The 72,089-nt window shown below is 45.1% G+C and overlaps 2 protein-coding genes and 1 long non-coding RNA gene across 5 annotated transcripts; 1 reads left to right on the forward strand and 2 right to left on the reverse strand.

Moving 5' to 3' along the window:
• Positions 1-7,150: 7,150 nt before the first annotated feature.
• LOC141113702 (cytochrome P450 2F2-like) lies at positions 7,151-38,594 on the reverse strand. 2 transcript variants are annotated; one of them, XM_073606967.1, is made up of 9 exons: positions 38,342-38,594; positions 32,108-32,270; positions 31,081-31,230; positions 30,139-30,299; positions 28,976-29,152; positions 23,542-23,683; positions 22,679-22,866; positions 11,119-11,260; positions 7,151-7,980 (listed from the first exon to the last, which is right to left on the reverse strand). In XM_073606967.1, exons 1-9 carry the CDS (start codon positions 38,501-38,503, stop codon positions 7,802-7,804), a joined length of 1,464 nt encoding a protein of 487 aa, XP_073463068.1. In that variant the 5' UTR covers positions 38,504-38,594; the 3' UTR covers positions 7,151-7,801. The 2 variants fall into 2 exon arrangements, with proteins under 2 accessions (XP_073463068.1, XP_073463069.1); XM_073606968.1 differs by lacking the exon at positions 38,342-38,594 and adding an exon at positions 36,675-36,698.
• LOC141113703 (uncharacterized) lies at positions 24,354-28,769 on the forward strand. Its single transcript, XR_012236805.1, has 2 exons — positions 24,354-24,461; positions 27,861-28,769. It is a non-coding gene; the product is annotated as an uncharacterized lncRNA (long non-coding RNA).
• Positions 38,595-48,562: 9,968 nt separating the features above from the next.
• Positions 48,563-67,212, reverse strand: LOC141113704 (manganese-dependent ADP-ribose/CDP-alcohol diphosphatase-like). Of its 2 annotated transcripts, none has more exons than XM_073606969.1 (4): positions 66,951-67,212; positions 55,517-56,106; positions 51,926-52,042; positions 48,563-51,627 (listed from the first exon to the last, which is right to left on the reverse strand). In XM_073606969.1, exons 2-4 carry the CDS (start codon positions 56,103-56,105, stop codon positions 51,329-51,331), a joined length of 1,005 nt encoding a protein of 334 aa, XP_073463070.1. In that variant the 5' UTR covers position 56,106; positions 66,951-67,212; the 3' UTR covers positions 48,563-51,328. The 2 variants fall into 2 exon arrangements, with proteins under 2 accessions (XP_073463070.1, XP_073463072.1); XM_073606971.1 differs by lacking the exon at positions 66,951-67,212 and adding an exon at positions 60,924-61,084.
• Positions 67,213-72,089: the final 4,877 nt, after the last annotated feature.

Raw genomic sequence — 72,089 nt, forward strand, 5'->3', positions numbered from 1 at the left:
GCTTTTGTTTTTCGGTTTAATAAACGTGGGCTACCAGGCCCTTAACTATAATGCCTGTCTGATGTGGACTCACTGCACTAAAAACGCATTTATCGCTTGAGCTAAATACCCCAAACATTACAATATATATATATATTGTAATAGTGAGAGTCCCTGTCGCTATAAAAATGGGGTTAAAGTGGACATAGGGTATGCACATTTGCTTGAGGCAAGGCTTCAGAGCATAAATGTGGACTGGAGAAAACTGCTTTTGCAGCTTTCTCCAGGTTTTGAGATCCACCAGCAGATTGACTGGTCAGGTGTGTGTTGGGCTATTTGTAGACACCTGACCATAGTTCTGGGCTCCACCCTCCCGAGGAGTCCAGGCAAGCAAGGGAGAAGTGTGCATGTCTGCACAGGTCTGTCAGAGTAGACAGAGGGTTCAAGCCTATGGGCTGGAAAAGGAAGCTGGAAAAGAGTGCTGAGGTACTGGGTGTACAGGAACTCTGTTATAGAGCCGAGAGGGCTGAAGCATAAGTTTGAGCAGCAGTGCTGCTAAAGAGAGCCAGGTGGCTTGGTATTTCTGATTGAACTTACATTGTTGCTGTGGAAAGCTGAAACCCCTGTGTGGGCAACACTTCTGTTATCGGACATTTTCTTTCTTTAATAAAAGTGGGCCGACAAGCCCTTAAAACTGCGTATCTGGCGTGGACTCGGCTCACTGGTAAGCTCTACCTTTAAGCTAAACCAACCCCCGATGTTACAAGTGGTGGAGAATGCGGGCAGAAGACGGTGGAATCCGGGTCCTTGCTCCACAGTGAGTTCAAGTCAGGAACTATTGGCTGTGTGTGGAAGTGCAGCCAGGCAAAAGGCATTGTGTGTTGCAGGTGGTGTACCTGTGAATGAAAAGTCAAACTTATTTTTTTTTTGCTATGAACTGTGTATGTGTGCATGAGACAGCACAATCTGTGTGTGCACTGTGCAGGTGAGGAAATCTTGCATGAAGTGAAAAGCAACTTGCTTTAAAGTAACAGTGCTTCATTTTTTTTGCTGGAAAGCGCAAAAGTGTGGTGGAAGTGAGCTCAGCGTGGCCTGAGAAGATGTCGCCACCTAGGAGGGCCAGTCCAGAAGGCCTAGTGATGTGCGATGCAGTAAATGAATGGTTCAAGCGGAATCGCAAAGAGTGGGCCGCAGTGCAAGGGGCTGAGATTGTGGCCTCTGACTATGTGCAACCCATGCTACCTACAGAGGAGGTTGGGGACTTCCTGAAAAAATTTGAAAAAGTTGCTGTAAGGAGAAAATGGCCTAGGGATCGGTGGCCAAAATTGCTGCAACCCTTGTTACGGATAGAGTTCCGGTCGGTTTACCATTTAATGGATTGGGAACAGGATGACTACTGCAAGTTTAAAGAGGAAATTCTTCTTAGAGGAGTGTTCCAGCGTATCATGGACCACCAGCAATGCTCCAGGATGGGAGAGGTGTCACCGGAAGACCAAGATTTTGGAAATGCAGAGAAACGCGAAGTTTCGTGTCATGGCCGCTTAGGGAAAGTGGTCAGCCCAGAAAGGAGGGTGCAACAGTCTACATCCTGCATGAGGTATAGCCAACCAGTTTTGGAGTGCAAGTCTGCTGTTATCCCTAGCAACAGGAATCGTGTGTTGCCTACAGGGGGCATCAGTGGGTCTAGAAAGGCTGCAGTATTGCTCCGTGACCACATGGGGGCGTCAGCCTGTGGAGACACCACAGATGAAAGACATCGCACTCAAGTGAAGGCTATGACACCAGCTGCAGGAACTGGTAAGACTGTTTCAGTTTATGATGCTGAACCCGGCGAAGTGGGAGTATGTCCAGTGGGGAGATCCGCAGTACAAATGGACATAGACTTGCTGCAGTGTGCTACCCAGAGCAGTGGGGAGGCACAGCGTAAAGCCCAAGTAGCTGCAGGGCTAAAGACTGGAAAGGACATGGGGACTCTGCAAGTGCCTGCTATAATCCAGCAGATGGCTGGAAAAATGGAGCTAGGGGTGACTAAAACAGTGTTGGTGCCATGTTCCCTAGTTACAGGTGCTGCAGGGTTGCCCAGGGAAACTTCCAAGGAGCTCGCAGTGACGGAGCAGAGAGTTTCCCAGGTCAGCTATGGAGCTGCCCAAATAGGTAAGAGTGCCCCTTTACAGAGAGCAGGCGCTGTGAAGAGTCACTCAGAGGTTATGGTGGCTCATAGACAACCCATAAAAACGGCAGTTGTGTCTACATGCAATGAAAAGGCTAATGATTGTTTTGACAAAAGTGTTACTATGGGTAAAAGTGATGTGGATTGTAATGACATTGAAACATGTATTTCTTGTAATGTCATATCTGAGAGTGAGGTTGGTAATGTGTTCACTACCAATGATGAGAGTAGATCTCACGTGACAGGCGGAGGCATAGGATTGTCCATGGAGGTCTCAGGGGGTCTCCATGTGATGAAGCCAGAGTCTGTCCAGGATGGTTCTGGTCCTACTCTGGTGGAACAAGGTTGGACTGAGTCACACAGTGAGTGTGTGTGGGCACAACCTGACAACACTAAGTGTAGCCCAGTTGGCAAGGGGTTAATTCAGCCTGTAAAAGCTGAGAGTTCAAAGCTAGATGTGTTTGTAGCGCCACCAGAGCAAGGTGGTCAAAATAAGGCATTGCACATTGCCTTGGTTGAGGATGCAATTTCTCAAGTTGATATGAGTAAAAAAATATTGTCACAATGTGAGGTAGATAGAAGTGACAAGTGTGCTGTTTTGGCTAGTGAATCCCAGGTTCCTGTGGGGCCTTCTAGAGCAGTTGATGCAGCGCTGTGGAGCACTGGTGATGGAACCACAAGGGACTGGGATGATTGGTGCAAGGAAACACTTGCGGCGCTGGGCCAAGTGACAAAGAATTATGAAACAATGATGTGTAACAAAGGTGTGGACAGAACACCTGCTATGCCCATTGGAGGGGTCACAGAATGGCCGATGCTCATGGGTACACTAGCCCCTGTAAAGACTGAGGCCCTCCAGTCTGAAGGAACGGTTCTGGGCGCAGGCATGGCAGATGGGTTGTCCACAACCCAGCAACTAAGTAATAGCAAGTGTCAAGGTGACAATGTGACTATTGTTGACCTGCAGAGGCTCATTGTTGAGTTGGAGGGGAAGAGGAGACATGTGGCTGACAGTGCTCCAGGGGAGCAACAGGCAGTGATGGTGAGTACCTCCAAAGAGGTGGAGGTCTCTTCCAAGGTCTCAACCTCTCAGACTACAGTGGATGAGCCCCTCCATGTCTCGGAGGAGGGAAAGGTCCCTAAAGAGGTCACAAATTTAGACTTGGAATGTATTGAAATGACAGAAACTTTACTTGAAATGCTGGAGTTGGCAAAAACACGCTCACTGTACACTTGGGTGTCTCCATCGTGGTCGGACCAGGTGGTGCTGCGTAGTACCAATGGGTGGAGCCAGGTGATACAGGCGGTGCTGGAAAACCTTGCCCAAGAGTGGAATTGGTGGAACCAATGTTTATTAACCATTTGGCACAGGATCTCTCGATTCCCGGTGAGAGTACTTCCAGTTGTTGATTGGTATGGAGGTCGCTCAGGGAAACTGTTGGAGATATCAGAGGTCTCTCCGCTTGGTGCAGTGACTGAGAACATCTTTGCTGGTGCAGTCCGAGGTGCGGCTGAGCAGTGGTCAGTAGAGGGCGCAGACACTGTCTCACCTGCTAGACCTCATGAAAAGGAAGGGCCCAGAATGGACGCGGCAGTAGTCGAGATGCTTTCGGTCACTGGCCAAGAGGTACAGGTTAAGGTACCCGGAGACACTGTAGGAGAAAGTGCTGAAGGTTGCTGTAGCAATGTAATGTGTACACCAGTTGGCATTATCGCAGTAAGGAATGATTTGTGCTTGGGTCTGTGTTTGTTAGGACAGCCGCCCATGGAGCGTTGGACAGCAGGTGAGGTGGAGCTTGGTGATAGTTCCATGGAGCATAGTCACTCGCCTGTGTGTGGTCCCTCCTCAGGACAGGTCCTAACAAACTCTGAAAAAAGCACTGGTGGTATCGGAAGTTGGAATCTCAAAATTGGTGATCTGATGATTGGTGCTGTTAATAATGACGTGGTTGCCATAGACAACCAGAGAAAGATATTAGAACCTATAGTGAAGGTTAAAGCTGATGTCAGTGAGTTGAAAGAAAGGATCAGGGAAAGCAGAGTTTCCCCTAGAAAGATGAATAAGCCCAGGCACCCAAAAAGAAGAGGGAGAAGGCTGAGTATAGGGAAATGTAGGACCCTGTTAAGATCCAGGGTGGGACGTACCTGGAAGCGCACCCGAAAAAAAGGTTGGGCCTACGTGGCTGACAGCCAGCACAGAGGTGTCCCAACCATGACGGGTGCTGGTGTTCCTCCCTCCGGATCGAAACAAAGGGGGGGGATATGTAATAGTGAGAGTCCCTGTCGCTATAAAAATGGGGTTAAAGTGGACATAGGGTATGCACATTTGCTTGAGGCAAGGCTTCAGAGCATAAATGTGGACTGGAGAAAACTGCTTTTGCAGCTTTCTCCAGGTTTTGAGATCCACCAGCAGATTGACTGGTCAGGTGTGTGTTGGGCTATTTGTAGACACCTGACCATAGTTCTGGGCTCCACCCTCCCGAGGAGTCCAGGCAAGCAAGGGAGAAGTGTGCATGTCTGCACAGGTCTGTCAGAGTAGACAGAGGGTTCAAGCCTATGGGCTGGAAAAGGAAGCTGGAAAAGAGTGCTGAGGTACTGGGTGTACAGGAACTCTGTTATAGAGCCGAGAGGGCTGAAGCATAAGTTTGAGCAGCAGTGCTGCTAAAGAGAGCCAGGTGGCTTGGTATTTCTGATTGAACTTACATTGTTGCTGTGGAAAGCTGAAACCCCTGTGTGGGCAACACTTCTGTTATCGGACATTTTCTTTCTTTAATAAAAGTGGGCCGACAAGCCCTTAAAACTGCGTATCTGGCGTGGACTCGGCTCACTGGTAAGCTCTACCTTTAAGCTAAACCAACCCCCGATGTTACAATATATATATATATATATATATATATATATATATATATATATATATATATATATATATATATATATATATATATATATATAATTTATATATTTATAAAAAAAAGTGAAACAAAAAAATGGAGGCATAACCCATACCAGCCATTCAAATGCTAGCTGCCATATTCAGTATTATAGTATAGCAGTAGCAGCAGCAAATTAAATCTGTAGTTAGTCCGAGCCACAGCCAAGACCGATCCGAAGCACAGAGTAGCCAAAGGGCTAGATTTGGGCAGAGTGATTCATTATAGCAATTCGAATCATTTGGATCAGTTCAGAGAGATAAGTCGAATCACTGAATTCGACTCACGACTCATTTCCTCCAAGCTAAGATTAATTGATCATAACTTCAGTCCCGGGATACACTCAGTCAGTACAGTCAGCATATTAGATGTTAAGTAACTTTTAGACATGTGCAATTCATTTAGTTCCGGAAGTTCAGAAGCTCGGAAATGTAGAAATTCTAAAATTTGAAAATCCGAAAATAAGAATGAAAATCAAAAAATTCAAAAGAATGAAAATCCGAAAATTCAAAAACCCGAAAATCTGAAACAATAACTAACTAATAATTACTATTAAATTATAGTTACATTGGAATTTTCTTTCAAATTTGGCTGTTAGTGAACGTAACGAGTACGAATTTATCCAAAGTTACGAATCATCTGAAATAACAAACGCCGTATCTATTTAGTAGTTATTATTAGTTAGTTATTATTTTGAATTTTACTGATTTTATTTCTTTATTTCAGATTTTCAAATTTTTGAATTTAGGAATTTTCCGAATTCCAAAAATTTGAAAATTCGGAAATTCAGAAATTTGAAAATTCGGAAATTTGAAAATTCGGAAATTTGGAAATCTGAAAATTCTAAAATTCTAAAATCGAAAATTCAAAAATCTGAATTTCCAAATTAAGCAAAAAAACGAATGAAACATGTCTAGCAACTTTATTTTGCTGCAATAACTATTCAATAAACTCTGCAATACAGCAAAAAACAAAAAAAAAAAAAAAAAAAAACAAAAACCCCAGATGCCTTGAATTATACAAAAATATTAACAGAAGCAAAAATACAAATTATGGCTTGTTCTGGCACACCAAAAACATGAAAAAATTAAATTTAAATGGATCCTGATCTGTACATTGAAAAACATTATTATCTGCTCCTATTTTAAGTTCAAATTTTAAAAACAGGATTTTTGAAACTTTATTACTGGAAAGTTGAGTCCGTCTTTTAGTTATTATTTGCTCGTGATTCAGTAGAGACTCATTGTGAGCTCTCTAGATGGAGTCATTCATAGATTCAAGAGTCATGCTGCTGGCTCATTCATACACAGCTCATAATCCATCCTATAATCCATACATCCCATAATACATCCCATAATCCATCCATTCCATAATACATCCCATAATCCATCCTTTCCATACTACATCCCATAATCCATCCATTCCATAATCCATCCATTCAATAATACATCCCATAATCTATCCTTTCCATAATACATCCCAAAATCCATCCATCCCATAATCCATCCTTTCCATAATACATCCCATAATCCATCCATCCCATAATCCATCCTTTCCATAATACATCCCAAAATCCATCCATCTCCATCCCATAATACATCCTTGTCATAATACATCCCATAATCCATCCATCCCATAATCCATCCATTTCATAATACATCCCATAATCCATCCATTCCATAATCCATCCCATAATCCATCCATCCCATAATCCATCCATTCCATAATACATCCCATAATCCATCCTTTCCATACTACATCCCATAATCCATCCATTCCATAATCCATCCATTCAATAATACATCCCATAATCTATCCATTCCATAATACATCCCATAATCTATCCTTTCCGTAATACATCCCATAATTCATCCTTTCCGTAATACATCCCATAATCCATCCATCCCATAATTCATCCTTTCCATAATACATCCCAAAATCCATCCATCTCCATCCCATAATACATCTTTGTCATAATACATCCCATAATTCATCCATCTCATAATCCATCCATTTCATAATACATCCCATAATCCATCCATCCCATAATCCATCCCATAATCCATCCATCCCAAAATTCATCCCATAATCCATCCATTCCATAATACATCCCATAATCCATCCATTCCATAATACATCCCATAATCCATCCATTCCATAATACATCCCATAATCCATCCATTCCATAATCCATTCATTCCATAATACATCCCATAATCCATCCATTCCATAATACATCCCATAATCCATCCATTCCATAATACATCCCATAATACATCCATTCCATAATACATCCCATAATCCATCCATTCCATAATCCATTCATTCCATAATACATCCCATAATCCATCCATTCCATAATACATCCCATAATCCATCCATCCCATAATCCATCCATTCCATAATACATCCCATAATCCATCCTTTCCATAATACATCCCATAATCCATCCATCCCATAATACATCCCATAATCCATCCATTCCATAATCCATCCCATAATCCATCCCATAATCCATCCTTTCCATAATACATCCCATAATCCATCCATTCCATAATACATCCCATAATCTATCCTTTCCATAATACATCCCATAATACATACATCCCATAATCCATCCTTTCCATAATACATCCCATAATCCATCCTTAATACATCCATCCATCCCATAACAGATCGTGTTCCGCCCTGTCTCCAGCCAGCCAATCACAGAGCTGTTTTATTAAATCCGGTTCTCGGCACACATGGTGAAAGGTTTGGGGTCCCGGGTCCCGCCCTCGATCAGTCCGATGGGCCCCTTTTCACCGGGAGGAAATTTCAAGTTGAACTTCTGGAGGAAGCTGATGAAAAAGATGAAGATCTCCGTCTTGGCCAAAGCCTCCCCGATGCACGCCCTTTTCCCTGGAGACGGGGAAGGGGAAGGGGAAGGGGTTAATCACGTACATGGCAAAAAAAATAAAAATTTTAATTCAATTCAGTTGTGAATTGGAAACTCCTACAATGTTACTGGTTTAGGACCAGCATGACATCACTTCCTCTCACACAGATAAGGTGTTTTTTTGTATGAAGTATTTTTAAAACGCTAACGATAAAGTTGAACTTCATACAAACACCGCCCTGCGCACATAAAACGCGCGTGCGCAGATGTAACATGGGGCTTGGGGTCCTGTTTTCTTGTACATCTGCGCACGTGCGGGGTTCTCCATACATCTGTACACATGAGGGGTTCCCCATACATCTGTACACATGAGGGGTTCCCCATACATCTGTACACATGAGGGGTTCCCCATACATCTGGACACATGAGGGGTTCTCCATACATCTGTACACATGAGGGGTTCCCCATACATCTGGACACATGAGGGGTTCCCCATACATCTGGACACATGAGGGGTTCCCCATACACCTGGACACATGAGGGGTTCCCCATACATCTGAACACATGAGAGGTTCCCCATACATCTGTACACATGAGGGGTTCCCCATACATCTGGACACATGAGGGGTTCCCCATACATCTGGACACATGAGGGGTTCCCCATACATCTGGACACATGAGGGGTTCTCCATACATCTGGACACATGAGGGGTTCCCCATACATCTGGACACATGAGGGGTTCCCCATACATCTGGACACATGAGGGGTTCTCCATACATCTGGACACATGAGAGGTTCCCCATACATCTGTACACATGAGGGGTTCCCCATACATCTGTACACATGAGGGGTTCCCCATACATCTGGACACATGAGGGGTTCTCCATACATCTGTACACATGAGGGGTTCCCCATACATCTGGACACATGAGAGGTTCCCCATACATCTGTACACATGAGGGGTTCCCCATACATCTGGACACATGAGGGGTTCCCCATACATCTGGACACATGAGGGGTTCCCCATACATCTGGACACATGAGGGGTTCCCCATACATCTGGACACATGAGGGGTTCCCCATACATCTGGACACATGAGGGGTTCCCCATACATCTGGACACATGAGGGGTTCCCCATACATCTGGACACATGAGGGGTTCCCCATACATCTGTACACATGAGGGGTTCCCCATACATCTGGACACATGAGGGGTTCCCCATACATCTGGACACATGAGGGGTTCTCCATACATCTGGACACATGAGGGGTTCCCCATACATCTGTACACATGAGGGGTTCCCCATACATCTGTACACATGCGTACGTCCCCTCATGATATTTTTGGGCGACTTACACTTGAAAGGACTTCCCCTCCTATTGCATTTGTCATGGAAAAGAAGCCCATGCACCTTTTTGGGTGATGAGCTCGGCACTATTTTGTGGCATGCATTTTGGTGCGATTGACATGTGACAATCATGGTGAAATCACAGCGCGTTTGTGGTGCCAATAGGAAAGGAACAAAAAAGGGGGGGGCTTCCATCATGGTGGTGGAGTATGGTGGTCCCATCCCTAGCGTATAGAACCATAGAAAAAGATATCCCCCTTGAACTGGGACTTTAATAGACCACCAACTCTTGAAGTAAAATATGTAAATTTTATTAATGTACTCAGGGCTTTTTTTCTCAGAGAAAAGGTGCAGGAACTCCTCCTTTTCTCCACCCCTACCCACCCCTGAGCACCGTTTCTTGGTTCCACCCCCTACACACCTCCCATACTGCCCTTTTAGGGAATACAGAACCAAGTATTTTGTGCTGATCAGTAATTTGTATGGAACGTGTTAATGATAACAGAAAAAGCAGTAAAATAGGTCCACTGTAGCCAGTAACAATAGAGCCCCCTCCAACAAATATATCCCCCCCCCCCCAAACAGCAATGGACCACCTGAAACAGAATGTCCCCCAGCATCAACAACAGATCTCCCCACGGCCAGCATCAATAGACTCTCCAGCAGCCAGCAACAATAGACCCATCCCTCAACAGTAGAACTCTCCCAGCAATAACTGATCCCCAAGTAATATAAGACCCAGCCTCAGCAACAATAGGTCCCCACCAGCAACAATAGACCCCCCTGCAAAAATCGATCCCCTCCAGCTAGAATAGATCCCCCAGCAACAAGCATCAGCAGCCCCTCCATCACACCCCAACACCCCTTACTATTGCATACACTCAGTGCTGGAGGTGCCGGAACTGCGTTCCCCCACGTTCCTGCTGAAAAAAAGCTCCGAATGTACTTAAAAACAGACGTGAAGGTATCGGAATACCGGAAACGCGTCGGGTATTGGGGTACTTCAACCCCAGGAGAGTACATCTAATATCACATTTGTATATTCCTGTTCTGTTCTCATATCAATTCTGTATGGAATGCATGCTCTTTTTGTGTATGTTATAGACGTTTTCACGTCTGTTTTTAAGTACATTAATGAAATTTACATATTTTACTTCAAGAGTTGGTGGTCTATTAAAGTCCCAGTTCAAGGGGGATATCTAGGAAAGAACAGCACCAAAACGCGAGCGACTTTTGCGGCGAATTTCAGCACAATTTAGAATGATGGGCAGAATTGCGCTGATTCTGCCCATGGTTCCAAAAAATTGCTTGGTGTGATTGATTCTGTGGATTTCAGAGAGTCTTTTATACTGGATCTGCCTGGGATTCAGCTTAAGGGCCGGTTCACACCACATCCAGTCCAGTGCGTTTTTTTTTTTCTGCATCAAAAATGCATAGAAAGTCAGTTATATGGTTTTTAATGGCATAGCTCACACCAGTGCTTGCAGTTCCAGAAAAAAAAAGTAGAACATGCTGCATTTTTCCTGCACTGGACTGTACAGGAAAACGCTGTAAAAAGCATCAAAAACGCACCGGAACAAACATGTCCTTATTTAAAAATGAGGGGGAAAAAAGCGCACCGGACTGCATCAAAAACGCGCGTGCAGAAAAGTACCTGGAACGCATCCGGGCTGTGTTTCTATGATGTGAACTGGCCCTTAATTAAATGACACATTTGTTACATTTTGTACAAACAGATACAAATAAACACACAGGACAGATTGTTACAAAGTATTCCAGCTGATCGATCTCTGCTCCAGGCTTCTACCTACCTGCCCCGAATGGGATGTGGGCCTCATTCTTCACAAACTTGCCGTTTTCATCCAGGAAACGATCGGGATTGAACTCTTCAGGTTTATCCCAATATTTCTTATCGTACAGAGCCGAGTGCAAGAACGTGACGATCTGAGTGTCCTGAGAAGACATGGATTTGTTTTACTATTCTATGTATAGCTCTGACATATACTGCAGCGCTGTACAAAGATCACTGAGCCAGTCACATCAGTCTCTGTCCCAGAGGAACTTACACTCTAATGTCCCCTCCCCCCACAGTCACGCACTATTATTATAAGACCCCTTTTACACTGAGGCAATTTTCAGGCGTTTTATTGCTAGAAATAGCGCCTGTAAAGCGACTGAAAACTGCCTCTCATGCCCCCCCCCCCCCCCAGTGTGAAAGCCCGAGTGCTCTCACACTGGAGCAGCATCTTTAAGGCAGTCCGGGATCGCTGTATACACCGCTCCTAAAACACACTGCCCATTGAAAATCGCTTCTGAAGCGCCATAAAACGGGCGCTTTTAACCCCTTTTTAACCCCTTCTTTGGGGTTAAACGTGCCCACAGGCGGCGCTGCAGTGCCAGTAAAGCGCCGCTAAAACAAACAATGCTTTACTGCGACCACAGGGCAGTCTAGGTGTAAAAGGGCTCCTAAAGATTTATATAGCACTGACATATACCTCAGTGCTGTACAGAGAACACTGAACTAGGCATATTAGACTCTGCACCAGAGGAGCTTCTCCACCAGGTGCTGTGGGCTCACTTTGCTTTGCTCTCAGTTGGAGGAAACGTCAAGCCTGGGCCTGTCCTGCAGGCTTCTCCCCCAACCACTATGCAGTGGGTGGGGGGGAGACAAAGGTGGAGGCTCTCCAGAGGCACTGAGGCCTACTCCATGTGCTCAAGCTGCAATGGATCCTGGGCCTGTCCCTATGCAAGAGGAGTCCCTACCAGTCTTCCAGAATAAAGTTGGGAACAGACTTCACCGCATTGCTAAGGAGGATCAGAAACTTGCTGTCATGAAAGAAGATCTCAGGAAAAATAAATCCCTGCACAGTAAGTCTGGAAACAGTAAGAGGGAAGTCTCCAAGCTGAAGTCTCTGGAAGAGGCATTGAAAAAGCAGAAGTTGGTCGCCTCTCTGAAGGAGAGCAGGAGTGTGAGAAAAGTGTGAGTATGAGGGGAGATTCCAACAGATGAAGGAAAGTGCCTGTGACAGTACCAGCCAGAGGGTGGATACCAGAGCAACGGTGACAGTATGGATGGGGGGTAAGGAAGTGGCTTCACATGGTGGCCCCTGTACTACCCCTGTCTCAGGATTAGGGATGAGCCGAACACCCCCCGGTTCGGTTCGCACCAGAACCTGCGAACGGACCGAAAGTTCGCACGAACGTTAGAACCCCATTGACGTCTATGGGGCTCGAACGTTCGAAATCAAAAGTGCTCATTTTAAAGGCTAATTTGCATGGTATTGTCCTAAAAAGGGTTTGGGGACCCGGGTCCTACCCCAGGGGACATGTATCAATGCAAAAAAAAACTTTTAAAAACGGCCGTTTTTTCGGGAGCAGTGATTTTAACGATGCTTAAAGTAAAAAAAAAAAAAAAGTTAAATATTCCTTTAAATATCGTACCTGGGGGGTGTCTATAGTATGCCTGTAAAGTGACGCGTGTTTCCCGTGTTTAGAACAGTCCCTGCACCAAATGTCATTTTTAAAGGAAAAAATCTCATTTAAAACTGCTTGCGGCTTTAATGTAATGTCGGGTCCTGGCAATATGGATGAAAATCAGTGAGACAAACGGCATGGGTACCCCCCAGTCCATTACCAGGCCCTTTGGGTCTTGTATGGATATTAAGGGGAACCCCGCACCCAAATTAAAATAAGGAAAGGTGTGGGGCCACCAGGCCCTATATACTCTGAACAGCAGTATACAGGCTGTAGGTTTGTTGTTAAGTAGAATCTCTTTGTAATTTTGAACGGGTACATTTTTAACGTGTTTAGCTCCAGCCAAAAAATCTTTTTTAAGCTTTTTGGAAAACATAGGGAAGGGTTATCACCCCTGTGACATTTGTTTTGCTGTCTTTCCTCCTCTTCAGAAGATTTCACCTCACTTTTTGTCCCAATGAAAAATGTTTTTTGAAAATTTGGATTTTTTTGTGGAACAAGGATTGGAAAGCATCAGAGAAATGTTTTTCCCATATTAACTCTTACAGGAGAGAATTTCCCTTCCTAGGGGTAGATTTATTCTCACTTCCTGTTGTCTCCTTCCGTTTGCAAGTAGGAGTCGTTTGTAAGTTAGTTGTTTGAAAGTAGGGTCCTGCCCTATATACTCAGCAGAAATTTGGGCCTTAGGTGTTGCTGTGGCCACAACACTGTAAGCCCTCATAGGGCCCTGCTGTGAAATATTAGATCAAGAATTGTAATTACATGTCCCTGTTAAACAGGAGCTGAAAAATTAGGCCTTAGGCACTGGTGCTGGTGCCACAACACTGCAACCCCTCACAGACACTCTAGTTGGAATGCAGGAACGAGCCCTGCTGCAAAGTATTACATCAAAAATTGTAATTACACGCCCCTGTTAAACAGGGGCTGAAAAATTGTGCCTTAGGCACTGGTGGTGGCGCCCAGAACCAAAAATGTTCTTACAAGCTATCAGCGTGATGATTGAGGAGGAAGAGGATAATTACTCAGAGATAGTCACTCAGCATCAGCATAGGCAGTCTTTGAAGGGATCTGAGATTTCAAAAAAAATTATTCGGTTACATCAGCATCAGGTGCTTGGTAGCTGGTGGTGATCCAAGACTCATTCATTTTTATGAAGGTCAGTCGATCGACCGAGTCAGTGGACAGACGCACCCTGTGATCGGTTACCACGCCTCCAGCAGCACTGAATGTGCGTTCCGAAAGAACGCTGGATGCAGGACAGGCCAGTAGCTCAATTGCATACTGTGCAAGCTCTGGCCAGTGATCCATCCTCAAGACCCAGTAACCCAGAGGATTTTCGGTGGGAAAGGTGTCCAAGTCTGATCTTGCCCCTAGGTATTCCTGCACCATGTAAAACAGACGCTGGCGATGGTTGCTGGAACCGATCATACCTTGGGGCTGCGGACCAAAAAATTGTCTGAACGCATCGGTCAGACGGCCACCTTCTCCACCACTCCTTCTTTGACTGACCGAAGCCTCAGCAACACGTTGTCCAGAAACAGGAGTTTGTAACCTCCCAGTCTCTGGGAACGCGTTGCACAGACCTTTCTGCAAGGCCTCCCGAAGATGTTTCATCCTCTGCTCCCTCTGCGATGGCAAGATAAGGTCCGCAACCTTACCTTTGTAACGTGGATCAAGGAGGGTTGCCAGCCAGTATTGGTCCTTCTCCTTGATACCACGAATACGAGGATCCTTACGCAGGCTTTGCAGGATCAGGGAGGCCATGCAGCGTAGGTTTGCTGAGGCATTCGGTCCGGAGTCCTCTGGGACACTAAGGACGACATGGTCCGCAGCCACCTCCTCCCAGCCACGTACAAGTCCATGTGTTTCTTGGGACTGATCCCTTAAAGACTGCTGCTGATGCTGAGTGCCAGGCTCCACCTCCATACTAACACAATCTTCCTCCTCCTCCTCCTCCTCTTCCTCCTCGTCCTCTTCCTGTGTGATCGGCGGGCACGCAGGAACACTGTCTGGATAAAGGGGGCCTTGAGAGCTAAGGAAGTCCTCCTCTTCCTGCCTCTGTTCTGCCTCAAGTGCCCTGTCCATTATTCCACGCAGCGTGTACTCCAACAGGTGGACAAGGGGGACAGTGTCACTGATGCATGCACTGTCACTGCTCACCATCCTCGTGGCCTCCTCAAATGGTGACAGGACAGTGCATGCATCCCTGATCATGGCCCACTGGCGTGGGGAAAAAAAACCAAGCTCCCCTGACCCTGTCCTGGTGCCATAGTCGCACAGGTACTCATTGATGGCCCTCTGCTGCGTGTGCAGCCGCTGCAGCATGGGCAACGTTGAGTTCCACCTGGTGGGCATGTCACAGATTAGGCGGTTCTTGGGCAGGTTAAACTCCTTTTGGAGGTCCGTCAGCCGAGCACTGGCATTATATGACCAGCGGAAATGCACACAGACTTTCCTGGCCTACCTCAGGACATCCTGTAAGCCCGGGTACCTGCCCAAGAACCGCTGCACCACCAAGTTAAGGACGTGAGCCAAACAGGGCACATGGGTCATTTGTCCCTGTCGGAGGGCAGAGAGGAGGTTGGTGCCATTGTCGCAAACCACCATTCCTGCCTTAAGTTGGCGTGGCGTCAACCACCTCTGAACCTGCCCCTGCAGAGCTGACAGAACCTCTGCCCCAGTGTGGCTCCTGTCCCCCAAGCACACCAGCTCAAGCACCGCATGGCATCTTTTGGCCTGCGTACTTGCGTAGCCCCTTGAACGACTACGGAGCACCGCTGGTTCCGAGGAAGAGGCCATGGAGGAAGAAGAAGAGGAGGGGGTGGAGGAGAGAGGTGTGTCACAATCATTAGCATTTTGGAGGCGTGGTGGCGGAACAACCTCCAACACTACTGCACCTTGTCCTGCATCCTTCCCAGCTGCCAGCAGAGTCACCCAATGCGCCGTGAAACTTAGGTAACGTCCCTGTCCATGCCTGCTGGACCATGAGTCAGCGGTAATATGCACCTTACCGCTGACCGCCCTGTCCAGCGAGGCATGGACATTGCCTTCCACATGCTGGTAGAGAGCCGGAATCGCCTTCCATGAGAAAAAGTGGCGTTTGGGTGCCTGCCACTGAGGAACCGCACATTCCACAAACTCACGGAAGGGGGCAGAGTCTACCAACTGAAAAGGCAGCAGTTGAAGTGCTAGCAATTTTGCCAAGCTAGCATTCAACCGCTGGGCATGTGGATGGCTGGGAGCAAACTTCTTTCGGCGGTGCAGCAGCTGGGGCAGAGAAATTTGCCTGGTACAATCTGACGTCGGTGTACCAAAATCAGATTGCCCACAAGTACGTGGCTGTGACACACCTAATTCTACACCTTCATTCCTCTCAGTGCAGGTCTCAGAGAGGACTGAAGGTCTAGTGGGGTTGGAAATCTCAGCTGATGAGGAGCAAGCAGAGGTCCTCTTTGTTCTTTGGTGTGGGTCTTTTAGATACGCTTGCCAACGAACTGCATGGCAGGTCAACATATGTCTGGTCAAGCATGTGGTACCCAAGTGGGAGATGTTTTGGCCACGCGAGATACGCTTGAGACATATGTTGCAAATAGCAGCGGTGCGATCTGATGCACTCGTCTCAAAAAAGGCCCACACCAAAGAACTTTTTGAATAACGCGCAGAGACTGCAGCGCCCTGCACATGTGGAGCTTTGGGGTGTGATGCAGTCAATGTGCTGCCCTTAGGCTGGCCCCTGGAGGGCATCCTGCCTCGTTGGTGATGTGCCGCCTCCTCCTCCTCCTCCTCCTCCTCTCTCCTATCAGGCACCCACGTTGAGTCAGTGACCTCATCATCCCCTCCCTCCTCATCACTGGAGCAAACCTGGCAGTATGCTGCAGCAGGGGGAGCATGACTGCCAGATTGCTGTCCTTCTTGGGCACCCCCTCTGTCCGTGCTCGTGTTACTGCCTTCATCGAGCTCAGTATCATCATCAGAGCCTTCCAAACGCTGGGCATCCTCCTGGAGCATGTACCCAACACTGTGGTCAAACAGTTCGAGGGACTCCTCAGGAGGACATGGTGGGGCTAGGGAAGGAGTCACTGATGACATTGAGCCGAGGGAAGAGGCCGCTGCTTTGCCAGACAAAGTACCCTGGGCATGGGTGAGAGAGGATGAGGAGGATGAGGACGGCTTGGTCATCCACTCGACCAAGTCTTCCGCATGTTGCGGCTCAACATGGCCAGCTGCCGAAAAAAAGGCCAAGCGTGTCCCATGGCCACGTGCTGATGAGGATGCACCGTCTCCACGACCAGCACTAGACACAGAGCCTGCTTGCCCTCTCTTATTGGCTTGTGACTGTCTGCCTCTCCTTCTTGGCCTTCCAGACATACTAATGGCCTGGAGCTGCACTAAGCTGGGATATATATATATATATACTGTGTACTGATACTGCAGCTAGCAAAATCAACTGCCTGCCTGTCAGGGGCGGATCCAGAGTCTAGTCTCGGGAGGGGCACTGCCAGAAAATATGTTTTTTTGTGGGCAATTTATCGGGGTAATGGCTGGTGTTGGCGCTTTCATCATCACGGCACCATGGTTGTTATGGTGTCAGGATGATTGAAGCGCATTATTTCTATTATTACATTTAACATAAAATGAAATGGTTCAACTCACCATAATGCAGAATCAGTGGGAGCCCCGAGTGTGTCACTTTTTACGCCGACCTGCCTTCAGATGCAGCTTATCACTTGCCACGTCCCTGCCACAAGCTGCGGATTGTCACTTGCCTGCCGCCAGATGCTGATTGTCACTTGCCACGTCACCTGCCACATGTTGCTGATTATCGCTTGCACATGGGGCACATTCAGGGCACATCAGGGCACATGGGGTACATCAGGGCACATTCAGGGCACACCAGGCACATTCAGGATACATCAGGGCACATTCAGGGCACATCAGGCACATCAGGGCACATTCAGGGCACATCAGGCACATGGGGTACATTCAGGGCACATGGGGTACAATCAGGGCACATGGGATAAATTCAGGGCACATCAGGGCACATTCAGGATTCAGGGCACATCAGGCACATGGGGTACATCAGGGCACATTCAGGGCACATGGGGTACATCAGGGTACATCAGGGCACATTCAGGGCACATGGGGTACATTCAGGGCACATTCAGGGCACATGGGGTACAATCAGGGCACATGGGATAAATTCAGGGCACATTAGGGCTCATAGGGTACAATAAGGGCAACGTTTACTTGTTTTCTTCATTGTTTTCTTCATATGCATATGCAGAGTAGCGCAGGCAGCCTCTGTAGTAAGTTCTCTCTCATGTCGCGCTGCTGCTGCTCCCCCCGGCGGGCCCCTCCTCCTCCTCTCTTCTTGTCCATCCCAGATGATGTCACAAGCAACATCTCTGGACTGGTCAGTTTCTCCGCTCACCTGCGGACCGGACCGCCCCCTCTCTCGATGTCTGTCCTGCTGCTCCTGAACACCCGCAGGCAGACTCACCTGTCAACCCCCCCTCACTCATCTGCCGACCTGCCGCTCAGGCTCTCTATCACCTACCGACCCCCGCTGACTGGCCCGCCCACTCGATAACCCGCACACTCGTCCTCCGGCTCCCGCCCGCTCACTCATTCACTGACTGACTGTCCTGCCAATCATGAATTTCTCGGAGGGGGCAATTGCCCTGTTGCCCCCCCCTGGATCCGCCCCTGCTGCCTGTAGTATGAGAACACCACCAACCTTCTACAGGTAGCTTTAGCTGAACACTGTGAGGTGGACGCACCCCACTAACTTGTAGGTTTAGCAGAACACTGTGAGCAGGACGCACTGCACTAACTGTAAATAGTCTAGCTGCCTGACTGTGGTACTAATAGGATCAAAAGAACACCAGCAATTTTCTTCAGGTAGCTGTATTTACTGTAACAAGACAAGCCTGCCTGTCAGTAAGAAGATAACAGAAACAGATCTAGCTGAACACTGTGAGCAGGACGCACCCCACTAGCTTGTAGGTTTAGCTGAACACTGTGAGGTGGAGGCACCCCACTAACTTGTAGGTTTAGCTGAACACTGTGAGCAGGACGCACCCCACTAACTTGTAGGTTTAGCAGAACACTGTGAGCAGGACGCACTGCACTAACTGTAAATAGTCTAGCTGCCTGACTGTGGTACTAATAGGATCAAAAGAACACCAGCAATTTTCTTCAGGTAGCTGTATTTACTGTAACAAGACAAGCCTGCCTGTCAGTAAGAAGATAACAGGAACAGATCTAGCTGAACACTGTGAGCAGGATGCACCCCACTAGCTTGTAGGTTTAGCTGAACACTGTGAGGTGGACGCACCCCACTAACTTGTAGGTTTAGCTGAACACTGTGAGCAGGACGCACCCCACTAACTTGTAGGTTTAGCAGAACACTGTGAGCAGGACGCACCCCACTAACTTGTAGGTTTAGCAGAACACTGTGAGCAGGACGCACTGCACTAACTGTAAATAGTCTAGCTGCCTGACTGTGGTACTAATAGGATCAAAAGAACACCAGCAATTTTCTTCAGGTAGCTGTATTTACTGTAACAAGACAAGCCTGCCTGTCAGTAAGAAGATAACAGGAACAGATCTAGCTGAACACTGTGAGCAGGATGCACCCCACTAGCTTGTAGGTTTAGCTGAACACTGTGAGGTGGACGCACCCCACTAACTTGTAGGTTTAGCTGAACACTGTGAGCAGGACGCACCCCACTAACTTGTAGGTTTAGCAGAACACTGTGAGCAGGACGCACTGTACTAACTGTAAATAGTCTAGCTGCCTGACTGTGGTACTAATAGGATCAAAAGAACACCAGTAATTTTCTTCAAAATACTGTAACAAGACAAGCCTGCCTGTCAGTAGGAATATAACAGGAACGGATCTAGCTGAACACTGTGAGCAGGACGCACTGCACTAAATGTAAATAGTCTAGAAGATAACAGGAACGGATCTAGCTAAACTGAATACAATGTATATATATATATATATATATATATATATATATATATATATATATATATATATATATATATATATATATATATATATATATATGCAACACCTGGGATGCATATATATACACAATACACTTTAAGTGCAGCTAACTGACTGACTGTCCTGCCTAATCTAGCTAACTCAAATGAAATGACACTGTCTCTCTCTCTCTCTAAGCACACCGGAACACACTGCACAGGGCCGCCGTGCAGGCGGCCTTATATAGTGTGGGGCGTGTACTAAATCCCCTGAGCCATAATTGGCCAAAGCCTCCTTGGCTTTGGCCAATTATGGCTCTCTGTTAAGGCGGCGCTGTGATTGGCCAAGCATGCGGGTCATAGTGCATGCTTGGCCAATCATCAGCAAGCAATGCACTGCGATGCCGCAGTGAATTATGGGCCGTGACGCGCCACACGAATTTGGCGCGAACGGCGCATATCGTTCGCAATTCGGCGAACGACCGAACAGCCGATGTTCGAGTCGAACATGGGTTCGACTCAAACACGAAGCTCATCCCTACTCAGGATCTATCATGTCTGAGTCAGTATCTGCCCCACTCCCTCCCCAGCAGCCTGGGTCATCTCAGGAGGAGGTTGAGGAAAATGGCGGCTTGCTGCAGACCATAACAGAAATGGAATCTCCCGTGAGCGGCATCGACTCATCAGATGAAGATCATGATAAAAGGAGTACTTGCTGAAAATTTCTCTGTGTGTGGAGGACTTTCCTGAGATTGCACCTGCCAACAGATCCTTGCAATCAGCAGGGAATGCAGGATTAGCTGGCTGCGAGCAGTCCCACATGGACACCAACAGTGCAGAGCAGGAATGTCGCATGAACATTGAAACTGCAGAGCAGGAGGGCCGTATTAACGCTGAAACAGCTGGTGTTTTTTCTAAACAGAAGACTTTACTTGATGGGAATGCTGGTATCTGTGGTACTTCTGGGACTATGGTGAGCGGGACTGTTGTGCTGGAGGGGAGGAGGGAGGATCAAGTGGTGGGTAATTTACCAAACCAGATTTCAGAGGTTCCTATGCAATCAGTTAATGTGTCATCTGTCCCAGGTAGGAATTATGATAAGGCTGTGTCGGGACAAAGTCATGCTGCTGCTGGTGAAAGGAAGCCATTTGTGCGATTTTCACCTAACCCACCTTCTTCTATTAAACGCAGGAATGTGGTACAGCTCAGGTGGGAAGGAGGAGGTATTCCACCTATCAGGAGGGTGGTTGTGGATAGGATCCTAGCCATGGGATTTGAGGTGGAGGATATTTATGCTCTTATCAGTCCGGCTGGTTGCTTTGAATATGATTTGTCATTTGTGCTTCCAGAATCGCTGGATCTGTTTTGGGAGCAGTTTGAGCATGTATATGGGGACCAGCCGGACTGGAAGGGGCTTGTCCCCAAAGTTGTCTCATGACAGCCCTTGATAAAAAATGTGACTATCCTGACAAGGAATGAGTCTATACCCCCCAAGGATTTATGGGTCTGGTTGAGGAGGTTTGGTGAAACGTTGTGTCCCCTAAAAAAGATTGTGGATGATAGGAGAATCTGGAGGGGGTGGGTGGTCAGTGTCAATGAGGTTGAGTGTGTGTGGGAATGTGGTCCAGCATTTGCCCTCCTCTGCCTTTATTGGTAGAGATAGGAGGATTACCGTCTTCTACCCTGGTCAACCTAAGCTGTGCCATAAATGTGGAGTCAAGGGACATTTCTCCTCTAAATGTCCAGAACAGAAGTGCTCTTTGTGCCAGGAACTGGGGCATCTGGCCAGGGACTGTAACATCATTAAATGTACCCTATGTGATAAGGTTGGTCACCCTTATAGCCGGTGCCCTGAGGCTTTGCATAATAAGCCAGTGGAGGAATTTTTCCGTCCGGATAGAGAAGAGTCTGGGTTGGCGGAGGTTGTACCAGGGAATCCAAGTGTCTCTGTCCCGTCAGAATCTGTGTCTGTGAGGCCCTCTGTGGTGTCAGTGTCCCCCCAGTCTGTGGTATCAGTGTCCCCCCAGTCTGTGGTCTCCCAGTCAGTGTCAGAAAATGTGGTTGTCAAGTCTGTGTCTACACCTATTGTTTCTCCTAGTGTAGTGAAGGCAGCAGAGGGTGCTGGACCAGAATGTATGGTGGTGCCAACCCCTTTTCCTCGGCGTGGCAGAAGTGCGGCTGGAGGTCGGTAGACATCGAGGGGTGGAGTGAGGGATGGATTGGATGATGGTGGAGGGGGAGGTGAGAAAGGAAAGAGGGTGGCTGGTGCAGAATGCAAGGTGAATGATGTGGGGAGAGGGGTGAATAATGTGGGGGAGGGGTTAATGAGGGGGTTTTGGAATCGCATCCTGATGGCGAATAAATCTCAGAAGGTTTCTTAACTCGGATGCCGCATACACATGGTCGGAATTTCCGACAACAAATGTTCGATGGGAGCTTGCTGTTGGAAATTCCGACCGTGTGTAGGCTCCATCGGACATTTTCCGTTGGAATTTCCGACAAACAAAATTTGAGATCTGGATCTCAAATTTTCCGACAACAAAATCCGTTGTCGGAAATTCTGATCGTGTGTACACAATTCCGACGCACAAAATTCCACGCATGCTCGGAATCAAGCAGATGAGCCGCACTGGCTATTGAACTTCAATTTTCTCGGCTCATCGTACGTCTTGTATGTCACCGCGTTTTGACGTTCGGAATCTCCAACAAAATTTGTGTGACCGTGTGCATGCAAGACAAGTTTCAGCCTTGCATGCACACGGTCACACTAGATTTATATAGCTCTGATATATACCGCAGTGCTGTGCAGAGAACACTGAGCCAGTCACATCAGTCTTTGCACCAGAGGAGCTTACACTCTAGAGTAGTGTAGAGGAGGGTAGACTACAGGGTGTATTTATGTACCTTTGGTATAGTGTAGCCTCTAAACTTGATGTCCTGCAGAGCGGCATGCGGCAAACCGTTTGGCACTACACTAGCGTATCTCTGCGCCTCGTGGATCACGGCATCCGTGTACGGTAAGGAGACGCGGTGCTCCAGGGATGGACATTTCTCCGTGCCGATAACATTCTCAATTTCAGCCTGAACCTTCTCTGCAAAAGAAGCGACACACATGTCAGAACATCACCACCAGGAACCAACCACGCATTAAAGTGGACCTAGCATCTCTGTGGAGGAGCTTCCTGTAATAAAGACCTCTCAGTACTGCTCTCTCTCCTTGTGCAGAGTGACTGGTCTTGTCCCCGCCCCCTCCTGTAGTTTTCTGCAGGCAGCCTATAATGGGTGGAGCCTGCTGGGCCCCTCCCACAGATCTGCTCTCTCTCCTTGTGCAGGATGACTGGTCTTGTCTCCGCCCCCTCCTGTAGTTTTCAAGGTTTTCAGCAGGCAGCCTGTAGTGGGTGGAGCCTGCTGGACCCCTCATACAGCTCTGCTCTCTCCTTGTGCAATGTGACTGGTGTTGTCTCCTCCCCCTCCTGTAGTTTTCTGCAGGCAGCCTGTAGTGGGTGGAGCCCGCTGGGCCCCTCCCACAACTCTCCTTGTGCAGGGTGACTGGTCTTGTCTCCGCCCCCTTACGTAAGTTATCTACAGGCAGCCTGTAGGGGGTGGAGCTGATGGGCCCCTCCCACAACCTGGCTCTCTGCACAGTGATGATGTCCCTGCTACTTTTACAAGGTAATATCTGGGTTGCAAACACATATGGTGCACACAAAAAGTCCCTTTCCAAAAACGATTAGGCTCTGTATCAGCAATATGAATACAATCCTTACTCTGGATTTCGGGATATTCCATCATAAACTTCAGCAGCCATCGGAGGGTGGAGGACGTGGTGCCGGTCCCGGCAATGAAGAGATTGAAGGTGGTCATTGTCAGGCTCTCTATGGTAAAATGGGACTCCGGGTTACTGGCTTCCTGGGGGGGGAGGAAACAACATAACAACATGAGACCCAACTGGCCATATTTACCCTCTTCCTGCCAGCATCACACATATGGTGGACACAGCTGGTGACAGATCACGCCCTGTGGCCGCACAAGAGAAGCATTGTGGGAGGATGTCATATGGCGTCAGGTGCAATCTGGCCTTCATTCAGTGGGTGGCGCTGTGCCATTTCAGTTCAGGAGAGGAGCCTGTACATCTGTGCAAGACAGAAGAGAAAGGCTGAAGGTCAGCTGGTTGGTGAAAGCTGCTCAAAGATTTCTAAAAGGGCTGCTGTACACTGTAATGGAAATTTGTACGTTCTGTATATAATTGTATTCTATTTTGTATGTATTGCACACTGCCCTCACTGTGCACGGCACTAATAATGTTTTCAGTAAATGTTTACATTCTTTCGAGTCCTGATTAGAATTAGCCTGCCTATGTAACGCCCCTTGTTACCATAAATGTACAATTGTAATATTAATGTGATACCTACGTAATCATGTGCATAAAAACCTTCAATTGCGTCATAATAAAGCAGAACAGTAATTTGGAAAGATGCTGAGCGTATCTTTTGTGTCTGTTCCCTACTGCAGTAGTTATTATTAATTTGGAACCACTAATCAATATGAGGATAGGAGTTGCCTATCATCAATTTAGCCGAGTCATGCATGGCGAGCTTTGCCTTAGGAGGGGATTCCAGGTGACCCTGAGTATCCGAAACGAGGAGCTTGAGACGATCCGGGAATTTCTGATAATCAGCCGGCTGAGGTAAGCCTTTTGCTTACATTTGAGTTATCAGACTTCCTTGATCGGTAAGGCATTTTCGGGACAAAGGGTACCTATTTTACTCCCCTTAATCGAACTGTATTGATTGGTGGTTATATGTTATGTTGTCCCTGTCTATTGTCCATCGGAGTGTTATAAATAAGAAAGGGAAGAATAGTACTGTTCACAGGTATATGTAGTACATCTGCTAGATAAAGTAGTTTAGAGGCAAGAGGGTATAGGCACAAGTAGAGAAGAGAGAAGACTGGCCAGTCATTATGGGCATTGAATTAAGTAAGGGAATGAAGGGTAAGAGACCCTCAAAAATGCCCAGCGCAAGAGAAGCGCTATATATGAACCGAAGGTGTGGTTCCGCCTATACTGAGCCCCTATATTAATGGTTAAAGTGGACAGAGATCCACAATAGGTAATTGGGTTACCAAGGTCCACAGGGACTAAGAATCATGCAGAGTAAACAGCTAGAGAAACAGCTATCAATGTGAGCAGGATGGATCAAGGGTGACATTAGAACTAGACAGAAAGGGACATTTTCATGTAAGTTGTGGGATGAATTTGGGATCAGGCACTACAACTAGTAAAAGTCAGAAACAGAGAAATGAGAGTTAAAACAGAATACTTTATATGTTGTCAGAGAGGGAAGATGGGATGAGCACTGTGGCTCCCCATCTGATCATAGAATCATAGAAGCTAGATATAAAAGTTATTTAAACAAAATAAGGAAAGCAGAATTTAGGCAGGAAAATATTAAAGAGTTAAAAGAAAGTGAGAGAATGATATGCACATGTTGTGTACAAATGGGAAAAATGTATGTGCGAATGCTGGGACCTTTAGTTCTATTGCTTGTGTGTGCCATGTACGCAGATGTGACCCCCTCCTTTATGCTCTCATGAAAGAAATGTGGCTGGGATGAGAGGTTAGTGATAAGCTGGAAGGACATCATGCCAATTTCTGTTTTTTAGACAAAACATTTATAACAAAATGTGCCGGGTTAACGAATCTAATGGTAAACAATGTGATCACAATTATTTTGAATCTGTTTTCCAAACACGGTAAAATGAAGGTTACATTTAACCGTGTATTACACAAATTGAATATCCTTTGATAGTGGAAACAGTGCATTTAAAAAAGGGAAATTAAGTAAAATTAAGTAATAATGAGTATTCATTTCTAATATGAGTTTAACAATTATATAGATATATTGAAACTGGTTTAGACAACCTTTGGTTGGAAATGAAATCCAGGTTATTGGGGAAATTTGTAAAAATGGGATTAGTTTAGATTAAGATAACAATTTTGTAATTTTACATTTATTCAATAAGCCCTTATTGAGAGAAAAAAAAGATTAAGATGAGGTTGTTATTTTGAATAAAGCTGCCATAATATTTAACAAAGCCAAGATGGATGGGATACATAAGAAGTTCTTCTACAAAAATGATATTGTAAGGTTTTTGATAATAACTTGATGTGCGGTCCATGATGTAAGAGTAATAATAAATAAAATTTAAATATAACAGACCCATCACATCAAGTCCACACACCCTGTTAGGATAGATGCCACCTGCAGCCAGTTGTGTTATAGTTTTTGATGCTTTCTGGTCCATCATACAGATTATTGATCCTTTTGTTTTTATTTATTTTTATTTTTGAAATCCAAAGCAGAATGTGTGGATTGTGAAATGATGTGCCCCTTTTTCTTGTAAGTGAAGTGGTATAGGCAGAAGAATAGTTTGGATTTATGGGCATCTCTCCATGACCGCAGGGTATTGTTATCATTTATTATAATATTGCCAGGAAGAAGTTGTCTTTTGAAACATGAAACTGGAGTTCTTACACAAATAGTGTGATAGAAAACAAGCCATTGTAATATATTCATGCAAGCTGGACCCAGTAATGAAGGGTTCATCCTGATATATCAGAGCTGTAGCTTTTATGCAAAGGTGCTATTAGACAAAGTTAGATATTGTTTTGGTCAATGGTCCGACATTCTGCGCAGCAAATATACAGATAACTAAATGTTTGTCTAATGAAAGGTTTAAAATATGAGTTTATTTATGTACAAATCTAACAATGAAAAATGTGGACATTTATTCAAAAGAAAGGAAAAACCACATGTGTTAAATTGATGGTGTAGGAATCAGCTGCTGTGAGCCCCGTGCGGGACACACTCCCTGAAGACCCAGATATTACATTTTTTGTAGATTTGAGTATGCAGTTTATCACCCAGAAAGATACTCTGTATTCAAAGTCATTGGATCCTTTTTGCCCAGCTCAAGAAGCAGAGCTCCATGTTTTAGCAAAGCCTGTGAGCTATAAAAAGAGTGTATATTTATATAGATAGTCGAGATATAGAGAGCTTTTGGTTCCATTTGAAGGGCCAGAAGTTTGTTTTTACTTCGGCAGGTAAACCAACCAAGCATGCCAAGTTAATTTGATTGGCTGTTTTCAGCCTTCCAGCTTCTTGCTGAGGTAGCCATATTAACTTTCACACATGGAAGCAGACCAGGTGACTCTAAGGATGCTGCATTTACAGCCCCGGACACTTGATGGGTCTGTGCAACTCACAGATTCCACCCTAGTTCTGGCCCAGTATAGCTGGGATTAATAATTCAACTTTAAGGACCCCAGAACGAGAAGAACAAGTGGTCCACAGGGGGCAACTTCTTATGAAACAGGACTTTGGAAAAAGTGATCATTTATGTCTGCCAACCACTCTTTTCCCTTCAGCTTGACACATGGACCGTGTCATCAGTCACAAGCAGTTATGGCTGCCTTAGTAAATGAGCGTGGGATAGAGCCAGGGTTCTCCACAGTTGTTTTTATAACATACCACTTCTTGTTTTACCTGTTACCAAAGGTGTTACCAAAAGCTGAACATCCCTCCCAGAGATTACAAAAAAGATATATCCAGATGCCCAAGTCAGGATCTTACAAGTATGCATTTTGTCTGTATGGACATGTTTTTTGGATGTCCAGTGGCAAATGCTACTGCAAAGGCCACAGTAAAAAGTGTTATCAGAAGTAGTTTGTAAGTACAGAGTGCCAGAAAGTACAGAGAGTAACAGAGGAAATCATTTTTTATAGGAGAGTCCTTACTAGAAGTTTTGCGGTTTTATTTTTACACCCCCTACTGTCTACAATGTAGCGGACAAAGTAGAGTAAGAAACTAGAAAACTTTTGCCTGAATGTTTTCTTATATTTTATGAAGCCCCTAGGGGGGGTGGTGGACTCTCTCCCTATGGGATTTGGTTTGGGAGTGTGTTACTCACTTGCTAATATTTTGTCTCAGCAGCTGAAGTCCTCCATTCGGATCTCACGGAGAATGTTGCTGATCTTTTAAGGTTTTTTGACAAACTCATTTATGTGTTTTCTCCCCAATTCCAGATCCTAAAAGTTTGGAAGGATCTAAAACTAAAGCCAGGTGACTTTTGGATTGTTAAGAGACATTTATATATATAAGGAAAAGTTTGGAGACTCAATACTGCATCTATTTCATGTACAGTTTTTGCAAAACTTGAAGGAAAAGTCACCTGGATCCACACCAGACACTGCAAAAATGACTAAATTAAAGAAATCTCTGTGTTTGATTTGTTTCCCTCTTGTGATCACAGTCTAGGGTACTTTTTGATTCAATTACTTTAATTGTAAGGGATATATATATTTGAAAAGTAGTTGAAGTCATGTTTAGCCATGTTGAAGTCATATTTGTCTTTTGTACGTCTTCCATTTTATGTAGAATTGTCTGTGTTTACATATGCTGATAAGTCAGCATGTCCACAATTCAGCTAGAAGGCCATTCTGGCCACAGGAGTGTACAGCCAGTACTCTGTAAATATGTCTTATCAATCATTTGTTTTTCACAATGAAAAGTCATTTTGTAATGAAAAAGTTGCTCAGCTATTATTTTCTCCACAATGGAGTTTTTTTGCCTCTTTGGCCAGGACTACCTCCACCTAAGCATGTGGAGGTTCCAGGTTAAAGGTGATAGCAGGTATGGTTAGTGATCAAAATATTGATCAAAAGAGGGGAGACTGTAATGGAAATTTGTACGTTCTGTATATAATTGTATTGTATTTTGTATGTATTGCACACTGCCCTCACTGTGCACGGCACTAATAATGTTTTCAGTAAATGTTTACATTCTTTCGAGTCCTGATTAGAATTAGCCTGCCTATGTAACGCCCCTTGTTACCATAAATGTACAATTGTAATATTAATGTGATACCTACGTAATCATGTGCATAAAAACCTTCAATTGCGTCATAATAAAGCAGAACAGTAATTTGGAAAGATGCTGAGCGTATCTTTTGTGTCTGTTCCCTACTGCAGTAGTTATTATTAATTTGGAACCACTAATCAATATGAGGATAGGAGTTGCCTATCATCAATTTAGCCGAGTCATGGTCTTCAGGGTAGAGTTCACAAGCCCAATGCACTAGGTTGAAGTCTCCTTCAACCTGGTCTCCCACCCCAACAGAACATATTTTTTTGGGTGTTACCTCGTCTATTTTATTTAGGAAAGAGTCCACAAAGTCTCGCGGGCAGTTGGGGTCTCGGGTTTTGACGTGATTTTTGATGAGGTTGCCCAGGAATTCCTGCAGCATGGTGCCATTCAGGAAGATCTTGTTGTGTTGACCTGGAAGCCACCTCAGAATTTCTGGGAAAGCGTTGTAGAGCTGGGAAATAGGAGACATGATAGATCAAATTTTCTCGCAACAAGTCGAAACAAGTCTGCAACATAGTTTCCATTTCATTAAACCTTTAAAGTAGGTGTAAAACCAAACTGAATGATATTTACTTTGCTCTGTTGTGTCATAAACACCCATAGACACTCATAAACACCCATAGACACTCTACTGACTATGCCCACTTTCAACCCCAAACCCTAAAATCACACCCCTATTTGTAGCCACACCCACAAAATCAAGCTCCCATTTTTAACACCCTTATACAGACATTAGACATTCAAAGTATAAAGACAAACAATTTTCTAGAAGTGCATGCATAGTTAGGAGAGTTGCCTTGAGGATATTTAAACAGTAACATTGCAGTTCTACAAGTACAGTTGTAATACTATGCAACTACTGTATGTGGATGCATTTTAACCCTTTCTTTACATAGTCCAATAAAATCTACACTTAGATGTTGGCGCCCTCTGTCTTTTTATTATTTTACAGTGTACAGAGGTTATCCATTACTCTGCCAGAGGAGCTGTAGTCATTGTAAAATGGACTTTTGGAATTATGAACACTTATGGACTTATCCTTTAGTTGACTTGTTTAGTCTGCCAACCCCCCCCCCCCCTTCTCCTTGCGCCATTAGGACTTTTATTTTACAAATGGCTCCAGTATTTCATGTTGGCGCCCCCACAGTGGGACTGATGGGTTGGTATTTGCACAGTACAATGTGTATGCTAAACAGGTGGGCATATGCTTTCTGGGGACAGACACCTCAAAACAGGGACGTACGGTAACCATATGTTATAGAGTGACAACTTTCACCCTGTCATATGGTCTTCTGATAGAGACTAGAAGTGGCCATTTTGAACCCTGTACAGGCATAGTCCACTGTTGTTACCATCAAAAAATGGCAATGCTTCACGATGCACAGTACACAGACCAAGCGAAATGTCACCCAGTTTGGGTTTACTGCTCCAGCTCACCTGGAAGCCTAGTCTGCCCAAGAAGGTCAAATTTTCGAGGATCATATTGTGCAAGGTCTGGAAAGTCTTGTCTTCTGTATCAAAGCGATCTCCAAACACGATGGAGCAGATAACGTTGGACACAGCAGCGGTGAGCTCAGGGCCCGGGTTGAAAGGTTTCCCTGGTAAGGAACATGAAATAAGGTCTTAAAGTGAAATTGTCTCTGAATATATGGCAACAGTAGTAGGAATTCCCTTTGTCAAGTTTCTAGCACAGGTTGGAAAAAGAAGACTAACTTCTGAGCAGCTGTTATGGACAACACCACCATTATTTCTTTTCTCCTGAACCTTATCAGTCTACCCCTTATGTATAGGGTGCGTTTTAAGACATACTTCCATGGTCCTCCTTGTAACCCCTTCACACATTAGTTACAAGTCAATTGTCCTCCCCATATGTGCCAAGCAGGTCAAGTGGGTCAGGTGTCCCTGCCTTGAGTCTAGTGGGCCAAGTAAGTCAGGTATTTCTACAGTAAAGTGGGTGAGGTGTATCTTGAGTCAGGTGGGCCTAGTAAATCAGGTGTTCCTACAGTCAAGTGGGTGAGGTGTCTCTTGAGTCAAGTGGGCCAGATGAGACAGTTGTTTCAACATTTATGTGGGTAAAGTGTCCCTTGAGTCAACTTGGTCATGCGAGTCAAGTGTTCCTACAGTCAAGTGGGTTAGTAGCCTCTTGAGTCAAATGGACCATGTAAGTCAGGAGATCAGTTAAGAGGGCGGGGTGTCTCTTGAGTCAAGTGTGCCAAGTCATGTGTTCCTACAGTCAGGTGGTGCCATAGTCAGACAGGTCAGATGTATGTATGAAGGAGATTCAAGGTAGACAAAAGAGTCCTAAAATATGCATGGTACTTGTGTTTGGCCTCAGCCATGGCTATCACACACCTGGGTGTGAATCAAAAAGTCCGTTACCATTTTTTGATCTGAAGAAGTCCACCAGAAACTTGGCCTCTTCAGTCACTCGTTCTTCAATGCTCCTCTTTCCCATGCCAAAGTTCCTCAGGGTGGTCAGGGAGAACTTTCTTTGTTGATACCAGTGAGGTCCATTGGAGAAGACCACACCTGGAATAAAACACAGATAATTACTTAATCGAGAAAGCAAATGGGGACATTTACAGCTCTTGGATGTACAGCAACATGCTCCACATAGCAGACCAGGCAGCACCTATTGAGCTTCAGCCAATCAGAATGGCTCCCTCTTGTTGCCCAGTCTTATAATGATTCCTTGGTACTGACCTCTGGCTCAGGCTCTGGCTGATCGGTATTTGTCTACCAAATCCGCAACCAGCTCCACCCTCTATACAGACTTACTTTCTGGTACCTTCCCATCTCTTGGTCAGGAATATTAAGTGGGGTAGACATTGAGGTCATGACTCAGCATGCAGCAAAGCCCAACAAACTTATGAGGGGTCCCTGGTGAGTACTGACTGGTAACACTAACACTTTTTCTGCCTACTCTCTATTCTGCTCCAAATGCCACTTATTTCATTGGCATACCTCTTTAGACCCAGTCTATATGGAATTCATGGTCATCTGCTGACTTGGCACCATCCACAGGCAGCTTAATTCATCAATAAGACACAGTTGATAGAAGCTGAATCCAACACAATTTTACTTTAGCTAATTGCATTACAGAGGATGCTTTTGCAATCTTTTGAGGTATACTGTAAAAGACAATGAGTTTTCCAAGCCCTGCCTTTGCAAAGTAGTAACATTGACAGGGGCAACCTGGAAGAAACAAGGCTGGTCTAGCTGAGCCTGAATAACCTAGCACAAAAAAGGAGGAGAGGGGAGGACAGAAGGAGATATCAAATCACATAGGCCTGAAACCTCTACTAGATTTGTGGTTTTGCACCCAAGATACTTGGACTTGTCCTCCTAAAATCCAATAAAAATGGCCCATTACGGCCCATTGCCCGTGTCTCGTGTTCCTAGTTACCTTTTCTTCTGGCGATCCGTGCAAACACAGGAAGAATGGCTCTTCCGCTGAAATCCTCCGCTTGTCCCAGAAGGGCCTCCTTGAGCGCGTCGTATCCATACAGAACAACCGTCGGGTTCCGCCCAAAGTAGATGGTGTAAACGCCCCCGTACTTCTCTCCAAGCTGGCACAGAGAGGAAAAGAAAAGAACTGTAATTAGGATTTGTTGGCAAAGCCCTGGTGACTAATTTATAACCCAACGCAACCTGGCAGATGTTCGTTCCTGCTTGTATGGAACGAGTAGGAACAAGCAACAACATTCACAATTCTTTTTTGTGCAAGAGCAGACTTGGGTTCAGGGTCAATAGGAATAGCAAGATACCACAGGCAACAGCAAGAGGTACGGCCAGCTACCCAACATGAAAGCCATGGTGAAGACTAAACTAAAAATGTGCATTAGACAAAACACTCCAAAGGAGAATAATCTCAGGGAGTTTTTTTGAAAGTAGTGCGTCGCTAGAGCAACCATTCTCAACCAGGGTTCCGTAAAATCCTAAGGTTTCTCCAGAGATTTCTAGGGGTTCCTTGAGCTGTGTCTGATTGACTTTATGTTTGATCGTACCTGCATAGTTCCGAAGCCAAGCCCACTTGGCAGGGCCAGCAGCATGACACTAGAGGTCTTTTTAGCTGTCTGTAAGGTTGGCATTCTTCCAATTGATCAACAACATAAGGGGCATTTTTACCACCCACCCCCAATGATTTGGTTTTAGCAGGGACCTTGAGATCTGCAAATTGTTTTCAGGGTTCCATTGGGGTAAAAATGTTGATAAAGGCTACACTAAACCTATCTCAACCGGAGTTTTGAGAAACCCTAGGGTTCCTCCAGATGTTGGCAAGGGTTCTTTGAGAAAAAAAAAGCATGGCAGACTGATCTCCTGCCTATACTCGCCACCAATGGACACTTATACACTGAAGACCAATGTACAGGGGTATATTCTACATCAACCATCAATGGAAGGGGTCACTTTTACACTTGCCACCAATGGAAGAGGTCACTTTTGCAATTGCCACCAATGGAAGGGGTTGCTTCTACACTAACCACCAATGTAAGGGGTCACTTCTACAATAGCCACCAATGTGAGGGGTCACTTTTACACCTGCCACCAATGGAAGGGGTCACTTCTACATTGACCACCAATGGAAGGGGTCACTTTTACACTTGCAACCAATGGAAGGAGTCACTTCTACACTGGCCCCCGATGTTAGGGGTTGCTTCTACACTAACCACTAATTTAAGGAGTCACTTCTACAATAGCCACCAATGGGAGGGGTCACTTTTACACTGACTACCAATGGAAGGGGTCACTTTTACACTTGCCACCAATGGAAGGGGTCACTTTTACACTGACCACCAATGAAAGGGGTCACTTCTACACTGACCACCAATGGAAAGGGGTCTCTTCTACACTTGCCACCAATGGAAGGGGTCACTTCTACACTGACCACCAATGGAAGGGGTCACTTTTACACTTGCAACCAATGGATGGGGTCACTTCTACACTGGCCCCCGATGTTAGGGGTTGCTTCTACACTAACCACTAATTTAAGGAGTCACTTCTACAATAGCCACCAATGGGAGGGGTCACTTTTACACTGACTACCAATGGAAGGGGTCACTTTTACACTGACCACCAATGGAAGGGGTCACTTTTACACTGACCACCAATGAAAGGGGTCACTTCTACACTGACCACCAATGGAAAGGGGTCACTTCTACACTTGCCACCAATGGAAGGGGTCACTTCTACACTGACCACCAATGGAAGGGGTCACTTTTACACTTGCAACCAATGGAAGGAGTCACTTCTACACTGGCCCCCGATGTTAGGGGTTGCTTCTACACTAACCACCAATTTAAGGAGTCACTTCTACAATAGCCACCAATGGGAGGGGTCACTTTTGCACTTGCCACCAAAGGAAGGGGTCACTTTTGCACTGTCTACCAATGGAAGGGGTCACTTTTACACTTGCCACCAATGGAAGGGGTCACTTTTACAATGACCACCAATGGAAGGGGTCACTTCTACACTGACCACCAATGGAAGGGGTCACTTCTACACTGACCACCAATGGAAGGGGTCACTTCTACACTGACCACCAATGGAAGGGGTCACTTCTACACTGACCACCAATGGAAGGGGTCACTTCTACACTGACCACCAATGGAAAGGGGTCATTTTTACACTGACCACCAATGGAAGGGGTCACTTCTACACTGACCACCAATGGAAAGGGGTCACTTTTACACTGACCACCAATGGAAAGGGGTCACTTTTACACTGACCACCAATGGAAAGGGGTCACTTCTATACTGACCACCAATGGAAGGGGTCATGTGTACAATGCTCCTTCCCTCCTTCATGGGCTCAAATATGCACAGTCATTCTATGTGAACATGATTGGCTGTTCGGTGATCACTCATAACAGTGATCAATCAGTGACCAGATTGTGCATGCACGGCCGTCCACCATCTGGCATCCATAGTCACCTTGAAGGCCTTTTTATGTGTCCTTTATTCGACAAAAAAAATTCTCTGTATGTCAATGCATATTGAATAGAAGCCTCCTTCTCTATATAGCCACTTCACGTCTACATACTGCAGTTTAGTGTGTTTTTAAAGGGGAACAAAAAGGGGCCCCCCGCTTAGATGCAAAGGGGCCCCTAAAGCTTTACCCTTTCACCTTTTTTCAAACAGAGATTGATGTCTCCTACTAGTTGGACATTCAGCTCTGAATCTCAACTGATAGATCCTGTTTTTCCTGTATCTCTGAGCCCTTGTACACACCGGAGTCAAAGCCAAGCAGAGTGGCACCCATTACTATAATAAAGCGTATGGGCAGCTGCCCAACTGATAACGTTTATTTCCTTAATTAAGCTTTTTTATTTCACAGCAAATAGATGCATTTCAGTATGTCGTTTTTTTTTTACCTGTATATCTGTAATTTTTACCTTTTTGTCTATGCACTGCCCGCCTAGGGATATTAAAGCGGAGCTCCACCCAAATGAGATCTGCCTCCTCCCCCTCTCTGATGCCACATTTGGCACCTTCTTGGGGGGGGGAGCAGGTATCTGGTTTTGACAGGTACCCACACCCACTTCCTGCTAAGTTCCTGCCGCAGCTGGCCCATTGAGAAAACACAGAGTGATTTGCGCAGTAGGAAACCAGCTGTGAAGCCATTAGGTTACCGGTGCCCAGTGGCGGCCGCTCCATTAGGGGCAGCCCCTAAACCATGCGTCCTGCCTCTAATCTACATGCAGGGTGCCGGAAACATGGATTCCATTGGGGGTTTTTATTTTTTTAGAAGCACGTGATTAGAGCCTGAGGCTCTAATTGGCTTCAAAAGAGGGTGTGCTCGCTATTCGCCAATGTCACACAACTGGATGGGTTCAGTGCTCTGCGCGTCGAGCCCACCCAGTTGTGTGACATTAGGGAAATAATATTCGCTATTACTTTTCATGCTTCTCCTCCTGGTAATTCAGGAAGCGGGTCCTGAGACCTGATTGGCCAGGGAGTTTTAGGAAGTCCAGGGAGGAGAAGGAAAGGCCCGGCACTTCCCACGGCAAGCTGCAGCAGGTGGAGGGGCAGCTTTCAAGAGCCCTTCCCTGCATCCAGCATCTCCTCCTAGGGTAAGGACATGGATGGCGTCCGACCCATCCAGACGGGGAGGGGGGGTGCAAGTGAGGGGGTCAGGGGCAGCTTCCAGAAGCCCTACCCTGGATCCAGCACCACCTCCTAAGGTAAGGACATGGATGGCATCTGACCTGTCCAGGTGGGGGGGGGGGGTGTAGTGGTCTGCCAGTGAGGGGGTCAGGGGCAGCTTCCACAAGCCCGCACCACCTCTAATCACAGCCCACCTAATCTATTCAATTAGTATCCAATCAGGCAGGACCCTGTACTATATAGTTGTTGGCAGATATAATGGAGATTGTACAATCAAATTATAGTATGTCTGCAGTCTCTGGCCATCTCTTGTATCATGTGTGCAGTCTCTGGCCATCGCCTGTAACATGTCGGCAGTTTCTGACCATCTCTTGTATCATGTCCGCAGTCTCTGACCATCTCCTGTAGCATGTCTGCAGTCTCTGACCCTCGCCTGTATCATGTCTGCAGTCTCTGACCATCTCCTGTACTATGTCTGCAGTCTCTGATCATCTCTTGTACTATGTCTGCAGTCTCTGACCATCTCTTGTATTATGCCCCCAGTCTCTAACCACCTCTTGTAACATGTCTGCAGTCTCTGACCCTCGCCTGTATCATGTCTGCAGTCTCTGACCATCTCTTGTACTATGTCTCCAGTCTCTGACCCTCGCCTGTATCATGTCTGCAGTCTCTGACCCTCGCCTGTATCATGTCTGCAGTCTCTGACCCTCGCCTGTATCATGTCTGCAGTCTCTGACCCTCGCCTGTATCATGTCTGCAATCTCTGACCCTCGCCTGTATCATGTCTGCAGTCTCTGACCATCTCTTGTACTATGTCTCCAGTCTCTGACCCTCGCCTGTATCATGTCTGCAGTCTCTGACCCTCACCTGTATCATGTCTCCAGTCTCTGACCCTCGCCTGTATCATGTCTCCAGTCTCTGACCCTCGCCTGTATCATGTCCGCAGTCTTTGACCATCTCTTGTACTGTGCCCGGATTAGTGCTCTGTTTACTGGATTTAACCCTTGCCCAACTCTGTTAGTCCATTCTCTCAATAGAGGACTTTGTGATCACTCCGGCTCTCTGCTCTGGTTCTGCTCCTCCCCCCACCTTCATCACGACTTTCCTATCTATTTACTAAGGGTGGCAGTATAAGGATTACAATCAGTTAATGTTGATAGAGAGAGTGAAGTTCTACTGGTAAACATAAACCTGATTGCACCACGTCGGGTTCTGTGCCACCATCTTCACTTGGCGTCATCAGAAGGCAACTGTCTCTTCTGAATTCTTGCAGCCATTCTCAGATGTCGTGCTGCAGCGCATGCGCAATAGATTACCCCGAGGACCTCTGTGCACTTAGGATCACAGCCACCGACCACCAATGCTGAGGTGGGGTTTGTTTCAGCCAGCCACTGACCATCAGTGCTAGGGGGGATTTTTGCAGTTAGCCACTGACCACTAATGTTAGGCGGATATTTCTGCAACTACTACTGACCATTACTATTTCTGAGTCTACTATCCCAACAGTTACTGATTGCTCAATAGTCGCTGACAGGGGGGTATTTTGCAGCCAACCTCCGACCACCAATGTTAGGGGGGATTTTTGCAACCAAAGTCTGACCACTAATGTTAGGGGGGATTTTTGCATTCAACCGCTGACCACCAATGTTAGGGGGGTATTTTTGCAGCCAAAGTCAGACCACCAATGCTAGGGATGTATTTTTGCATTGACCCACTGACCACCAATGTTATGGGGGTATTTTTGCAGCCAACCTCTGACCACCAATGTTAGAGGGGTATTTTGCAGCCAACCTCTGACCACCAATGTTAGGGGAGTATTTTTGCACCCAACCTCTAACCACCAATGTTAGGGGGGTATTTTTCAGCTAACCTCTAACCATCAGTGCTAGGGGGGTATTTTTGCAGCCAACCTCTGACCACCAAAGTTAGGTGGGTATTTTTGCATTCAACCACTGACCACCAATGTTGGGGGGGTTGCACTTAACCTCTGACCACCAATGTTAGGGGGGGATTTTTGCATTTAACCTCTGACCACCAATGTTAGGGGGGTATTTTTGCAGCCAACCTCTGACCACAAATGCTAGGCGGATATTTCTGCAGACAGCCACTACTGACCATTACTACTTCTGAGTCTACTATCCCAACAGTTACTGATTGCTCAATAGTCACTGACTACTGTGCCCCTATTAGTGACTAGTCACTGCCCCCCCCTCCCCCCCCCCCCCCCCCGATGACATGTTATGGCACATGTGCAGTAGAGCATTCCAAGGACCCCTGGCATGTTCCAGCCAGCCACCGCCAATGCTAGGGGGGTTTGAAGCCAGCCACTGACCACCAATGCTATGGAGGGGGGGTTGCAGCCAGCCAATGGCCATTTTTGCAGGCAGCCACGACTGACCATCACAACTGATTGCTCAGTAGTCACCGATCGCTCCTATCTTATGATTTGGCACACGAGCCCCCAACATTCAGAAGGGGAGGGGGGAGGTATGATCGTAGTTTGCATGCTTCTGCTGTGACCCCCCCAAACTCACCTCTGTGAATGTGTCGTATGGAGCCAACTTGTTGATCTGGTGCAGATTGCCAATGACAGGCCACGGCGTGGGCCCCGGGGGCATGTTACGTCTTCTTCTCCATGATGAGATGTACAGGTAAGCCAGCAGAGCCAGGAGCCCGGCCACAAGAGCGGACAGCATGGTGTCAGCCTCTCCTTCCTGAGCACATTCCTTCCCGGCTTATTTATCCCCCGCCGCCCCTCCTCTAGGCCTCTGATGTAACCACTCAGCAAGCACAGGGGAGAGGCGTGACCACGGAACACGTAACATAGTTGTAAAGAAAGTAACAATGTAGCTGATATCTTGTAGCTTCCTTTATCAGACATGATAGTTTACTAATAACTTAAAGCTCAACTCCGGGCACAAAAACTTTCACCTAAATATATTCTTCAATAGCCACAAATGATAAAAAAAAAAAACACTTTGTGAGCACCAAATGACTTTGTAAACCCAGATATTACCTTGTAAAAGCAGGCGTGACATCATCACTGCGCTGTACATAGCCTGTGCAGAGAGTATAGGGGTGGGAGCTGTTCTAGAAGCTCCGCCCACTACAGGCTGCCTGCAGAAAGCGACAGGAGGGGCTGGAGACTAGACACGTGCAATTCGCTTCCTTCCAAATTAGTTTTTAAACGAATTTCGTTAATTCGGAAATATCCCAAATAACAAATACCCGTTAATTTTGGAGTTTATATATATTATATATATATATATATATATATATATATATATATATATATATATATATATATATATATAATGTTTGGAGGTTTTAAGTAAGTTTCTAGCAAAAAATACAGATTTTTACTTGTAAACCAAAAGTTCCAGTAAAACAAGTCCAATGACCATGAAAAGTATTCCCTTCAATAAATAGTTCATATCATATGGTTATATAAAAGTGCTCCCTGCTCAAGAGTTTCTGCGGATCTACCACTTCCTCTTAGCACATGATGATTGTGCCCCCCCTGAAGTTGCTCGCCACTCACCAGAGGGTTAGGACTCTCAGCTATACAGCTAAAACCGTGGCCAAAAGTTTTGAGAATGACACAAATATTAATTAATTATCACAAAGTCTGCTGCCTCAGTTTTTATGATGACAATTTGCATATACTCCACAGCCACGGCTGTACAAGAGTCTCAAAAGCCTTTATATGCTCCACATCCCCATGGCCAGAATACTTGGTCCTCCTGAAGCTTTCCTGTGGTATCTGTTCATCTTGGCTTGCATTATGCTTGACCACCTCCAACCAACCATAGTACAGTCAAGAACTTACGTACTCATTAGGACAAAAAGAAGGGAATCGCAACATAGTGTAATAACATTTTATTGAAATATATGCTGAAAATTGCACTCCCTTACGGGCGGCGCCTCCCCTGTCCATGCGTCCAGCCCCCTGATCTACATATCAGTGGCGCCGGACCATGGATTCCATTGCGGGGTGGGTGTTTTTTTGAAGCACCTGATTAGAGCCAGAGGCTCCAATAGGCTTCAAAAAAGGGTGGCAATTCTCTGCACTCCGAGGCCACCCGTTTGTGTGACCATAGCAAATTAATTTTCGCTATTTTCACACTAATGTTCCTCCCTGCCAATCAGGAGACAGGTCTGTGAGACCTGTTTCCCAACTGGCCAAAGCATTTTATTGGAAGAGGAGACACACGATGGAGGAAGCTGGAGAAGCGGACACCGGAGCGGTCACTGGAGAGGAAGAGAGGACACCACAGCCCCGCGGGTAAGTGCCGGACCACCCAAGGGGGCTGTTTCAGTGCTGTGCCACGCCGCTGCCGCGGGGGGTGTTCTTTGTTTGCCGCCCCCCCCAAAAGAAGTAGCCACCACTGCTACAGGATAAAAAGCCAGTATTAGATTCAAGATCTGGAAGCCTGCATTCCACGGGCCGGATGTGACATCACCGAAACCGAAAATTACATTCAACACATTTCACCCATTTCGGGCATCCTCAGGATTTAAAATGTCCATTCTTGGCTGCTCTATGTATCCGCCTAGGCTCCTCCTACTACAAAATTGTCAAAAATGTACCTGACCAGCTAAAAATATCTTGGACCAAGCAGGATTTTGGCCCAAAAAGGTGTATAGCATGCAGGACATGTAAGACTAACGTCAGGAAAACTACTGTAGGAGCCTCAGGGCTCCAACTCGCCCCTGCTCCGAAGACTTGATGGAAAAGGTCAAGAAAATGCCAAGGACACGCACAGGAAGTGACCTCAACCTGATGGAAAAAGGCGGGAAAATGCACAGGAGGTGCACAGGAAGTGACCTCAGACTTCCCTTTATAAGCCCAGCCCAGACACTGCCAAATTGCTGGATTATCTTCAGCCCCCCCCTTGTTCCTGTGCTAGTGTGTGATCTGTCGGAACCTGTTGTGACCTGGAAACCTATTTGACTACTCATGATTGCTGCTTGCCTTTGACCTCGGATTTGTACCTTGATCATTCTACTTCTTTGCCCCTTTTGTACTCAGCTGCCAGATTGGAACCGACCCCGGCTTGGCTCTCGACCATTCTTCTTCTGATTAACCCATTTATGCTTTGTTGCCCAACTGGACTTGACCTTGGCTCGGATCCCGGACTAAGGCTTGCATGGTGCTCCACACCCCTGGCACCCGTGCCACTCGGTGTCCCACCAAGTCTCCATCTCCAGAGGCTTCAAGGACCCGAGGTGCAAGGGAGGCCTCCCCACTACTTCGGTCTCACATCAGGTACGTGGCCCTCATGACAACTACGCATTTTCAGTCCACAGTTACTGATAAAATGTATGAAGTGAAGAAATGTATAATATGAGGTAGGTTTTCTATGGTTTGATAAAGGGGCGCTCCTGCCTGCCCTGAAACATGTAGCCACACCCCCTCCGCTTCCTGTCATCATCACCCAGCCGAGGGTGTTTGGAGCCGCAGCCATCTTGCTACTTCTGGAAGTTGCTGTTGATTATGTTCCAGCTGGACTTCAATCAAGAACTCTGCTTCAACTAACCACATGCCTGCGGAACTCTGCAGCCTCACGGGGATCCTATGGAGGTCTATAAGGGTTTATGACAAGCCTTGATCCACCACTAGTGAGTGCATTTTTATTGTCTTTTATACTTTTTTAAAAATAAATTGCTACACCTACATGGAGGTTCCCTCTTGTGTTTGTTTTTTTTTATATGGTAGTACACATGTTACCTACCTATTGGAATGCCCCTGCGGACTCCAGTATGTAGGATGCGTAACAAAGAGAATTAAGGGTAAGACTTTTTATTCTGAAAATGATATCATACCTTTTGTATGAGGGGCAGCCCGGCGGATGTAGTTTTGGTTCAATATTTAGCACACATAGAGCGTGGGTTTATTATAATATTTATAATGGTGACAAAGTTCATTGTTTGACAAACAAAGATTACTCTGATGTTGCAAATGTTGGAAGAAGCGATATTAGAGCATATAATAAAGGAGAGGGAAGGTTTGCTTTAAGGTGGACTTGCACTTCATACTGTGATTTAACTGCACAGCAACCAGAGGGGAGGGGCTCACAGATCGCTCCCATAGACTTCAATGAAAAAAACTCCCCCCTAGTGACTTCAATGCAAAAACACGTCCCATAGACTTCAATGCAAAAACACCCTCTAGTGACTTCAATGCAAAAACATGTCCCATGGACTTCAAAGCAAAAAGTTCCCCCTAGTAAGGTCAATGCAAAGTCGCATCTCATAGACTTCAATGCAAAATTGACCCTGTTGAAGACTGTTCAGTCAAAACGCGTAGGGCTAGCATTTCAGCCTCCCACATTGCCATTTTTATCTGTTTGTGATCACTTTTTAACAGTGTATGGTGTTTATACAATAAATCACATTTTTTTTTTACCTGCACCATGTGGAGCTTCCTTTTTTCTTTCCCCACGGCTCCTTATTAATCGCCGTCTCTGGATCATTCTGCTCTGGAATTTGAAACGTGAGCGACAGCCGTCCAACTCCTGCCTGTGACCACCATCTTTCATCTAGGCCCGTGGCCCACAAGACACCGTCCGGTTGGACATCACGGGAGATTCTCCCCATGCCTTTTTGACGCACTGCTATAAGGTATCTGCGTCCTATGGATCCGGTAAGGGTATCCATTTACTTCTATCAAACATCTGTATGCCTTTGGTGTCCACTGTCACCCCTGCATTGAAAGAATATACACATCGTTTGGTGTCTAGTGCTATCCTCCCATTGGAGAAGATACCCCTTCACTATTTATCCTATGGACTCTCACTATTTGCTGTTCCATATTTCACCATAGACACTTTGATCACATATTGTTGTCTTTTCACATTTCAGCGCTGATATATTTATTTTCCATTTTTTTACATGTTTATTGAGTACATGTTAGACATGGTGATGCTTACTCACATTCTCCTTTATTTAGCATATGTTAGACCTTCTTAGCGCTGCACTTTATGCAATTCAAAATTGACTATAAACTATGGGGAGTACGCATGTTACCTACCTACTGGAATGCCCCTGTGGACTCCAGTATGTAGGATGTATAACAAGAGAATTAAGGTTAAGACTTTTTAATTTGAAAACGATATCATACCTTTTGTATGAGGGGCAGCCCGGCGGATGTAGTTTTGGTTCAATATTTAGCACATAGAGCGTGGGTTTATTATAATATTTATAATGGTGACAAAGTTCATTGTTTGACAAACAAAGATTACTCTGATGTTGCGAATGTTGGAGGAAGCAATATTAAATCAGATAATAAAGGAGAGGGAAGGTTTGCTTTAAGGTGGACTTGCACTTTGCACTGTGATGTCACTGCACAGCAACCAGAGGGGAGGGGCTCACAGATCGCTCGGATGTTATCAAGTAGCACAGTTGCAAGGAAAGTAACAATGTAGCTGATACCTTTTAATGTGCTTAACTGAATATGATTTGAGATACAAGCCTTTGAAAAAACACTGCGCCTAGGTTCACACCAATACGGTGTGGGAAACCCCCTCGATTCGTGCAAGTTTCCCGCCCCGCATTTAAATTGCACCGCCCTTGCGGGTGTCAGTACAATCCTAAAGTGGTACTAAAGGTTGTTATTTTTTTTTTTTTTTAAATAACAAACATGTTATACTTACCTGCTCTGTGCAACAGTTTTGCACAGAGCATCCTCGATCCTCCTCTCCTCGGGTCCCCCCTGCTGGTGCTCCTGACCCCTCCCTCCAGCCTATTGCCCCCCCCATAGTAAGCAGCTTGCTCTGGGGGCATCCGAGCTGGCTTGCGTCTGTCCAGTTACACACACCCACACGGAGCGTGGCTCGGCCCCGCTCTGGTCTCTCCTTATTGGCTCACTGGCTGTGATTGACAGTAGCAGGAACCAATGGCTACCACTGCTGCCTCAGCCAATGAGGAGGGAGAAACCCAGGAGAGTAGAGGCTCTCGTGCACATAGCTGGATCGCGATGGGTCTCAGGTAAATATCGGGGGGGGGGGGGGGCTGCACATGGAAGGTTTTTTTACCTTCATGCATAGAATGCAACCTTGATCCTTTACAACCACTTTAACAACACCCCAAATGCAGGTCACAATCATGACCATGCGATCTGGTGGCAGTGCGATTCCAAAACTGCTGCATGCATGACTTTGGTGCGATTTGAGCCCATGCAAAAGAAAGCACCACACTGAATCGCATTGAATGTGGTGCAGTTCCTGTGCAATTCTCATGCAGGTCATAAAATGTACCGAGGCTTAGGGGTCAATTTATGAAACATTCATTGGATGAAGGTCACAATCATTTACCCAGACAGCATGAATTGTACCTGCATTTTCTCTAATACAGGGGTCTCCGAACTATAACCCGCTGTAAGATTTTATCTGCTCTCTGATCTAAGGGGGGACTCTGATCTAAGGGGGGGACTCTGATCTAAGGGGGGACTCTGATCTAAGGGGGGGACTCTGATCTAAGGGGGGGACTCTGATCTAAGGGGGGGACTCTGATCTAAGGGGGGGACTCTGATATGGGAGGGGGGGGGCTCTGAAATAAGAAGACTCTGATGTAAGGAGCTCTGATGGGGGCTCTACTGGAGACTCTGATGTGAGGGGACTCTAATAGGGAGCTCTGATGTAAATGGGGGGCTCCAATATAAGGGGGCTCTGACATTAGGGGACCTTGAACTCTCATGTAAGGAGGGACTCTGATGGGCTCAAGTTTATTTGGAATTTTCTTGCTTTATTTTACAAAAAAATATTTTTTGTTCTAAATCATATCATACTGATTACAAAAAAAAAAAAAAAAAACTCCAGGTAAATCTTAATCATTCCTTTAAATTGGATTTGCTTATTTATAAAACTGTTTTTCCTTCGGCCCACAAATATATTTAAAATCTACAATGTGGCTCTTGCGCTGAAAAGTTTGGAGACCCTGGCTGTACAATTCAATGATTTCCTATGAGCGTCAGCTCCATCTAGTGGCCAAAATGCAGTAATTTTTTTTTTCAAACTGATGTATTTCAGAAGAAAATACTGCATTTTGACCACTAGATGGAGCTGTTGATCATATGAAATCATTGTAGTGGGGAAAATTCATTCAGGCTGGGCAAATGCTGGTAATATTCGTCCAGTGAATGTTTTATAGACTTTTTTTTTTTTAGATATGATTTCATGCAAATAACTAAAAAGTCATACTTATATACACAAGCACAGTGGACATGAAAAAACGTTAGTGGATTAAAGTAAAACAGGATTTCCAGGGGCACTTCCTGATTGCCTGTCAGCCGGCACCATGTAAAACGCATCACAACACACTGGAATCACATCTAAGCACCCCCCCCATGCAATTTCCATTTAAATCAATGGATAGGCATCAAAACGCATGATAACGGGCACTTTCACAGGTTCTCTGCATGCATTGCAATACACTTTGTACTGCATGTCAACAGGAATCAACTAGGGAGGCACCGATATATCGTCCACCAAAAATTTTTGCCCGAAAATAGGGTAATTGGCGTTCTGCCAATAGAAAAAAAAAAAGTGACGATAATGGCATTATGTGTCCCATCGACTTCAATGCAAAAATCGCATCCCATAGACTTCAATGTAAAAACGCCCCCTAGTGACTTCAATGCAAAAATGCATCCCATAGACTTCAATGAAAAAACTTCCCCCTAGTGACTTCAATGCAAAATCACATCCCATTGACTGCAATGCAAAATCGTTCCCCTATAGACTTTCAGTGCAACCCCCCCCCCCCCCCTCCTTGTGACTTCAATGCAAAAACACGTCCCAATTCAAATAAAAAACACCCTCTAGTGACTTCAATGCAAAAACACGTCCCATAGACTTCAATGCAAAAAGTTCCTCCTAGTAATGTCAATGCAAAGTCGCATCCCATAGACTTCAATGCAAAAACGCCCCCCTAGTGACCTCAATGCAAAATCACGGCCCATAGACTTCAGTGCAAAAATGCCCCCTAGGGACCTTAATGCAAAATCGCGTCCTATAGACTTCAATGCAAAAACGCCCCCTAGTAACTTCAATGCAAAATCACGTCCTATAAACTTCAATGTGAAAACACATCCCATAGACTTTAATACAAAAATGCCCCCAGTGACTTCAATGCAAAAATACATCCCATAGACTTCAATGCAAAAACGCCCCCTAGTGCCTTTAATGCAAAAACACGTTCCATAGACTTCAATGTAAAATTGCCCCCTAGTAATGTCAATGCAAAGTCGCATCTCATAGACTTCAATGCAAAAACACCCCCTAGGAACCTTAATACAAAATCGCACTCCATAGACTTCAATGCAAAAACGCCCTCTAGTGACTTCAATGCAAAAACACGTCCCATTGACTTCAATGCAAATTTGCGTATGTTTCGGTTTCAGTTTTCGGCCAAGTGCATCCTGAATTTTCAGTTTCAGCACCGCTAATCATAACACACATCACTGCACATTGACGCGCTTCATAATGCGTTTCCATACGCTATGATGCCCGTTGACACCACTCGTGGGCTGAGCCGCCTTTTTGATGCCTTTCGATTAATTTGCAAAATTGCAAAGACCTGAGTCCCGCCAAAAGGAGACGGAACTGTTCCTGAAAATACCATCAAACTGGCCGCCTCTGGCATGAACACTTTCCAAGACACCAGCCTGGAACAAGTATGCCGATTGGGAAAGTCTGGACTGGCAAAACACTCGTTCCAAATCAGCACCTCAAAGTCATTGGATCAGCCCTGACTGCCAGGGAATTAGTATTTTCCATAGGGAATTGTCAAAGTGCTCAGGATTTAGGCTTAAATCACTGCCATGGAACAAGCATGCAGTCAGTGAAGTCTCCTTAGGCTGGCTATACGTGGGTCATTTTTTTATTTTTATTTTTTTCAACCAGCGGGTTGAATATCAGATTCACTGCTTTATAAATTTGCCCCAAATGGTCATTTATTTGGACTTTGGTTGCAATGTGAAGATGTCACCAGCAGGTGGCAGCATTGGCTATGAAATCAGTTTTTCCAGTTTTCCACCTATCTAGAAAACTTTATATTTTGAGTTTTAGGTGGAGGGGCCGGTCCTCAGTATACAAGTAATAAAATATAAAACTACTTAATCCTGGTCCTGATTTTATATGAGAAGAGCGGAATATCTTTTATATTTTCGCTTTTTTGTAATAGAACACGGAGCCGCGTGCCACATAAAACCGGTTTATTCAGAACATACAACTCAAAAGATGGCATTAAAAGTGCATTTAATTGGCAGCTCCAGATCTTATCAACTTTTTAATATTTTAGGCCCATGCAGCCAATAATGCATCTCAATAGGATTACACACAATGGGGGGAGGGGATCAGTACCAAATGATACAAATAAATAAATACATGGTATAACGTCACATACATTACTGTGAATGAAAGTAATACTGTTAAAGCCCAGCTCCAGGTTTCCCCACCCCCACCCACCCTATTCAGGTTAAAAAAAAAAAAAAAAAAAGCATCTAAGGCTGTGACAGACATATTCAGTCCACAGCTGTCCTGGGCAATACTTCTTTTCTGCCACAAGATGTCCTCAGTCTTCCAGATCAGATGTGGCTCTGGGGTCACTTATGCCGAAGGACTGAGGGCAATACAGTGAGTGCAGGAGTGTCCTGGCCCCTCCCCCCCAAGGGGTTGTCACCACGGAGGCGCTTTATTGATGCCGAGAGAAGCGCTGACATGATGACGTCACCGCGGCACTCTGTATCTGGAGTGGTAATGAAAAGAGGAAAAGGATCCAGTGCGTCATGTGACCAGCCAATCACCTTTTGGAAAAAGATACGTATATTGGAAAAACGGCATAACATTCAGAGGAGGGGACCCCGAGGAAGAAGGGGAGTTATACAGATGAGGGAGGAGGGCCTGAGCCTGGAGTTGGACTTTGATTTAGCAGCATTTACATTAACAGTACATATGGGAAGCAAAAACTGCATATTCAATAGTGATAATAAAAAATGTATAAACATTATATATATATATATATCATATCATATCATATTATACGGGAGATATATACACTGTATATTATATCAATATATATTTTTTTATATTATAATAATGTTTATTATTATATTATTGTATTTATTGTTATAGCTATTCTTGTAATTTATTATTATTATTATTATTTTTATAAAATGAAAATTACAAACAGATTGGAGGGTTGGCCAGTGACCGGGGCTCCCTCCAACCCCACCAGAGCCTCCTTCTCTGTAGGTGATCGCACACACATACATGTAATGATATGGAAAGATTGCAATTCTCATGTAAAATACTTAAAATGTTAGTAGTGCTAATAAATATATCCATGAAAAGAATATTATATTCACATTAGAGAACACTATTTATATATATATATATATATATATATATATATATATATATATATATATATATATATATATATATATAATTTTTTTTTTTTAAATAGTGTTCTAGTGTTCATGGATATAGTTTTATTTATATATATATATATATATATATATATATATATATATATACACATACACACACAGTATATATATATATTAGATTGGATATTAGATTATATAAAAAAAAAGATATTATAATAAAAAAATAGTAAATATATTATTATTATTATCATTATTATTATATATATTTGAAAATAATTATATATAACAGAACATGTATGTCATGTTACAACCTAAAACGTAAATGTATTTTATTGAGATTTTATGTGATAGACCAACACAAAGTGGCACATAATTGTGAAGTGGAAGGAAAATGATAAATTAGACAAATAAATATGTGAAAAGTGTGGGGGGGGCATTTGTATGGCGCCCCCCCAGAGTCAATACTTTGTAGAACCCCCTTTCTCTACAAGTCTTTTTGGGGATGTCTCTACCAGCTTTGCACATCTAGAGAGGACATTTCTGCCCATTCTTCTTTGTAAAATATCTCAAGCTCTATCAGATTGGATGGAGAGCGTCTGTGAACAGCAATTTTCAAGTCTTGCCACAGATTCTCAATGTGATTTAGGTCTGGACTGTGACTGGGCCATTCTAACACATGAATATGCTTTGATCTAAACCATTCCATTGTAGCTCTGGATGGATATTTCGGGTCGTTGTCCTGCTGGAAGGTGAACCTCCCCCCAGTCTCAAGTCTTTTGTAGACTCTAACAGGTTTTCTTCTAAGATTGTCCTGTATTTGTCTCCATCCATCTTCCCATCAACTCTGACCAGCTTCCCTGTCCCTGCTGAAGAAAAGCATCCCCACCACATGATGCTGCCACCACCATGTTTCACGGTGGGGATGGTGTGTTCAGGGTGATGTGCAGTGTTAGTTTTCCCCACACATAGCGTTTTGCTTTTAGGCCATAAAGTAGAATTTTGGTCTCATCTGACCAGATCACCTTCTTCCACATGTTTGCTGTGTCCTCCACATGGCTTCTCACAAACTACAAACAGGACTTCTTATGACTTTCTTTCACCAATGTCTTTCTTCTTGTCACTCTTCCATAAAGGGCAGATTTGTGGAGAGCACGACCAATAGTTGTCCTGTGGACAGATTCTCCCACCTGAGCTGTGGATCTCTGCAGCTCCTCCAGAGTTACCATGGACCTCTTGGCTCTTCTCTGATGAATGTTCTCCTTGCCCAGCCGGTCAGTTTAGGGGTACGGTCATGTCTTGGTAGGTTTGCAGTTGTGCCATACTCTTTCCATGTTCGGATGATGGATTGAACAGAGCTCCGTGAGATGTTCAAAGCTTGGGATATTTTTTTATAACCTAACCCTGCTTTATACTTCTCCACAACTTTATCCCTGACCTGTCTGGTGTGTTCCTTGGCCTTCATGATGCTGTTTGTTCACTAAGGTTCCCTAACAAATCTCTGAGGACTTCACAGAACAGCTGTATTTATACTGAGATTAAATTACACACAGGTGGACTCTATTTACTAATTAGGTGACTTCTGAAGGCAATTGGTTCCACTAGATTTTAGTTAGGAGTATCAGAGTAAAGGGGGCTGAATACAAATGCCCCCCCCCCCACACACACACTTTTCACATATTTATTTGTATTGTTTATCATTTTCCTTCCACTTCACAATTATGAGCCACTTTGTGTTGGTCTATCACATAAAATCCCAATAAAATACATTTACGTTTTAGTTTGTAACATGACAAAATGATAAAAATTTCTAGGGCTATGAATACTTTTTCAAGGCACTGTACGACAGATATAATCATATATATATATTAGATTGGATATTAGATTGTATCTTTTTTTAAAATTATTATAATATATTTTTTAAAATAATAATATATAACAGACTGGAGGCTTGACCGGTGGAAAGGACTACCTCCGAGCCCCACCAGAGCCTCCTTCTCTCGGACTTGTGATTGTAGGACCTCCATCCATCTCAGGCGTCTTCACTACCAGAGGGATCTGTCCTCTAACATCTGAAATGATGAAGAGGGAACGGAGGAGGATGGGAGGAAATATCTAAAGCTGAACTCCAGGCTGGTATTCAGGTTGAATAAAGACGCGCGTCCATAAAACTCAACCAGGAAAAAAATTCCTATCCTGGAGCTCATTCAAAGGAAGGCGAAAAAATTGCTGACCAATCTGCTCCATCAAGAGAAAACATTCCTTCCTGACCTCCCCAATGAAATACTCCCACAGATCTCCATTCTTCAACATTTGTGGTGGTTCTCCCTCATCCAGTCATGGTTTGTCCTGTAGAAGTTGGTTACATTGAGCTGACTTTGTTCTGTAACGTTGAGGCCGTATCACAGCCAATCCAGGCTCTCCGTTATTTTTGAGCTGAGGAAGCTACTTGGATGAGAGGCGAAACGTCGTCAACATTACAGAACAAGTCTATCTGAAGGTGACCAACTAATGCTAACTCAACTTTCTACAATGATGTTGTCCAATTAATTATGTTCTATTCTTTCTACAATGTATCCCGTGAACTTAGAAACTCATTCAGCCTTTCTGTGAAGCAATCAACCAAGCTGGCTAGATCCATCAAAATCTGTTCCCCATTTTTGCAGCTCTTACAGTAAAGAAGCCCTTTCCGTTTGTGGAGGTCACACCTTATTTCCTTCTAATAAACAGCGGTCTTGTGTCTTTTGCAGTGACGTTAATATAACTGTCCATTAGGATTACTATATGGACCACTATGTTTATATAAGGTGATCATTCTCCCCCCCAGCCCCACCTTGACCGCCTCTTCTTATGTCACCCTTCTCTGTACTCTCTGCAGTTCCCAAACCTCCTTTCTGTGAACTTGAACCCAATACTCAAGGTGGGGTTTTTACCAATGCTTGTCTATGGGGTATTATTTCTCTTTCTTTCTCTCTCTTCCTATCCCATCCATGTTCTCCTCCAATACTTCAAAAGACCCAAAATTCACCTTTTTTTTTTTGGCAGCAAACATCAACTTGGCTTTTCTCTGCCCTTATTTATTCTGGTTCCTTGGAGAAGAGACCAGGGGGGGGGGGGGTTGGGGGCGATGGCACTACCTCCCATCCGAAAACAAGAGACCCCGGCTCTTCACCCTTCCCTTTCCCCGCAGGACCATCCTGTCCTCGTACACGTCCACCGTCCCAAACGCGTTGGAGCTGGGGGGCGACTCGATGACCCCTTCCATGGTGACGTGGTGGATGCCGCGTGAGTCCCAGTAGTAACCCCCGTCGTGGTCGTGTCCTGCAAAGTAACACACCACGCTCTGGTGGGACTGGATGAGGCGGAGGATGTCTTTGTAGTTCCAGGCCAAGCAGTGGCTACGTATGGCGGCGGGGTGGATTGGGATGTGACCTGCAAACAATGGAAAATACCGACAGATTAGGGGAGGTGGCACTGGCTCCAGTCAAACTTGTGTGACAAAGTCATGTAATTTCCACTGCGGCTTTACATTGCAACTTTAGATGGGGGAGGCTTTGGCTGTTGACTTTGACGGTTGCACAACTGTTGCATTGATAACATTAAGATGAGACTTTCATGCGACTTTTGCAAGTTTACATTGCAGTCTATGGCACTCAAGTCGCCTCAAAGTCCCGCTATTACCCAGGATACATGTCTGTGTGCATCTCTGAAGCTAGTTTCACCCACATACCAGCCATGATCACTTTCTCTCGATGTCTGTCGCAGTACGTAAGGATTTCATCCAACCAGGAGAGCTGTTCTGCGCCGATTCCACCGTTAAACTCCAGCAGGTGGTTTGTAGAGGAGCCTAGAAGGTAAAATTGGAAAAGAGAATGATCATATGTATGATTGCTGCTAGAATGTAAAATGCTTCCTCCTGCCTGCAGCAGACTGATGACATCATCTCAGCCTAGGCACAGTCACTGGACTGGAGCACAAGGATATTTCTTTAACCCCTTCAATACCGGGCAATCCCCCCCCCCCCTGCCCAGGCCAATTTTCAGCTTTCAGCGCTGTCACACTTTGAATGACAATTGCGCCGCCATACAACACTGTACACATAGGACATATTTATCATTTCTTTCACACAAATAGAGCTTTCTTATGGTGGTATTTAATCACCACTGGGGGTCATAGGCGTGCGCACAGGGTGTGCCCAGGCACACCCTAATCACCCCGTGCACATTAGTGTTATCACTCTGTGTAGCAGCAGAAACAGGGGAAAGATCTCCCTCTTGTCGGCTCTGCCATAAGAGAAGTGTTTATGCTCTTCTCTTTCACTGTGCCGGCAGGGAGATCAATGTGTCGGGTTCATATATATGTAGACACCTGCACACGCATGTGTGTTTGAGCTTAAGGTTGCACACCCTAATGCAATAGGCTGCGCACACCTACGCTGGGGGTTATTATTTTTTGCTAAATAAATGAAAAAAGGACCAAAAATTTTCTTAGTTTCTAGTTTAAAATTTTTAAATAAAAAAGTCATTTTTCTTCTTCACTGATGGGCACTGATAGGTGGCACCGATGAGCACTGATAGGTGGCACTGATAATTGACACTGATGAAGAGGCACTGATGGGCACTGAGAGTCATCACTGATGGGCACTGAAAGGTGGCAATGGTGAGCACTGATAGGCGGCACTGATGGGCACTGATAATTGACACTGATGAGGAGGCACTGAGAGTCATCACTGATGGGCACTGAAAGGCAGCACTGATGGGCACAGATAGGTGGCAATGGTGAGCACTGATAGGCGACACTGATGGGCACTGACCGACATCACTGGTGGGCACTGATAGGCCGCACTAATGAGGAGGCACTGATGGGCACTGATAGGTGGCAATGGTGAGCACTGATAGGCGACACTGATGGGCACTGACCGACATCACTGGTGGGCACTGATAGGCCGCACTAATGAGGAGGTACTGATGGGCACTGATAGGCATCACTGATGGGCACTGAAATGCAGCACTGATGGGCACTGATGGACACTGATAGGCATCACTGATGGGCACTGAAAGGCTGCACTGATAGGCATCAATGATGGGCACTGAAAGGCGGCACTGATCAGGAGGCACTGATAGACATCACTGATGGGCACTGAAAGGCAGCACTGATGGGCACTGATGGACACTGATAGGCATCACTGATGGGCACTGAAAGGCAGCACTGATGGGCACTGATAGGTGGCAATGGTGAGCACTGATAGGCGACATGGATAGGCGACACTGATGGGCACTGATGATCAGTATAGATGTCCCCAATATGGATTGCTGCCTACCGGCTCTCCTCTCCTCACGTGCTGTCAGTGTAAGGGAGGAGAGGAATGGCAATAACGGCAAATCCTATATACACTGTGGTCAGCTTTGATTGGACACAGCTGATCACATAGTAAGGGCCCTTTGTGATTGGCCCTTTATACTGATCTGTGATCAGCTGTGTCTGAAGGACACCGCAATCACAGATCGCACCCGATGTTTGCTCTAGGGGCACATGGGGAGGCAGGGTTCTGGGAGGACATCAATAGACGTCCTCCCGGAAATATGTGACCGCGCTGTAGCCATCATTCTGCTAGAGCGTGGTTGGCAAGAGGTTAATATACGAAGCAAACTCCCCCATCCATATGTGACTCTCCATGCTTGATTTTTTGCTGACAAGTCACTTTGACCCTCACCCCTAGCCATCTTGACTAAGGGCAGATGATCCATGTAGCATTTAGTTCCTGGAATCCATTTACCCTTAGCTCAGGCATGCAGGCGGGGGGGGGGGGGGGTGCTTAGCTGTGAAAGCCCCTCCTCCCCAAGAAGACTCCTGAGATGTATGCCTAGGCCAGAATCCAGGAAGTAACTGAAGAAAAAAGTTTAAAACAAGTAAATATAAAATTCCTCCCTATCTATTTACTAATGCTGATTGAGAGAGTTTCGCTTTGCTTTAGGGGAAGATGTTCTGTCTCTGTATATTGTAACATAACAGGAATATATTCATACAGGCTTATCTACATACTTGTAACCTCACTAACAGGTCCACTGGAAATTGATATGAAATCAGAGGGGAAAAAGCCTAAAAAAAGAAAACGAATTGCAGCCGCCACATCTGATGATTGGTAAGTTGCAATATATTACATTTTTGGTTTTAATGCCACAGAAAATATATATAATGGACATCCATAAAAATATCTTACGTCATCCTTTAAGTGCTGCAAGGCCAGAATGGCAATTTCCTTCCATTGGGCCAGCAGGAATGACATCATTACTGTCATGACACAATGACATCATCCAATGACATCATCCAATACACTCATTGCATTACATTACCAGCAGTCCCAAGGCTCCCATACACATGGCAATATCATGTATTTCTACCCGAGATTCCCTGCATGGGGTGAGACATCTTTGGGCTGAAAGGAAAACTATACTGAGTTGAATTTTTTTGTTTTTGTTTTTTTGTAGATCTATATTGTATTGTATATGATATTACTCTAGAACAGTGATCTCTAAACCGTGGCCCCAGGGCCAAATGCGGCCCTTTGCTTGTCTTTACCCAGCCCTTGGGGCACTATTCCTCCGACTGACACCAATGATGGGACACTATTCCTCCCACTGACACCAATGATGGGGCACTATTCCTCCCACTGATACCAATGATGGGGCACTATTCCTCCTCCCATTGACCAAAGGCTCTATGTCGTTTTTTTACTTCCACTGACCACCAAACTTGAGATATTGTCTACTCCCACTGGCCATAGTCCGGCGCTCCTAAAGTCTGAAGGACAGTAAATTGGCCCATTATTTACATAGTTTGGAGGCCCCTTGTTCGAGAACAGTCATTCTCAACCAGGGTTCCTCTAGAGGTTGCTAGGGGTTCCTTAAGCTGTGAATGATTGACCTCACATTTGATGACCAATGCCACTTGACAAAGCCAGCAGCATTCTAACCACACTGTAAGGTGCATTTTATTCACTGGCACCCCGTGAATTGGTTTCAGTAAGGGTTCTCCAAGACCTGTAAATAATTTTAAGGGTTCCTAAAAAGTAAAAAGTTTTGGAAAGGCAGCTCTAGAATGATATCGATGGACCTTGGGGATCTGTGCGTTTCATTTTCTCCAGTCCTCTACATAGCTCGGCTTTTCTAGGAGTCATATGAAGGAACATCGTAGCATTTCGCATATTTGGGTCATTGGATGTTATGGCCAGTGGGCCACTAACAATTTGGGTTTATTTCTGAATGGACAGATCCTTCCATGTATGATCTAAGCAGATCCAACTCCCACCTTGTCTACATACCACTGTGGTTCTGTATGAAGCTTTCAACATAGTGCAGGGAATTTAGGTGTTGGGGGTCATCTGGCCTTCTGCCAAGGACACTCAAATCGTAGGTGTCGACTACAATGAACCTGAACTTGGAGTGAGGACTGAAGTGATACGCATAATAATCAACGTTAGTAGACTTTCCATCAAGGCTTTCCTTATGGTCATCTTGCTTTCTGTCCTGCATCCAAGCTGTGTTGAGTTTTGACTCTCTTAAGAAGTCACGATTGAAGTTGTAGAACTCGTGGTTGCCCCAGATGTGGTGGAACGGCATCTTGGCCCTCCTGACTTCTGCCAGAACCATCTCCAGGGCTTTCTCGGACGCTCCCAGACCCCTGTTGTATTTGTCGATGATGTCACCAAGCTGCAGCACGAACCTTGGATGGGGCTCCTGCCCGTTCCACTCATCGATGGCTTGCTGCAGGTGCAGGAGACTGTGCTGGTAGTACCGCATGGTCCTCCAGCAGCTGATTCCGTTGCTTCTGTCAGCGTATTGAATGTCTGCTATTAGACCAAATGAAAAATAGGGTTTTTGGTTTTCCCTTTCTTGAGAAGCTTCTTCCATTCTAGATATAAAGATAAAGATATGTCTTTAATACAGCTGACAAACATACATCTGATACAATTACTTACTTAAATTAAGCGTTTGTGGATTGAACAAAATAGGTCTGTAGGCAGATGCAGCCTGTAGTCTCCACTGCAGGTGGCGCTCGATTCCAGCGGCAATAGAGGAGGAGAAGGAAGCTGTGAGAAACTTGGTTCCTCTATGATGTCCTGCGGTCACAGGGAGACAGCTGTCCGATTGGATGCTGATGCCCCATGTGACTTTGGCGACCATCTTGGGTGAGGGCAGAGCCTATTAAAGGCCCTCATTCCCTGCTTTGGTGGACATTGTGCGAGTGGTTAGTGTAGGGACAGAACAGTGTAGGGCAGGAAGAGGTTCCAGAAGAATAGGGGAAGGACAGCAACTACTCTGTCTCCTCTAAGGAAGCCTCACGTTTGAGTGAGGACCGGCCAGACCGCATTTTGCTCCTCGTGGCAGACACTGTTGGCATCTTCAGGTCTTCAGACCACTGTTTCACCGCTGTTATAGCCTGTAAGTGACTCCAGATGGGCGTGCCTTTTTGCCAGGCCTGTTTGTACTGTGCTGAACTTTTCTGCTATATATTGCTTAGGCTTAGCTTGGACTCTGTGCATTTACTGCCCACTAGGCTGCACCTAGCCCATGAGTCAGCACCGATATGGAAGCTACAACTCCCCACCCAAAACCCCAGCTCAAATACAGGTCCATAAATATTGGGACATCGATACAATTCTAATCTTTTTGGCTCTATACACCACCACAATGGATTTGAAATGAAACAAACAAGATGTGCTTTAACTGCAGACTTTCAGCTTTAATTTGAGGATATTTACATCCAAATCAGGTGAACGGTGTAGGAATTACAACAGTTTGTATATGTGACTCCCACTTTTTAAGGGACCAAAAGTAATGGGACAATTGGCTGCCCAGCTGTTCCATGGCCAGGTGTGTGTTATTCCCTCATTATGCCATTTACAAGGAGCAGATAAAAGGTCCAGCATTCATTTCAAGTGTGCTATTTGCATTTGGAATCTGTTGCTGTCAACTCTCAATATGAGATCCAAAGAGCTGTCACTATCAGTGAAGCAAGCCATCATTAGGCTGAAAAAAAAAACAAAAAAACAAACCCATCAGAGAGATAGCAAAAACATTAGGTGTGGCCAAATCAACTGTTTGGAACATCCTTAAAAAGAAAGAACTCACCGGTGAGCTCAGCAACACCAAAAGACCCGGAAGACCACGGAAAACAACTGTGGTGCATGACAGAAGAATTCTTTCCATGGTGAAGAAAACACCCTTCACAACAGTTGGCCAGATCAGGAACACTCTCCAGGAGGTAGGTGTATGTGTGTCAAAGTCAACAATCAAGAGAAGACTTCACCAGAGTGAATACAGAGGGTTCACCACAAGATGTAAACCATTGGTGAGCCTCAAAAACAGGAAGGCCAGATTAGAGTTTGCCAAACAACATCTAAAAAAGCCTTTACTGTTCTGGAACAACATCCTATGGACAGATGAGACCAAGATCAACTTGTACCAGAGTGATGGGAAGAGAAGAGTATGGAGAAGGAAAGGAACTGTTCATGATCCAAAGCATACCACCTCATCAGTGAAGCATGGTGGTGGTAGTGTCATGGGGTGGGCATGTATGGCTGCCAATGGAACTGGTTCTCTTGTATTTATTGATGATGTGACTGCTGACAAAAGCAGCAGGATGAATTCTGAAGTGTTTCGGACAATATTATCTGCTCATATTCAGTAAAATGCTTCAGAACTCATTGGACGGCGCTTCACAGTGCAGATGGACAATGACCCGAAGCATACTGCGAAAGCAACCAAAGAGTTTTTTAAGGGAAAGAAGTAGAATGTTATGCAATGGCCAAGTCAATCACCTGACCTGAATCCGATTGAGCATGCATTTCACTTGCTGAAGACAAAACTGAAGGGGAAATGCCCCAAGAACAAGCAGGAACTGAAGACAGTTGCAGTAGAGGCCTGGCAGAGCATCACCAGGGATGAAACCCAGCGTCTGGTGATATCTATGCATTCCAGACTTCAGGCTGTAATTGACTGCAAAGGATTTGCAACCAAGTATTAAAAAGTGAAAATTTGATGGATGATTGTTAATCTGTCTCATTACTTTTGGTCCCTTAAAAAGTGGGAGGCACATATACAGGGGAGGGCTGGCAGCCTTAGGCCTGGGGGGCAAGTCCAGTCAAGTGGCCCATAGAACCGGTGGTGGCAAAGTGATGGATTGGGAAAACAGTCTCTAAGGTTTTTCATGATCACAAATGCGGGGGGGGGCGGGGGGCAGGGAGGACAATGTGGCCCTCCAGGGCCTGTGGGGGACTTGTACTACCATGGCCTCCAGGAACTAAACTGCAAGTCCCTGTATGAATCCCTCAGAGCTGAGGACCTGACCCCCTCCGCAACCAGTGACAAACTACAAGTCCCAGCATTAACCCCTGAGATCTAAGGATGTGTCCCCTTAGATCCCATGGGTTCATGCTGTGCCCTGTAGTCCTTCACTAAGTGGGGGGGGTGACACATCCTCAGCTCTGAGGGGTTTAAGCTGGGACAGTGGGACCTGTAGTCCTTCACTAGTGGGGGGGGGGGGGGCAGGGGTGTGACACATCCTGAGCTCTGAGGGGTTCATGCTGGGACCTTTAGTCCTTCACTTTTGGGGTCACATCCCCAAAAGGAAAGGACTACAAGTCCCAGCATGAACCCTGGCTGAGATTTAAGGATGTGATCTCCTCCTCTGCTGCTGGCTCATGCTCCCATGACACACATATGTTCTAATTCATTCACTGCTCCCAACCTCACCTCAGGCAGCTTGACCAGAGGCTCTAATGGGCTTCAAAAGAGGGTGGGCTCGGAGAGCAGAGCATTGCGCTCAGAGCCCACCCAGGTGTGTTAGAAAAGCAAATGTATATTTGCTTTTCTAACACTGAACCGCCTCTCCGCCAGTCAGGAAGAGCGGGTCTAATACCCGTCACCTGATTGGCTGAAAGGACAGGTGCTCCTATTGGATGTCTAGCAGGAGGAAAAGCACGGAGGAAGCATAGAGAACACAGGAACCGCTGCCTGTCCCACAGCTTCCCGCCGTCACTCGTTGCCTGACCCGCCACCAAGATGGGGTAAGTGCCAGTCAGACAGCGGGCAAGGTGGGGTGCTGGTTAAATGCCGACAGGGGGTAACATTGGCTTCATCTGACGGGCACAGTGGCTGCATTTGATGGGCACAGTGAGGCTGCAATTGATGGGCACAGTGAGGCTGCAATTGATGGGCACAGTGAGGCTGCAATTGATGGGCACAGTGAGGCTGCAATTGATGGGCACAGTGGCTGCTTTTGATGGGCACAGTGGCTGCATTTGATGGGCACAGTGAGGCTGCATTTGATGGGCACAGTGGCTGCATTTGATGGGCACAGTGAGGCTGCATTAGATGGGCACAGTGGCTGCATTTGATGGGCACAGTGAGGCTGCATTTGATGGGCACAGTGGCTGTATTTGATGGGCACAGTGGCTGCATTTGATGGGCACAGTGGCTGCATTTGATGGGCACAGTGAGGCTGCATTTGATGGGCACAGTGGCTGCATTTGATGGGCACAGTGGCTGCATTTGATGGGCACAGTGGCTGCATTTGATGGGTACAGTGGCTGCATTTGATTGCAGAGTGAGGCTGCAATTGATGGGTTTTTTTAGTTTGAGCACCAGCCACCACTGACAGAGAGAGACATCGCTCCAAATTGTCCACAAGGATAGACAACTCCTCAAGAAAATAGCTTGATTCCTTTATCAACATAGTAAAGCCTTCTACACACTACTAGTTTTTTTTTTTTTTTTCGCTCAATCCAGTGAGCCAAACAAAAAAACCCCAAAAAACTGACAGCTCTGGTTGGAGCCGCTGAGCACGAGCAAAAGTGACCTGAGCATTGATCACTTTTCAGCGGAGTGGCTGCTGCAAGTGTGTAGAAGCCTTTGGGCGCACACCGGTGTAGCTGCGGTTTGGCCGCAGTGCTTATGTACACAGTCTTCCTTAGCCGCAGTCCCATAGGCTTATTTTAGGTTGTGCGTTTTTGCTGCAGTTTTGTTTTTTATAGCGCACCAAAGATGCAGCCGTTTTTGTGCACTTTCAGAAAACGCAGCAACAACGTGCAAACTAATAGAAGTCTATGGGACGTGCGGGAAGACAGTGAGATCAACAACACCGCAGCAGACCAGTGTGAGCCCACATCATAGTACATAGGAGCCGGTACTGCACGGGCTGCTGAAAGAAACTTCCTTATCTGCAGAGGGGGGAGGGGGGAGAGGAATTTGGGAGAGAGGGGGGGGGGGGGGGAGAGACCGGTGTTCTGACGAGAACTGTCCTCCTATCAGATAGTGTCCGCCCTGTACTGCGCCTGCAGTACGGGGGAGAAGGAGAAGGAGATGCCGAAAGTGTCCGAAGTTGATCAGCTGACCATCAGCTGTACACGGCGCTTGGGCACTTATTAGTGATGGCTGTGTAAGAGGGCCCCTTGCGGGCTCACTTCGCTCGCCGCGCTTCGGGCGGGGCCTCGCTGCGCTCGGCATCTATTTATTCTTACTCTATGTCCACTTGGATAGTGGGGAATGAACCTGGACACAGGGTGAGAATAAAAGCGCAGGCGCCGTGTACAGCTGACGATCAGCTGTTGAACTTCGGAGACTTTCGGCGTCTCGTTTGTCCTCCGTACTGCGCCTGCGCAGTACAGGGCGGACACTATCGGATGGGGGGGACAGTATTCGACAAGACACCGGTCACAGCTCACTCACTTGCAAGGAAGGACCCAGCAGGCAGGAGGCTCACTGACTCGATTATCAGCTTCCAGAGCGTCCCATACAGAACTCCGACGGGTCTCAGTTTCAAAGTTCTTGCCCACACGTCCTATTCACAGACGCAGCACACAGGCTGCCCCGAGTGTGGGCGGGCACAGTGAGAGAGGAGGCAGAGCGGATCCACCCTCTTCCGTTCGGCTGTGCTCTGAAGGGACACAGAACTGTCAGCTCAGAAGCCGGGAACAGCAATGTGACAGGACAGATGTCCGCTCACAGCACAAACCTTCCTGCACACTTCTGGGATGTTATCCAGCCCTGCCAGCCTCCCTCCGGAGTGCTAACTGCACATGCTCAGTTCCCAGCTGGCAGCACATCGGGCCTTCTTCTTACGGGGAATCAGAGCGGCCTGGGGGGGGGGAAATTGCATCCCTGCCCCCCCCGGCCCAGCCCGCCCCTGCAACATATACAAACTGTTGTAATTCCTACACCATAGTTGCCAACATTGCAAAAAAATAAAATGTGGGACACTTTATTGGCTGTAGGCGGAGCCGTACAATAATTAGGGGGCGGGGGCATTCGTTTGTAGGTGTGGTTTAGCAAAATAAAATACAAGTGCGGCGAGCTAAGCGCACCGCTGCGACAAATAGGCGTGGTTTAAGTGAAATAGTGGGCATGGCTTAAACGGGCATGGCTCAAGAGGGTGTGGTTAGAGTCGGAGATGAATGAGGGATGGAGAAGGAAAGGGGGGGAGAGGGATGGAGGGACAGCAGCCCCAGATCCTACACAACAATGGAAATATGTGTATTCTAGAAAGTTTAACAATCAGCAGATAAAGATACTCCAAACACCTGGTGTTAGCACTTCAATCATCCATGGTTGTTATGGTGTCAGGATGATTGAAGCGCATTATTTCTATTATTACATTGTAATATAAAATTAAATCATTCAACTCACCATAATGCCAAATCAGTGGGATCCCTGAGCGTGTCACTAGCTACGTCGCCTGCCACCAGCAGAGTCTGTCCTTGCATCAGGTGCCCCCGGCAGAGTCTGTCCTTGCATCAGGTGCCCCCGGCAGAGTCAGTATAGACCCCCTCAGTGCAGACCCCAATCCATCAGTGCAGATCCCCCTCCATCAGTGCAGACCCCCCCATCAGTGCAGCCCCCCCTCTATTAGTGCAGCCCCCCTCTATTAGTGCAGCCCCCCCCTCTATTAGTGCAGCCCCCCCTCTATAAGTGCAGCCCCCCCTCAGTGCAGCCGCCCCTCTATTAGTGCAGCCGCCCCTCTATTAGTGCAGACCCCCTCTATTAGTGCAGCCGCCCCTCTATTAGTGCAGACCCCCCTCAGTGCAGCCCCCCTCTATTAGTGCAGCCGCCCCTCTATTAGTGCAGACCCCCTCTATTAGTGCAGCCCCCCCTCAGTGCAGCCCCCCTCTATTAGTGCAGCCGCCCCTCTATTAGTGCAGACCCCCTCTATTAGTGCAGCCCCCCCTCAGTGCAGCCCCCCTCTATTAGTGCAGCCGCCCCTCTATTAGTGCAGACCCCCCCCCCCTCAGTGCAGCCCCCCCCCCTCAGTGCAGCCCCCCCCCCCTCTATTAGTGCAGACCCTCCCCTAGTCCAGGAGAAGCCGGTTTTCTGCCGAGAAAGTTCCCCTCTGCAAGTAAGGACCCCCTGTACTGCGCAGGCGCAGCGCTTGCGCAGTACGAGCCGGCGGAAACAGCCGAGCTGGGGAACTTTTCAGCAAGACACCGGCGGCGTGTGTTCAGTGGAGAGGGGAGGGGCCGATCCGTGCAGCTAAAGAAGCCGATTGATTGGCTGCACGGATCGAGCCCCCTTCCTCTCTCCCCTGAACACTAGGGGTAAGATCGAGCGGTGGCACCGGCGGCCATTTTACTGGAGCCAGCTGCTCCAAAAATTAAAAAAAAACAACATTCCCGATTTTCCTGATGGAAATCCCGATTCGGGACAGCCTCCAATCGGGACGAGGGTCCCAACATCGGGACTGTTGGCAACTATGCTACACCGTTCACCTGATTTGGATGTAAATTCCCTCAAATTAAAGCTGCAGTTAAAGCACATCTTGTTCGTTTCTTTTCAAATCCATTGTGGTGGTGTATAGAGCCAAAAAGATTAGAATTGTGTCGATGTCCCAATATTTATGGACCTGACGGTATGGGCCCCTGCAAGGATCTTAGCTGTAAATTTCAATCGGCATTTGTTCCAAAGTGACTCCTTAGTGGAGGGTCTACTTCCGGCTTCACCACCTGACCGGTGCAGTTTTGGTAATGGGACACAAAACACAGCAAAGCCCTGGTATCTCTTTAGTCTTAGGTGTGATGACGATCAGGAGGTCCTGTGACCCCAAACAGTGTAGACAGAATGGGAAAGTTGTACAGTTTCACCCTCATTTCCCCAAAATGTGCAAAACGGTCAGATTTAAACGTTATTTTTGTGGCGGACAGCCAGAGGCGGCGACGCACTTCGCCGACACCCTCCCCCCTCCCCCATCTTCCCTACTAGAAGACATTCCAGATAAAAAGCAGAGAGACTTAGATGGAAAGCAGAGCCATCGTACATTCCAATTAAAGGGTCCAAGTAGGATGCCGTAAACCATTATTAGTCAGCATGCTAGAAAGACTCTTAATGAGCCCTAATGGATACGATACACGATCGTACGATCTTTGTTTAATCAGTACAGTTGTCTTGCGAAAATACAATATAAATACATTACAAGTCATCACATCACTTCCCATTATTTATTCCGTGGATTTTTTGGGAACTTTTGATGTACGACTAGATCTGTCGTCCGATTTTCGGATTGTGTGTACACTATATTACCAAAAGTATTGGGACACCTGCCTTTACACGCACATGAACTTTAATGGCATCCCAGTCTTAGTCCGTAGGGTTCAATATTGAGTTGGCTCCGCTCTTTGCAGCTATAACAGCTTCAACTCTTCTGGGAAGGCCGTCCACAAGGTTTAGGAGGGTGTCTATGGGAATTTTTGATGCCTTAAGAGTTCACTGGAACTAAGGGGCCAAGCCCAACCCCTGAAAAACAACCCCCCACACCATAATCCCCCCTCCACCAAATGATTTGGACCAGTGCACAAAGCAAGGTCCGTAAGGACATGGATGAGCGAGTTTGGGGTGGAGGAACTTGACTGGCCTCAACCCGATAGGACACCTTTGGGATGATTTAGAGCGGAGACTGCGAGCCAGGCCTTCTCATCCAACATCAGTGCCTGACCTCACAAATGCTCTTCTGGAAGAATGGTCAAACATTCCCATAGACACACTCCTAAACCTTGTGGACGGCCTTCCCTGAAGAGTTGAAGCTGTTATAGCTGCAAAGGGCGGAGCCAACTCAATATTGAACCCTACGGACTAAGGCCCCGTACACACTATTAGATTTTCTGCAGATTTTTTTGTCTTCAGATTTACCGAAACCATGTAGTGCGAGGGCCGGCCTCACTGCATACAAACTAAAACTCTCGTGTCACGTACACCCGATCGGAATTTCCGATGGGAAATGTTGGATGTGAGCTTGTTGTCGGAAAGTCCGACCGTGTGTAGGCTCCATCGGACATTTGCTGTCGGAATATCCGCACACAAATGTTTGAGAGCTGGTTCTCAAATTCTCAAAAAGTCCGATCGTGTGTACACAAGTCCGTCGCACAAAAGTTCACGCATGCTCTGAGACGTGCAGAAGGCTACTGAACTTCATTCTTCTCGGCTCGTCGTACGTCTTGTACGTCACCGCGTTCCCACACTCGGAATTTTGGGCCAACATTCGTGTGTGCAAGACAAGTTTGGGCCAACATCCATCGGAAAAACACCCACGGTTTTGTTGTCGGAAAATCCGACCGCGTGTGCGGGGCATTAGGGTTTGACCTCATGTTAGATGGTTTTGGTAAATCTGAAGACAAAAATCTGCAGAAAATCTAGTGGTGTGTATGGGGGCTGAAGACCTGGGATGCCATTAAAGTTCACGCGAAACATGAAAATGCATAACGTGGAAAACTTTTCACCTTCACAGTTACTTTAAAATGATAGTACACAAAATAAAAAAATATACAAGAAAAAAAAAAAATAAAAAAAAAAAACGAAATAAAATAAAATAAGCCAACCTAAATATTTTTAAAAAATCTTCTGAATAAAGAAAATAATAATAATAGTACACAAAATAATAATTAATAATATTAATAATTAATAGTAATAATAATATTAATATTAATTCATTAATAGTGCACAAAATAAAATAATAATAGTACACAAAATAAAAATATACAAGAAAAAGAAACAATATAAACAAAACGCAATTAAATAAAATAAGCCAACCTAAATATTTAAAAAAAAATCTTCTGTATAAAGAAAATAATAATAATAGTACACAAAATAAAATAATAATAATTATTAATAATATAAATTATTAAATAATAGTAATAATAATATTAATATTAATTCATTAATAGTACACAAAATAAAAATATACAAGAAAACAAACAATATAAACAAAATGCAATTAAATAAAATAAGCCAACCTAAATATTTAAAAAAAAATCTTCTGAATAAAGAAAATAATAATAATAGTACACAAAATAAAATAATAATAATTATCAATAATATTAATATTAATTGATAGTAATAATAATATTAATATTAATTCATTAATAGTGCACAAAATAAAATAATAATAGCACACAAAATAAAAATCCGGGTACTCTGGTTTCCTCCCACACTCCAAAGACATGCTGGTAGGTTAATTGGATCCTGTCTAAATTGTCCCTAGTATGTATGAATGTGAGTTAGGGACCTTAGATTGTAAGCTCCTTGAGGGTAGGGACTGATGTGAATGTACAATGTATATGTAAAGCGCTGCGTAAATTGACGGCACTATATAAGTACCTGAAATAAATAAAATAAATAATAAAATATACAAGAAAAAAAAATATAAACAAAACGCAATTAAATAAAATAAGCCAACCTAAATATTTTAAAAAAATCTTCTGAATAAAGAAAATAATAATAATAGTGCACAAAATAAAATAATAATAATTATTAATAATATAAATGATTAAATAATAGTAATAATAATATTAATATTAATTAAATAGTACACAAAGTAAAATAATAATAGTACACAAAATAAAAATATACAAGAAAACAAACATTATATAAAAAAACGCAATTAAATAAAATAAGCCAACCTAAATATTTTTAAAAAATCTTCCGAATAAAGAAAATAATAATAATAGTACACAAAATAAAATAATAATAATTATTAATAATATAAATTATTAAATAATAGTAATAATAATATTAATTCATTAATAGTACACAAAATAAAATAATAATAGTACACAAAATAAAAATATACAAGAAAACAAACAATATAAAAAAAAAAACACAATTAAATAAAATAAGCCAACCTAAATATTTAAAAAAAATCTTCTGAATAAAGAAAATAATAGTACACAAAATAAAATAATAATAATCAATAATATTAATATTAATTAATAGTAATAATAATATTAATTCATTAATAGTACACAAAATAAAATAATAGTACAGAAAATGAAAATATACAAGAAAAAGAACAATATAAAAAAAAAATTAAACAAAATAAGCCAACCTAAATATTTTTTAAAAATCTTCTGAATAAAGAAAAAAGCTTTATTTCCAAGCAGATTTTGCCTAAGCAGTTCAATGAGTGAAATGGAGATTCTCCCCCAAACTCATCCCGCTCATCCCTAATTAATATGTCCGAAGGATAGAAGGAGGGGGAAACCAGCGCCGGACATGGGAACAATAACAAAACCCGAATGATTTGAATTGGTGTGTGTGGGGGGAGGGGGAAGGGGGTGCGTCTGGCAATCATGGTGACAAGTATGCTTCATTGACCGGTTGAGTAATTTCTCGGCGACTGTTTGGTGAATCTTGGGTTAATTTTTTTTTTCGGAAGGTCTTCTGATCCGTCTTTATGAACAGACTGTAAATAAATTAGGAATTATTACCACGTACCTGTGTTATCGGCGGTCGGGGGGGGGGGAAGCGCCGCTCAGACTTGGCTTCGTCACCGTTATTGCGGCTTTTCTTTCTGGAAGTGAACTATCTTCTCTTATAAACACGACACGCCCAGGCTGTTCTTAAAGGGCTCCGCACAACGATGATCTCTCCGGAGTAGAGGGGTTAACTCCGTCATGGCAATGGCTCACACACCACAATCATCTCCCGGTTCCGCTGCTCTTTTTTCTTCGCGATAACGCCCTTCCACATTTTTGCTTTTCTTTAATAAGACGATGCAAAAAATAATAATTGATTATCACATGCACTAAAGATCAAAGGACCGGCCACATCCACCAGAAATGATTGGACAAGAAACGTTGAGTAGAAGAACATTTGAACGTTCCTTCATGCCCGTCGATATCTAGTAGAAAAGATTTGATACATTGTAACTATTCAACAAACAAGTGAAAAGATTTTGAATTTGTGTTAGGCATAAAAAAATTGATTAAAAAAAAATGTAAAAATAAATCTCACTGCATGTTGAATATTATATACAAAGTACCCCCCCAAGAAATTACTAGAGACTTTATAGGTAATCGATAAACAGATTAATAGAAAATATATAAATTTATTGGTTTAAAAACATATGATGCAAACAGCACCAATAATAAATTGCAGATGATATATAAACAAAATCACATAGCAAGTAAAAAATGCGAATCCTTCAATATTGAGCCCAACGTGTTTCTGGACCTGAGCAGAGTCCTTTCTTCAGGGACATTTCATCCGAAGTAAAACTGTTGTATTGGTATTCTATAGGGATGGGCTTTATGTTCGGGTCGAACATGAGTTCGACTCGAACATTGGCTGTTCGCCGAACAGCGAACAATTTGGGGTGTTCGCGGCAAATTCGAAAGCCACGGAACACCCTTTAAAAGTCTATGGGAGAAATCAAAAGTGCTAATTATAAAGGCTTATATGCATGGTATTGTCATAAAAAGTGTTTGGGGACCTGGGTCCTGCCCCAGGGGACATGGATCAATGCAAAAAAAAGTTTTAAAAATGGCCGTTTTTTCGGGAGCAGTGATTTTAATAATGCTTAAAGTGAAACAATAAAAGTGAAATATTCCTTTAAATTTCGTACCTGGGGGGTGTCTATAGTATGCCTGTAAAGGGGCGCATGTTTCCTGTGTTTAGAACAGTCTGACAGCAAAATGACATTTCTAAAGGGAAAAAAAAGTCATTTAAAAGTGCTAGAGCTAGTGCCGGCTATAATGAATTGTCGGTCCAGCAATACACATAAAAGTTCATTGATAAAAACGGAATGGAATTTCCCCACAGGGGAACCCTGAACCAAGATTTAAAAAAAAAATGGCGTAGGGGGTCCCCCTCAAAATCCATACCAGACCCTTATCCCAGCACGCAACCTGGCAAGCCACAGGGAAAGAGGGGGGACGAGAGAGCGCCCCCCCTCCTGAACCGTACCAGGCCACATGCCCTCAACATTGGGAGGGTGCTTTGGGGTAGCCCCCCAAAGCACCTTGTCCCCATGTTGATGGGGAGAAGGGTCTCATCCCCATAACCCTTGCTCGGTGGTTGTGGGGGTCTGCGGGTGGGGGGCTTATCGGAATCTGGAAGCCCCCTTCAACCATGGGACCCCCAGATCCCGCCCCCCCCTGTGTGAATTGGTAATGGGGTACAAATGTACCCCTACCATTTCACAAAAAGTGTCAAAAAGGTTAAAAAACACAAGAGACGGTTTTTGACAAGTCCTTTATTCATTTCTTCTTCTTTCTGCTTCTTCTTCCATCTTCTTTCTTCTGGTCTTCCTTCGGTGTTCTTCTTCTTCCTCCATCTTCTTCTTCCTCCATCTTCTTCTTCTCCATCTTCTTCTTCCTCCGCTCTTCTCGTCCCGCATCGTCCTCCGGCTACTTCTCCGCTCCATCCGCACGATCCGCCTCAGTGGGAGTCTTCCGCCGCGTGACGCTTTGGTTCTTCTGACACTTCTTATATAACGGAGGGCGGGGCCACCCGGTGACCCCGCCCTCCTCTGACGCACGGGGACTTCCCTGAGGCTTTCCCCGTGTTGTCAGAGGGGGGCAGGATACCCGCGATCGTCTCACAGTGAGGAAGAACGGGGAGGTGCTAATGTAAACAAGCATCTCCCCGTTCTGCCTAATGACACTGTCACTGATCTCTGCTCCCTGTGATCGGGAGTAGCGATCAGTGACATGTCACACACAGCCCCTCACCCCCCACAGTTAGAAACACTCCCTAGGACACACTTAACCCCTACAGCACCACCTAGAGGGTAACCCCTTCATTGCCAGTGACATTTTTACAGTAATCATTGCAATTTTTTAGCACTGATAGCTGTATTAATGCCAATGGTCCCAAAAATGTGTAAAATTGTCCGATGTGTCCACCATAATGTCGCAGTCACGATAAAAATCGCTGATCGCCGCCACTACTAGTAAAAAAAAAATTATTAATAAAAATGCCATAAAACTATCCCCTATTTTGTAGACGCTATAACTTTTGCGCAAACCAATCAATATACGTAGATTACAGAGAAAATAAAGGGATTTTGACGGTGCAGGCAAACTAGACATGAAAAAAGTTTTTTCCTAAAAAACAATTTTTTAACTCAACCATTAAAAAAGAACATACATTTTGTACAGAGTTTCTGAAGTTACAATTCTAAAAACACAGTGGTCAAATGGGATACGAGTGTATATTTTTCTAGAATCTTTAAGAGTGTTGGATGATATCACCTTCAGCTTGCATATCCCTTGAAAAAGCGACAATGCGAAACATGTCGGGCTAGTATGCAATAAATATCATCTTCTAAACCACAATATACACTCGTATCCCATTTGACCACTGTGTTTTTAGAATTGTAACTTCAGAAACTCTGTACAAATTGTATGTTCTTTTTTAATGGTTGAATTAAAAAATTGTTTTTTAAGAAAAAACTTTTTTCATGTCTAGTTTGCCTGCACCGTCAAAATCCCTTTATTTTCTCTGTAATCTATAATTATGTTCAGGGATGTGGTGCCTACCTTCTAGGGTGTCTTTCCCATATTCGGAACCAAAACCACAGTACAATCAATATACGCTTATTGCGATTTTTTTTTTTTACTAAAAATATGTGGAAGAATACGTATCGACCTAAACTGAGGAAAAAAAAAATTTTTATATATTTTTGGGGGATATAATTATTATAGCAAAAAAAAAAAAAATTTACGTTTTTTTTTTGTTTATAGCGCAAAAAATAAAAACCGCAGAGGTGATCAAATACCACCAAAAGAAAGCTCTATTTGTGGGAAAAAAATGACGTCATTTTTGTTTGGGAACCACGTCGGACGATCGCGCAATTGTCAGTTAAAGCGACGCAGTGCCGAATCGCAAAAAAGTGCTCTGGTCTTTGGCCAGCAAAATGGTCCGGGGCTTAAGTGGTTAACCACTAGCCAACCAGCCGCTGTCATTATACTGCGGCAGGCTGGCTGTCCAGGGCAAATCGCTGTAGCTCCACTTCGACCCTTTAAATATCCTTCGCAGGCGCCCGCCGCGTGACGTAGAAGCTGATGCACATGCCCGGCGGCCGCGATGTCCGCCGGCCACCCGCGATCGCTCCTGAGAGAGTGAGAATGGGGGATCTGTCAATGTAAACAGACAAATCCTCCGTTCTGTCAGGAGGAGGGGAGAGATCTGCTGTTCCTAGTGATCAGGAACAGCAATGTCCCTCTACTCCCAGTCAGTCCCCCCACAGTTAGAAACACCTCCCTAGGGAACACTTAACCCCTTGATCACCCCCCTAGTGTTCACCCCTTCCCTGCCAGCGATATTTATACAGTAATCAGTGGCTATTTTTAGCTCTGATCGCTACATAAATGTCACTGGTCCAAAAAAAGTGTCCGATCTGTCCGCCGCAATGTCGCAGTCCCGCTAAAAATCGCAGATCGCCACCATTACTAGTAAAATAATAATAATAATAAAAATGCCACAAATCTATCTCCTATTTTGTAGACGCAATAACATTTGTGCAAACCAATCAATATACGCTTATTACGTTTTTTGTTTTTTTTTACCAAAAATATGTAGAAGAATACATGTCGGCCTAAACTGATGAATAAATTTGTTTTTTAAAACTTTTTTGGGGGGATATTTATTATAGCAAAAAGTAAAACTTTTTTTTTTCAAAATTGTAGCTTTTTTTTGTTTATAGCGCAAAAAAATAAAAACCGCAGAGGTGATCAAATACCAACAACAGGTGAGGTTAGTTCTGCACTATTGCCCATGGTTTCGGAATGAGATGACCAACAAGTTAGGATGGTCAGGTGTCCAAAAACATTTAGCAATATAGAGAAAGATTTACTAAAACTTGAGGATGCAAAATCTGGTGCAGCTGTACCAATCAGCTTCCATGTTTTATTGTCCAAGCTTAATTAAACAAGCTAAAGTTAGAGGCCGATTGGCCACCGTGCAGAGCTGCACCAGATTCTGAGGGCTCCCGTTTTAGTAAATCCCCCCCATAGTGTCTTAGACTAAGGCCGCGTACACACGGGCGGACTTTTCAACCGGACTGGTTGGATGGACTTTTAACGGACTTCTGACGGACTTTTGAACGGACGGACTTGCCTACACACGATCACACCAAAGTCCAACGGATTCGTACGTGATGACGTACACTGGACTAAAATAAGGAAGTTGATAGCCAGTAGCCAATAGCTGCCCTAGCGTCGGTTTTCATCTGTCGGACTAGCATACAGAGGAGCGGATTTCTCGACCGGACTCGAGTCCGTCGGAAAGATTTGAAGCATGTTTCAAATCTAAAGTCTGTCTGATTTTCGACTGGAAAAGTCCACTGAAGGTCCGATGAAGCCCACACACGATCGGCTTGTCCGCCGGACTCGGTCCGTCGGACCAGTCCCGTCGAAAAGTCTACTCGTGTGTACGCTGCATTACAGGCAGAGTTTGATGCACTAAGTTACCTACAACCTTTCCATGAGTTTTGGGGACTTCACTGGACAAATGTCACCATCATAACTCCTGGCTCCATTCCAACTCACCTTGGAGGGTTCAGTGCTATCTCCCCCACTGGTGATTTCCCATATGCGAAAAAGGTGAAGACAGAATAATACAATACGTATT

The sequence above is a fragment of the Aquarana catesbeiana genome, linkage group LG12, assembly GCF_042186555.1.
Source record: "Aquarana catesbeiana isolate 2022-GZ linkage group LG12, ASM4218655v1, whole genome shotgun sequence".
NCBI classification, from domain to species: Eukaryota; Metazoa; Chordata; class Amphibia; order Anura; family Ranidae; genus Aquarana; species Aquarana catesbeiana.

What these genes read in the sequence shown, in the direction of transcription:
- LOC141113702 (XM_073606967.1), bottom strand. Translation starts at nt 38,503, where the DNA reads ATGCTGTCCGCTCTTGTGGCCGGGCTCCTGGCTCTGCTGGCTTACCTG. An exon ending in TCCTAAATAAAATAGACGAG is followed by an intron (nt 23,684 to 28,975) that starts GTAACACCCAAA and finishes CTCCCCCCCCAG; the next exon opens with GAAGCCAGTAACCCGGAGTC. An exon ending in GGAATATCCCGAAATCCAGA is followed by an intron (nt 22,867 to 23,541) that starts GTAAGGATTGTA and finishes CTTCTTTTGCAG; the next exon opens with AGAAGGTTCAGGCTGAAATT.
- LOC141113704 (XM_073606969.1), bottom strand. Translation starts at nt 56,105, where the DNA reads ATGGAAGAAGCTTCTCAAGAAAGGGAAAACCAAAAACCCTATTTTTCA. An exon ending in CTTCATACAGAACCACAGTG is followed by an intron (nt 52,043 to 55,516) that starts GTATGTAGACAA and finishes TTTACCTTCTAG; the next exon opens with GCTCCTCTACAAACCACCTG. An exon ending in AGAGAAAGTGATCATGGCTG is followed by an intron (nt 51,628 to 51,925) that starts GTATGTGGGTGA and finishes CATTGTTTGCAG; the next exon opens with GTCACATCCCAATCCACCCC.